General features: G+C 57.5%; 1 protein-coding gene across 7 annotated transcripts; it reads left to right on the top strand.

The window, feature by feature from the left end:
* Positions 1-25,611: 25,611 nt before the first annotated feature.
* On the top strand, positions 25,612-60,062 carry LOC137453893 (interleukin-13 receptor subunit alpha-2-like). 7 transcript variants are annotated; one of them, XR_010990478.1, is made up of 11 exons: positions 25,612-25,895; positions 33,592-33,757; positions 45,492-45,643; positions 47,672-47,825; positions 48,740-48,860; positions 51,612-51,796; positions 52,428-52,585; positions 52,978-53,033; positions 54,168-54,312; positions 55,769-55,871; positions 59,744-59,831. XR_010990478.1 is itself a non-coding variant. In XM_068163576.1 (11 exons), the coding sequence occupies exons 2-11, from the start codon at positions 33,679-33,681 to the stop codon at positions 59,787-59,789; spliced, it is 1,269 nt and encodes a 422-aa protein (XP_068019677.1). In that variant the 5' UTR covers positions 25,612-25,895; positions 33,592-33,678; the 3' UTR covers positions 59,790-60,062. The 7 variants fall into 7 exon arrangements, 6 of the variants coding, with proteins under 6 accessions (XP_068019677.1, XP_068019682.1, XP_068019678.1 ...); XM_068163576.1 differs by having other exon boundaries at positions 54,168-54,382; positions 59,744-60,062; XM_068163581.1 differs by lacking the exon at positions 55,769-55,871 and having other exon boundaries at positions 59,744-59,856.
* The last annotated feature ends 886 nt before the right edge of the window (positions 60,063-60,948 follow it).

The following is a 60,948-nucleotide window of genomic DNA, read 5'->3' on the forward strand; positions in this document are numbered from 1 at the left end:
GTGAGCAAAGGTCTGCTGTGCCTCACCTTTCCACAGATGCTTTAACAAGTGATAATCTGAAGTCTTGCTGCAGAGGGACCTCGACCGGCTGGACAGATGGGCAGAGTCCAACAGGATGGCATTTAACAAGTCCAAGGGCCAGGGGCTGCACTTTGGCCACAGCAACCCCAGGCAGAGCTACAGGCTGGGGTCAGAGTGGCTGAGAGCAGCCAGGCAGAGAGGGACCTGGGGGTGCTGACTGAGAGCCACCAGTGTGCCCAGGTGGCCAAGAAGGCCAGTGGCATCCTGGCCTGCATCAGGAACAGTGTGGCCAGCAGGAGCAGGGTTAGGCCTCACCTTGAGTCCTGTGTCCAGTTCTGGGCCCCTCAGTTTAAGAAGGACATTGAGAGACTTGAAGGTGTCCAGAGAAGGGCAACAAGGCTGGGGAGAGGCCTTGAGCACAGCCCTGTGAGGAGAGGCTGAGGGAGCTGGGGTTGCTTAGCCTGGAGAAGAGGAGGCTCAGGGGAGACCTCATTGTTATCTCCAACTCCCTCAAGGGAGGTTGTAGCCAGGTGGGAGTTGGTCTCTTCTCCCAGGCAAGCAGCACCAGAACAAGAGGACACAGTCTCAAGCTGTGCCAGGGGAGGTTTGGGCTGGAGGTGAGGAGAAATTTCTTCACAGAGAGAGTCATTGGTCATTGGGATGTGCTGCCCAGGGAGGTGGTGGAGTCCCCATCCCTGGAGGTGTTCAAGAAGGGATTGGATGTGGCACTTGGTGCCATGGTCTAGTCATGAGGTCTGTGGTGACAGGTTGGACTTGATGATCTTTGAGGTCACTTCCAACTTTGGTGATTCTGTGACACTGTGATACTGTGAAAGCTTCACAGATGCATAGAATGGGTTGGAAGAGACCTCAGAGCTCATCCAGTTCCAACTCCCTGCTCCCACCAGCACAGGCTGCTCAAGGCCTCATCCAGCCTGGCCTTCAACACCTCCAGGCAGGAGGCAGCCACAGCCTCCCTGGGCAGCCTGTGCCAGAGTCTCCCCAGCCTCACTCTCAACAATTTCTTCCTCCTCTCCACTCTCAATCTCTCCTCTCCCAGCTCAAAGCCATTGTTCCTCATCCTGGCACTCCCAGCCCTTGTCACAAGTCCCTCCGCAGCTCTCCTGGAGCCCTTCAGGTCCTGGCAGGCTGCTCTGAGGTCTCCAGACTGAACAGCCCCAACTCCTTCAGTCTGTCCTCACAGGAGAGCAGCTCCAGCCCTCTGATCATCCTCCTGGCCCTGCTCTGGACACCTTCCAGCACCTCCACATCCCTCTTGCAATAGGGGCTCCAGAACTGGACACAGTACTCCAGGTGGGGTCTCCCCAGAGCTGAGCAGAGGGGGAGAATCACCTCCCTTGCCCTGCTGGCCACACTTCTCCTGATGCAGCCCAGGATCTGATTGGCTTTGCGGGCTGCAAGTGCACACTGAGAGCTCCTGGTGAGCTTCTCCTCCACTTTGGCCACAACAACCCCATGCAGAGCTACAGGCTGGAGTCAGAGTGGCTGAGAGCTGCCAAACAGAGAGGGGCCTTGGGGTGCTGATTGACAGCCACCTGAACAGGAGCCAGCAGTGTGCCCAGGTGGCCAAGAAGGCCAAGGGCATCCTGGCCTGCATCAGGAAGAGTGTGGCCAGCAGGAGCAGGGAAGTCATTGTGCCCTGTGCTCAGCACTGGTTAGGCCACACCTTGAGTCCTGTGTCCAGCTCTGGGCCCCTCAGTTCGAGAAGGACATTGAGAGACTTGAAGGTGTCCAGAGAAGGGCAACAAGGCTGGGGAGAGGCCTTGAGCACAGCCCTGTGAGGAGAGGCTGAGGGAGCTGGGGTTGCTTAGCCTGGAGAAGAGGAGGCTCAGGGGAGACCTCATTGCCCTCTACACCTCCCTGAAGGGAGGTTGTAGCCAGGTGGATGTTGGTCTCTTCTCCCAGACAACCAGCACCAGAACAAGAGGACACAGTCTCAAGCTGTGCCAGGGGAGGTTTAGACTCGAGGTGAGGAGAAAGTTCTTCACTGAGAGAGTCGTTCATCATTGGAATGGGCTGCCTGGGGAGGTGGTGGAGTCCCCATCCCTGGAGGTGTTCAAGAGGGGATTGGATGTGGCACTTGGTGCCATGGTCTAGTCATGAGGTCTGTGGTGACAGGTTGGACTTGAGGATCCTCAAGGTGTCTTCCAACCTTAGTGACACTGTGATACTGTGATACTGGAATTGCTCCCATTGTATTTTGCTGTTATTAGGAGCCATAGCAGCCTATGGAAACTGTTGCTGTCTTCTCTAGAAAAGGATTTGCCCACTCTTCCCTTTCTCTCTGTCCACTGGATTCCCAATATCCTGCTTAGTTTCATTTGGTAACAGATTTAATGGCTCCATAGATTCATGGAACAGGTTGGGTTGAAAAGGACCTTAAAGAGTTCCAAGCTCCCTGCCATGGGCAGGGACACCTCTCAACTAGCCCAGGTTGCTCAAGGCCTCATCCAGCCTGGCCTTCAGCACCCTCAGGCAGGAGGCAGCTGCAGCCTCCCTGGGCAGCCTGTGCCAGAGTCTCCCCAGCCTCACTGAAGAACTTCTTCCTCAGCTCCACTCTAACCCTGCTCTGCCTCAGCTTCAAACCATTCCCCCTTGGCCTGGCTCCAGTCCCCCTCAGCAAAAGTCTCTCTGCAGCCTTCCTGCAGGATCCCTTCAGCTCCTGGCAGGCAGCTCTGAGGTCCCCCTGGAGCCTTCTCTTCTCCATGCTGCACAGCCCCAGCTCCCTCAGCCTGTGCTCAGAGCAGAGCTGCTGCAGCCCTTGGAGCATCTTTGTGGCCTCCTCTGGCTTCACTCCAGCAGCTCTGTGTCCTCCTTCTGCTGGGGACAGAGAATCAGAATCTTAAAATATGAGAAGAGAAAAGAAAAGAAAGGAAACAACAACTCCCCCAAACAAACAACCCCCCCACAACCAACCCCCAAACTATAAACCACAAACAAACTAAAAGAACCAGCCAACCACCCCCAGAACCCCAGGAGCCAAACCAACCACCCAAAAACAGAACCAAAAAACATCCAACCAAGCAACTGAAAAATCTTTCCAAGGAAATTGTCTTCAGTGTCTCAGCAAATACTGAAGAAGAACAGCTCACACTGGCAGGAAATAAATCAGAGGGAATTAGGGGTTGGAAGGGCCCCCTGGAGACCTTGGAGTGCATGTAACTGGTTTAGGAAACTTGGTAGTGTTGGGCTCATGCTTGAACAGGATGATCTCAAAGGTCTTTCCCAACCTGACTGTTTCTCTGATTCTCTGATTTCATTGAGACCAGAATCACCCTCAGCTCACAGCATGATGTGAGTCACTGGAAATGAGCCCTTGGCACGGCTGAGGATTTCCTCACTTCCCTCTCAGTCCTGGGGAGTAAAGCACAGAGCTATTTTTGATGACAGCAGTTTGATGCAGGCAGATTGTGAAACAGAGTTGATTTGGAAAGAATTAGAAGGATGGTTTTGGTTTGGAAACCTGAGTCATCGGTGAAACCTTCCAGAAGAGCTGTGTTGGGTTAGGATTTGGTTGTGCCACTCCTGGAATGGGAACTCTTGCTGTTAAATAGGAGTTCTCTTGATGGAGCATCTGCAGGGCCGTGGTCTCCACATGCAGATGTTGCTGCAGTTGTGTTTGCATCGGGCTTTGCTGCAGCTGGGGGAATTCCTTGGCTGTTGCACCAGCAGGTGTCTCACCACCCTCATCTAAAGAATTTCTTTCTCATCTCCAGTCTAAACCTCCCCTCCTCAAGCTTCAATCCATTCCCTTTCATCCTAGCACTACAAGGCCTTGTCAAAAATCCCTCCCCAGCTCTCCAGTAGCTCCTCTGCTTCCCTTCCCCTGATCTGCTTCTTCCCTTCCCATCATCTGCTTCTTCCCTTCCCATCATCTGCTTCTTCCCTTCCCCTGATCTGCTTCTTCCCTTCCCATCATCTGCTTCTTCCCTTCCCCTGATCTGCTTCTTCCCTTCCCATCATCTGCTTCCCTTCCCATCATCTGCTTCTTCCCTTCCCCTGATCTGCTTCTTCCCTTCCCATCATCTGCTTCCCTTCCCATCATCTGCTTCTCTTCCCATCATCTGCTTCTTCCCTTCCCCAATCTGCTTCCTTTCCCCTGATCTGCTTCCCTTCCCCTGATCTGCTTCTTCCCTTCCCCTGATCTGCTTCCCTTCCCATCATCTGCTTCCCTTCCCCAATCTGCTTCCTTTCCCCTGATCTGCTTCCCTTCCCCTGATCTGCTTCCCTTCCCCTGATCTGCTTCCCTTCCCCTGATCTGCTTCTTCCCTTCCCATCATCTGCTTCCCTTCCCATCATCTGCTTCCCTTCCCATCATCTGCTTCTTCCCTTCCCCGATCTGCTTCCCTTCCCCTGATCTGCTTCCCTTCCCCTGATCTGCTTCTTCCCTTCCCCTGATCTGCTTCTCCCCTTCCCCTGATCTGCTTCCCTTCCCATGATCTGCTTCCCTTCCCTGGGCTGGTTCTGGCAGTAGCAGAGGTCACCTTTGCAGCCATTGCTAGTTGCAGCATGCCTGGGTCTGGAGCTGCAGTTATTCCAATGGGGCTCTGAATGGCGTTCTGGCCAAGTGAACTGATTTGATCTTAATTTCTGTGTGAAGGTCTGGACAGTTTTATTATTAGACAGGAATATTAAAAGTAAATACTCAGTTCCGAGAGATGTTTTCCCCTGAGGGACCTTCCACTCTGCAGCTGCACTCACCCAGCTGTCTGTTCTTTGCTCACACAGCAGTTTGGGATTCTGAAGCAGAAGCTGAGGAGCAACATGGCAGAGAAACCAGGCACCAGCCCTTGCCAAAGGCAGCTCAGCCACTGGGACCTGCAATGTTCTGTGAGTCCTTTGTTCAGTTTCCAGCTACAAAGAAAACTCTCCTCCTAAAAAACAATAACATTACAAATGGCCTTCTAGGTCTGCACCTTGTGCAGAAACCTGTGCTCCAGGCTGGACCCCACCAGCCTCCTGTCTGCCCTTGCCCATCTGCATGGGGAAAGAGACTGCTGGACAAAGGAAGGGAAGCAGCAAGAGGATTTCTGATTTGTCCTGAAAAAAATGTAAGCTCCCTGCAGCTGGGCAGGGCAACTTCTTTCACTCCAGCTTGCACGTGGGTCACAGCAACCCCAGGAAGGCTGCAGGCTTGGGGCAGAGTGGCTGGAAACTGCCCAGCAGAGAAAGCCCTGGGGGTGCTGGATCACAGCAGCTGAACATCAGCCAGGGGCTGCCCAGGTGGGCAAGAAGGCCACCAGCAGCCTGGCCTGGATCAGCAGTGGTGTGGGCACCAGGAGCAGGGCAGGGATTGTCCTCATGAACTCAGCAATGGTGAGGCCACAGCATGAGCACTGAATTCAGATTGGGCTCCTCACTCCAAGAAGGACATTGAGGGCTGGAGCAGGTCCAGGGAAGGCCAACAGAGCTGGGGAAGGGTCTGGAGAACAGGGCTGGGGAGGAGCAGCTGAGGGAGCTGGAGGTGTTCAGCCTGGAGCAGAGGAGGCTGAGAGAGACCTCATTCTCTCCAGAGCTCCCTGAGAGGAGACTGCAGTGAGCTGGAGGTTGGGCTCTGCTCCCTTGTATCAAATTATAGGAGGAGAGGAACTGGCCTGAAATTGTGCCAGGGGAGGCTTAGGTTGGAGAGGAGGAAAAATGTCTTTGGTGCCAGAGTGGTCAGGGACTGGCAGAGGCTGCCCAGGGAGGTGGTGGAGTCCTCATGCCTGAAGGTGTTCCAGAACCCTGTGGCTCTTGGGGCCATGGTTTGGTGGCCATGGTGGGGCTGGGCTGATGTTGGTCTGGGTGATCTTAGAGGCCTTTTCCAACCCATTCTATGATTGGTATGTTAGATCAGGATGCTCTGAACGAGAGGAACTGGCCTGAAATTGTGCCAGGGGAGGCTTAGGTTGGAGAGGAGGAAAAATGTCTTTGGTGCCAGAGTGGTCAGGGACTGGCAGAGGCTGCCCAGGGAGGTGGTGGAGTCCTCATGCCTGAAGGTGTTCCAGAACCCTGTGGCTCTTGGGGCCATGGTTTGGTGGCCATGGTGGGGCTGGGCTGATGTTGGTCTGGGTGATCTTAGAGGCCTTTTCCAACCCATTCTATGATTGGTATGTTAGATCAGGATGCTCTGAACAATTCTGTTGCTCTAGATTTGGATCATCAACCACAGATCAGATGTCTCAGACATGGACTTGCTGAGTGCCTCAGGAGGTGCCGAACTTGTGTCCATGGCAGGCTCTGGCTATAAGCAGGAGCAGGGCTGGTGTGCAGCCCTTGCCTGCTGCTTTCAGACTGCACTGCCTGCAGCAGGATTGGAGAACCAGTGGCCCTGAATATATCTTCTAGATCTTTATAGCAGTGCTTCCTCCACCCACTCATTCTTCAAGAGTGGTTCCTAGGTCTGTGCAGGTCTGGGATTGCAGCAACCCTTTCCCATGTCACACTGAGCTTATTCAACTTCTTTTTGCCAAGTCAAAGATGGTGAACCACTGCTGAATACAACTTCTTTAGTTTGTGTGTTTGGAAGTCCCCTCCAACCCAAACCATTCTATGGTTCCATGCTTCTAGGGTTCTATGATTCTGGGGTTCTATGCTTCTATGGTTCCATAGTTCTGTGGTTCTATGGTTCTAGGGTTCCATGGTTCTAGGGTTCTGTGATTCTAGGGTTCTATGGTTCTATGGTTCCATGGTTCCATAGTTCTGTGGTTCTATGCTTCTATGGTTCCACAGTTCTCTGGTTCCATGGTTCTATGTTTGTTCTCCTGCTGCTTTTACAGTCTCTGGTCAGTGTCCTCCAAGCAAACCAATCTTACATCTTGGCTGTCCTCAGCTGCTGCTTTGCAGTGGTTAAGATTCATTATTCCAACTGCAGCCTCTCTGATTAAGAGAGATCTGCACCAGGGATGGATTTGACTGCAGTGCCCCAGGCTGGCATCGCTGTCCTGAGACTCTGACTTTGTATGAGCTGAAAAAAACCCCTCACATAATTAAGAAATACTCAGCTCCCCAGCCCTGGTCTCACAGATTTCTCCTGTTTCTGGCTCTGTGTTCAAAGAAGTTACTCTGAGAGGCTACAAATCCCACGCCAGTGCCTGTCAGAAACCCTCCCAGCAGTATCTGCTTTAAAGAGCTGGAATTGAGTGCTGCAATGACTTCAGCAGATTCAATCGGTGTGCAAACGTGTGTGTGGAATTATTTGAGGCCTTAATTAGTCAGGCCTCATTAATGATGAAATCCTCATGCTAATGATACCCTGATTATGTAGCCAAAGAGGAGATTTGAATACCTACCAAAGAAATGCTTCTCACAGCTGGAACACATTACCTGCAGCACAACAGCTACCAGGAAGGGCAACAGGAGAACAATCATAGCATCATAGAATTGATAAGGTTGGAAAAGACCTCAAAGATCATCAAGTCCAACCTGCCACCCAACACCTCCTGACTACTAGCCCGTGTGTCCCTGTGTGACCTGCCCCGGGTGCTCCTGCTCTGGCAGGGGAGTTGGACTGGATGATCTCTGGAGGTCCCTTCCAACCACCTAACATTCTGTGAGTCTGTGGTTCTGTGATCCTGGGATTCTCCCTTTCCATGGTCGTGACTCAGTGATTCTGGGACTGTGATTTGCTGATTCTCTGATTCCCTCATTCTGTGGCTCAGTGATTCTCTCATTCTGTGGTTCTGTGGTTCCCTGGCTGCTGGCTCAGTCCCTACCATTCTATGATCCTATGGGAAAGTCCAGGTGAGGAAAACAAAAGCAGCTGAAGGAGAGGTTTCTCTCTCCACCTGTACCTGTGTGAAGAGAAGTTAGCAGCTCTGCTGTGTCTTACAGATGTCTTCCAAGCACTTTATGGCAACTCTGAGACTGCTTTTAGTGCAAACCTCTCTCACTGGGCTATTGTAATTGTGGCTCCCTGGTAACTGGTTGTTAGCAGAGTCCATGCAGCCTTCCACTGGGGTGCAGAGTGGGAGCTCACAGCTTCACAGACTCACAGGCTGCGTTGGGTTGGAAGGGAGCTCAAAGGGGAGCAGCAAGTTCTCTCTCCAGTCCCTCTCAGTTCAGCTGCCCTTGGCCGTCTCGCAGGGGTACAGCTGAGAGCTGGGTTTCTTTTGCTGCGTGGAAAAGCTTTGGGCTCCTTGGAGGTACAAAGCACACCGGCTGTGTGCTGCCAGGCTGCTGCTCTCTCATCAAGCTCAGCAAGGCCTGAGCAGCCTCCCCGTAACTGGAAAGGCAAACAGCCCCAAGGGAGCAATCAGCTGCGCGGTAAGGCAATGCGGGGGCTGTTGTGGGCTCTGGAAAGAGAAAAGAAAGCAGTAAAAGCCCTGGCTTGTGCTCAGAGGAGAGGCTGGCGGCTGCTGACACAAGAGCCCCGAGCTGGCTCTGTCTGCTCCCTCCGCGGGCAGGCACCCAGCACAGCCCCAGCCCCAGCACAGCCCCAGCCCCAACACAGCTCCAGCCCCAGCACAGCCCCAGCCCCAGCACAGCCCCAGCCCCAGGACAGCCCCAGCACAGCCCCAGCCCCAACACAGCTCCAGCCCCAGCACAGCCCCAGCCCCAGCACAGCCCCAGCCCCAGGACAGCCCCAGCACAGCCCCAGCCCCCAACACAGCCCCAGCCCCAACACAGCCCCAGCCCCCTACCCACCCCCAGCCCCAGCACAGCCCCAGCCCCAACACAGCCCCAGCCCCCAGCACAGCCCCAGCCCCAGCACAGCCCCAGCCCCAACACAGCTCCAGCCCCAACACAGCTCCAGCCCCAGCACAGCCCCAGCCCCAGCACAGCCCCAGCCCCAGCACAGCCCCAGCACAGCCCCAGCCCCAGCACAGCCCCAACACAGCTCCAGCCCCAGCACAGCCCCAGCCCCAGCACAGCCCCAGCACAGCCCCAGCACAGCCCCAGCCCCAGCACAGCCCCAGCCCCCAGCACAGCCCCAGCCCCAACACAGTTCCAGCCCCAGCACAGCCCCAACACAGTTCAAGCCCCAACACAGCCCCAGCCCCAACACAGCCCCAGCCCCAGCACAGCCCCAGCACAGCCCCAGCACAGCCCCAGCCCCAGCACAGCCCCAGCCCCAACACAGCCCCAGCCCCAACACAGCCCCAGCCCCAACACAGCCCCAGCACAGCCCCAGCACAGCTCCAGCCCCAGCACAGCTCCAGCCCCAACACAGCCCCAGCCCCAGCACAGCCCCAGCACAGCCCCAGCCCCAGCACAGCTCCAGCCCCAGCACAGCTCCAGCCCCAACACAGCCCCAGCCCCAACACAGTTCGAGCCCCAACACAGCCCCAGCCCCAACACAGCCCCAACACAGCCCCAGCACAGCCCCAGCCCCAACACAGCCCCAGCACAGCCCCAGCCCCAGCCCCAGCACAGCCCCAGCCCCAGCACAGCCCCAGCACAGCCCCAGCCCCAGCACAGCCCCAGCACAGCTCCAGCCCCAGCACAGCCCCAGCCCCAGCCCCAGCCCCAGCACAGCCCCAGCCCCAGCACAGCCCCAGCACAGCTCCAGCCCCAGCACAGCCCCAGCCCCAACACAGCTCCAGCCCCCAACACAGCCCCAGCCCCAGCACAGCCCCAGCCCCCAACACAGTTCCAGCCCCAGCACAGCCCCAGCCCCAGCACAGCTCCAGCCCCAGCACAGCCCCAGCCCCAGCACAGCCCCAGCACAGCTCCAGCCCCAGCACAGCCCCAGCCCCAACACAGCCCCAGCCCCAGCACAGCTCCAGCCCCAGCACAGCCCCAGCCCCAACACAGCCCCAGCACAGCCCCAGCCCCAGCACAGCCCCAGCACAGCCCCAGCCCCAACACAGCTCCAGCCCCCAACACAGCCCCAGCCCCAGCACAGCCCCAGCCCCAACACAGCCCCAGCACAGCCCCAGCCCCAGCACAGCCCCAGCCCCAACACAGCCCCAGCACAGCTCCAGCCCCAGCACAGCCCCAGCCCCCAACACAGCCCCAGCCCCAGCACAGCCCCAGCCCCCAACACAGTTCCAGCCCCAGCACAGCCCCAGCACAGCCCCAGCCCCCAACCACCCCCAGCCCCAGCACAGCCCCAGCACAGCCCCAGCCCCAGCACAGCCCCAGCACAGCCCCAGCCCCAACACAGCCCCAGCACAGGTCCCAGCCCCAGCACAGCTCCAGCCCCAACACAGCCCAGCCCCCAACACTGCCCCAGCCCCAGCCCCCCCCCCCCCCCCCCCCCCCCCCCCCCCCCCCCCCCCCCCCCCAAAAAAAAGACAGCCCCAGCACAGCCCAGCACAGCCCAGCCCAGCACAGCCCCAGCCCCAACACAGCCCCAGCACAGCCCCAGCCCCCAGCACAGCCCCAGCCCCAGCACAGCTCCAGCCCCCAGCACAGCCCCAGCCCCGCACAGCCCAGCCCCCAAACACAGCCCCAGCCCCAACACAGCTCCAGCCCCCAGCACAGCCCCAGCCCCAGCACTGCCCCAGGCCCCAACACAGCCCCAGCCCCAGCACAGCCCCAACACAGCCCAGCCCCAGCACAGACCCCAGCCCCAGCACAGCCCCAGCCCCAACACAGCTCCAGCCCCAGCACAGCCCCAGCCCCTGCACAGCCCCAGCCCCATACACAGCCCCAGCCCCCAACACCCCCCCCCAGCCCCCACTACACCCCCCAGCCTCCTACCCCCTTGAATCTTTCCAGCCAATCATTTGGTGGTGGAGTCAGCATCACTGGAGGTATTTTAAGAGGAGCCTGGATGAGGCCCTGGTGCCATGGTTTGGTTGATCTGATGGTGCTGGCTGAGAGGTTGGGACTTGATGATCTCAAAGGTCTTTTCCACCTGGTTAATCGATCGTCGATTCTTCTCTTCTCTTCTCTTCTCTCTCTTCTCGTCACTCGCTTCTCTTCATCCAGAGAGAGATAGAGAGATACGACTCTCTACAGCGCTGACCGACCAGAGGCAGGCTTCTCTTCTTCTTCTCTTCTGCTGTAGCTCGAGCTCGTATCTCTTCTCTTCTCTTCTCGTTCTCTTCTCTTCTCTTCTCTTCTCGATCTCTTCTCTTCTCTTCTCTTCTTCTCTTCTCTTCTCTTCTCTCTCTCTCTTCTCTTCTCTTCTCTTCTCAAGTGATCTTCCAAGGGCGTCTTGTCCAAGCCCTGCAGGCAGCAGGGACAGCTCCAGCCAGAGCAGGCTGCACAGGGACACAGCCAGGCTGAGCTTGGATGGCTCCAGGCATGGAGCCTCAAGCACCTCCCTGGGCAGCCTGTGCCAGTGTCTCACCACCCTCCCTGTGCAGAGCTTCCTCCTGATGGCCAACCTACCTCTGCCCTGCTCCACTTCCAAACCTTGTCCTATTGTGAGAGACTAAACTCCTTGTGTGACTCAACAAAGATAAAATGACTTGCTGCTTGCCCAGACAATAGCTGATGTGTGTTGGGCAGAGTGACTGGAAGGAAGGTGCAAAGATAACATCGATCACTGGACCGAAGCTGGCCCGACAACAATGGCCCAAGGACCCAGCCACCAGGCCTTCAGGACATGATAATCTCCACCCATCAAGTACCCTGGAAAGGGTGAGACAATGGAGTCACCACCTGTTTTCCTGATGTGTAATGAGTATGGGGGCATGTAGGTGGAGAAGGAGGAGGCAGAGGCCCCCCCTCCATCCAGACCCCTGCCCAAACACACAGGGATGCACAGAAACATTTCCGGGGGAACGATACCTGGATACTTACCTGAGGAGAATTTCCTGGCCCCTGAATCCCTGAGGGACAACACTTGGACACATGCCTAAGGACTAAAAACTGTATAAAAGACTTGAGCCACTACTGGCTTGGCAGAAGAAATACGGAGAACCAAAAAGAGAGATGCAGGAAAACACAGGAGAAGGACAATGCCTCTGAGAAGGAAAGCAGGAGAGAAGGAGAAGCCTGGGACAATGCTGCTCCGGAGAAAAGAGGCCATGGAGCCTGGAAGAAGCAGACCCAACCCTCCCTCTGTGTCCTAAGTTCCGCCTGCTGCAACTCATGGAGCTGAAGAGGCTGCCCAGAGGACCACAGCTCTTCTCCAGGCAGAGCCTCAGCACCCTTCCTGTACCAACCCAACATCTCCCCAGAGGACCACAGCTCTTCTCCAGGCAGAGCCTCAGCACCCTTCCTGTACCAACCCAACATCTCCCCAGAGGACCACAGCTCTTCTCCAGCCAGAGTCTCAGCACTGTTCCTGTACCAACCCAACATCTCCTGCAGCACCTTTCCTCCACAGACTCAAACTGTCTTGGGGGAGTGAGGGGTGTGGTAATATAATTCCTTTCCTCTTCTCTCTCTCTTCTCTCTCTCCCTCTCTATTTTCTCCCTCTCCCCTGCTTATGCCCACTTTATTTATGTAATCAGTAGTCTAGCTGTTGATATTTTGGCCTCGTTTGCGCCTCTCATTTAGGCTGGAGGTTAGGAGGAAGTTCTACACAGAGAGAGTGATTGCCCATTGGAATGGGCTGCCCGGGGAGGTGGTGGAGTCACCATCATTGGAGGTGTTCAGGAGGAGACTTGGTGGGGTGCTTGGTGCCATGGGTTAGTTGTTTAGGTGGTGTTGGATTGGTTGATGGCTGGACACAATGATCTTGAAGGTCTCTTCCAACCTGGCTTATTCTATGTATCTTCTCTTCTGGGTATATTCATCACAGGAACATTCAAAAGCACTGAGGCTCTTTCCCTCTCTGGACTGAGACACCTATCCCCACAGCCCCTTCTGAACAGTCCCTCCCCAGCTGCCTGCAGCTCCTCTGCAGATACTGAAATGCTGCTCTGAGGTCGCCCTGGAGCCTTCTCTTCTCCAGGCTGCACAGCCACAACCCTCCCAGCCTGGCCCACAGCAGAGGTTCTGCAGCCCTCTGAGTATCTTCATGGCCTCCTCTGGACCCTGTCATCAGCTCCATGTCTCTCTTGTGCTGGGTCTCCCCAGAGCAGAGCAGAGGGGCAGGATCCTCTCTCCAGCTCTGGCCACACTGCTTTGGATGCAGCCCAGGCTGCCCTTGGCCTTCTGTGCTGCCAGTGCCTAGTGCTGGCTCCTGCCCAGCTTCTCTAAAGCAATAATCATAAACTGCAGAAATGACAAACTCTGCTCCTTTAAAGCTGCTCCTGCAGGGGCCCAGCTTGCACCCCTGGTGCTGTTGCAGTGTCCATGATAAAGAGTCACCTCTATTACCATATCCACAGGAGGAAGTCAAGCTAAAGTCCTACCTCAGAACACTTCTGTGGGACCACACGTTGTTGCCACCACCCTAGCACAGCCCCCATGCTCATACCAGTCTGGGGAGCACAGGAGGCCACCATCTCTTCCCTTTTCATCTTGATCTTTTCCCATCCCACTTGGTCATGGTATTATCTTCCTCTATGTGGGAGACAGTCTGTTGAAGGTGCCTGTTGGAAGCCCTGGGGCTCCCTGCTCTGCTGAGGTTAAGGCAGAAGCCTTCCAGAGGCTTTTCCAGGAGATGGGCCTGGTGCCAGTGGTGTCTCATTAGGTGACATACTACAGTTGTCTTCCTCAAGTTTTCAACCTGTTAGAGCCACACTACATTTCCTGCTCCTCAGCATTTCAGAGAGGCTGCTTGTGGTCTCCCTAAGGTGTTTACAGGTGGGGTTCTGCTCCAGGCTCAGGGGCTTCTTGAAACCCTTTAGCAGCCCGAGTGAGAAACACTGATACCTCGATGTAAATGCATGTTATTTGGAGTGTGACATTGCCAGGCAGCAGTCCCTGAGCTGCTCTTCCATCTTGCTCTTCATCTGCAGACTCTCCAATAATGAGGTTAGAGGCTGTCCTGCAGGAAAGCAGCTCCATGGAGAAAGACCTTGGAGTGCTGGTGGGCAGCAAGTTCTGCATGGGACAGCAGTGTGCCCTGGGGGCCAAGAGAGCCAATGGGGTCCTGGGGGGCAGGAAGAGAAGTGTGGAGCAGGGCTGGGGAGGTTCTGCTGCCCCTCTGCTCTGCCCTGCTGAGACCACAGCTGCAATCCTGTGTCCAGTGCTGGGCTCCCCAGTTCCAGAGAGACAGAGACCTGCTGCAGAGAGTCCAAGGGAGAGCCAGGAGGATGCAGAGGGGACTTGAACATCTGCCCTGTGAAGAGAGACTGAGAGCCCTGGGGCTGTTTAGTCTGGAGAGGAGAAGGCTGAGAGGGATCTGATCAATGCCTATCAATAGCTGAGGGCTGGGGGTCAAGTGGAGGGGGCCAAGCTCTCTTGGGTGGTGTACAGGAATAAGACAAGGAACAACAGGCTCAAGCTTGAACATGGAAGGTTTCAGCTCAACACGAGGAGAAACTTCTTTGATGTGAGGGCTCTGGAACCCTGGAGCAGGCTGCCCAGAGAGGTTGTGGAGTCTCTTTCTCTGGAGACTTTCCAAACCCCCCTAGATGCATTCCTGTGCAGACTGCCCTGGGTGATGCTGCTGTGGCAGGGGGTTGGACTGGATGGTCTCTGGAGGTCCCTTCCAACCTCTAATGTCTGTCATGCTGTGAAGAAAAGAAAAAAGGAGGAAAGCAGCAGCAAGCTCAGTGCTTCCCAGAGCATGAACTCTGGGGAAGACTTGCTGAGACAAGCCATCCTGCACTCTGTGTGCTCTGCAGCCCCTCAGAAACTCCAGCAGGAGAAAGGAGGCAGAGAGCTTTCAGCTCTGGGATGTGGGAGTGGGTAAGCAGCTCTGCATTTGGCCACGAATGCTGTTGATGCCCAAGCAGTTCCCCACTGCTCAGTGGGTGCTGTGCCTAGCTTGGATATGCTGCTGTGTGCTGAGCTGGGTGAGTTCACTCTGTTCTTTCTCCAGGAAGTCACTTCAGTGATGAAACTGAGCTGCTTCTGCCAGCAGTGATAATTCTGTGATTTTTGGCTCCAGCAAGATAAACTTCTGTTTCCCAGGAAGAGCAGGGAAAGACTGAGTGGATTGTTTGTGCTGAAGTGGTGGGGAAATCTCTGCCCCTCTTTGCAAACCAGGATTGCAAAAGAGCAGAGGTAGGAGACAGAAATACAGCTCCTGGACCACCCCAAGCACTTGATACTTGACCTCCTGTGAGCAGTCCCATGCTTGCTTGTGCATGATATCACTGCTCCTTCCTCGAGTCTTTGGAAACTCCCTCTGCCAGCTTTTGACTTCTGCTGGTGGCTTAGGAGCAGCCTTATCTCACAGGAGCCTTCCCACAGGTGCCCTCTGAGAGCTTGCAGCTGTATCTTGCTCACAGAATCACAGAATCACAGAACAGGAGGGGTTGGAAGGGATCTCTGAAAGTCACCCAGACCAAGGCCCTGCCAGAGCAGGGTCAGCCAGGGCAGGGCACACAGAACACATCCAGACAGGGCTGGAAAGGCTCCAGAGCAGGAGACTCCACAACCTCTCTGGGCAGCCTGCTCCAGGGCTCAGCAGCCTCACACTCAAGAAGTTGCTCCTCATGGTCAGAGCTTCCTCTGTTCGACTTTGTGCCCACTGCCTCCTGTCCTGTGCCAGGGCACCACTGAGCAGAGCCTGGCCCCAGCTCCCTGACCCCCAGCCCTCAGCTATCTGTAAGCATTGATCAGATCCCCCTCAGCCTCCTCTTGCCCAGGCTAAGCAGCCCCAGCTCTCTCAGCCTCTCCTCAGCTGAGAGCTGTTGCAGTGCCCTCAGCAGCTCCCTGGCCCTGTGCTGGACTCTCTCCTGGAGCTCTTTGTCCTTCTGCAGCTGGGGAGCCCAGAACTGAAACGATTCAGTGGGATGCATAAATCAAGATGACAAACCTTGTATTTAGGGAACAGCCCTGGATTCCTCCAGTACTTCCCAGTACCTTTAATTTCATTTGTTGGCATTATTTGGCCTCTCAGCTATCATTAACCAACAGGAAGTTCTCTTTTCACTAAAAGCAATCTCAAAGTTGCCATAATGTGCTTAGAAGGCATCTGTAGAACACAGCAGAGTTGGTAACTTCTGTTCCCACAGGTACAGATGAAGAAAGAAACCTCTCCCTTTGCTGTTTTTCTGTCATTTGGACTTTCCCATAGGATCACAGAATGTCAGGGGTTGAGCCAGCACTGGTCCCTGGCAGCCCAGAGCCAGCTGAGTGCTGAGCTGCAGCCAGAGCAGGGAGAGCAGCAGCACAGGGAGGGGATTCTGCCCCTCTGCTCTGCTCTGCTCAGAGCCCACCTGCAGCACTGCCTCCAGCTCTGGCCCCCCAGCACAAGAAGGACCTGGAGCTGCTGGAGAGGCTCCAGAGGAGGCCACCAAGATGAGCAGAGGCTGCAGAACCTCCCCTGTGGGGCCAGGCTGGGAGAGTTGGGGCTGTGCAGCCTGGAGAAGAGAAGGCTCCAGGGAGACCTCAGAGGAAGAAGATGAGGAAGAAATTGTTGAGAGTGAGGCTGGGGAGACTCTGGCACAGGCTGCCCAGGGAGGCTGTGGCTGCCTCCTGCCTGGAGGTGTTGAAGGCCAGGCTGGATGAGGCCTTGAGCAGCCTGTGCTGGTGGGAGGGGTCCCTGCCCATGGCTGGGGGCTGGAGCTGGATGATCTCTGAGTTCCCTTCCAACCCAACCCATTGTGTGGCTCTGTTGCTTCACAAGCAGGTTTGCTCTGACACAGCTCCCCAGGGAGCAGCTGGCTGGCAGGGAGAGGTCTCTCTGCTGGGGGTCAAGCTGCCAGGTGCATTGTGATTTGGATGGACTGAGGGCATCCAAAGGCATTTCTGCCCTGCCCCACACCACCCTGGGAAGTGAAGCTCCCAGGTTCATGTGTTGTGATGCCATGAACAGCACCCACAGAAAGTGCTGCTGTGAGCCAGAGAGTTTCCTGAAATGGATGCAAGAGACACATTTCAGACCAAAAGCAGGCACTGGGCTGCCAGGGTGGGTAGGGGTGGGAGCATGTTTGCTGGTTGTGTTGTTCCACAGCAGGAGGAAGACAGTGTCTGGCTGGTGCTCTGCTGGGGAGGCTGTCTGACCTCTCCTGACTGTTTGCTGTGCTCAACAGCCACAGGCAGGAAACCTGGACATAGGGGAAGATTTGGTCTATGTTTGACATTCTCAGACTGAAAACAGAGATGGTGATGACCTCTGCCTGCTGCTACCTGCAGTCCCAGCAGGGGAGACCTCATTGCCCTCTACAAGTACCTGAAGGGAGGTGGTAGCCAGGAGGGGGTTGGTCACTTCTCCCAGTCACCCAGCACCAGAACAAGAGGACACAGTCTCAAGCTGTGCCAGGGGGAAGTTTAAGCTTAGTCTTAGAAAGAAATTCTTCCCAGCAAGAGAGATTGGCCTTTGGGATGTGCTGCCCAGGGAGGTGGTGGAGTCCCCATCCCTGGAGGTGTTTAAGCAAAGCCTGGATGAAGCACTTGGTGCCATGGTCTGGTTGATTAGACAGGGCTGGTGATTGGCTGGACTTGGTGATCTTGGGGATCTCTTCCAGCCTGGTTGATTCTGTGCCTCTGTGACATGGCCATTTGACACAGTGCTGTGGTACTGAGGGCCATGGGTCAGCCCCAGACTCGACAGAGTTAGAGAAGGGTTGGACTGGGTGAGCTGAAAGGGCCTTTCTGACCAGACAGTTCTGTGATGCTGTGATGTCAGTGGCTGAATGGCTGTGAAGACCTTTTCTGCTCATCCTGACCATACCTGGCTTTTCTTCAAAGCCTGTTTATTCCGAGGGCAATTGGCTTACAATGGTCCTCTGCTGTGAGGCCAGGCTGAGGGAGCTGGGCGTGTGCAGCCTGGAGAGGAGAAGGCTCCAGGGGGACCTCAGAGCTGCCTGCCAGCACCTGAAGGGATCCTGCAGGAAGCTGCAGAGAGACTTTTGCTGAGGGGGTCTGGAGCCAGGCCAAGGGGGAATGGTTTGGAGCTGAGGCAGAGCAGGGTCAGAGTGGAGCTGAGGAAGAAGTTCTTCAGTGTGAGGCTGGGGAGACTCTGGCACAGGCTGCCCAGGGAGGCTGTGGCTGCCTCCTGCCTGGAGGTGTTGAAGGCCAGACTGGATGAGGCCTTGGGCAACCAAGTGTAGTTGAGAGGCTTCCCTGCCCATGGCAGGGGCTTGGGGTAGATGATCTCTGAGGTCCCTTCCAGCCTGAGCCATTCTGTGATCCTCTGGTCCACAGCATGTGATGGTTTGGGCCAAGCTAATGCAGGGACCAAGGGGCTTCATGCCTCAGGTGACCCAGGGGGAAGTGTGGTTTCACTAAGGAAGCCTCAGAGCCTGACTGCTGCCCCAGCATCTCCCCAGAGGCTTTCTGAAGATACAGCTGGAGGCAGAATGGCAGATTCTCAGAAGAAGGCAACTGTTCAAGCTCCAGGGTTATAGCTGGATCAGAAGTGTGTTGTAAAGCCCCTTCCCAGTCAGCTGGGAGGAACTGAGGAGCATGGAGCTGATGTCTTGTGACATCAGTCACAAGAGTGCAGATTGCTGCACCAACGAGTTTGAGGAATGTCTTCTATGAAAGCTGGCAACCTGCTGAGATCCTTTCAGTCAAATAAATATTTATCTTTCCACACTTCATAGAACTTTTGTTCAGCCTGGAGAAGAGAAGACTCCAGGCAGACCTCAGAGCAGCCCGCCAGTACCTGCAGGGTCTCCAAGCAGGCTGCAGAGGGACTGTTCCCAAAGGCCTGCAGGGACAGCCCCAGGGGCAGTGGTTGGAGATGAGAGCAGAGCAGATTGAGATTGGATGTGAGGAACAAGTTCTGCCCCAGGAGGCTGCTGGAACACTGCAGCAGGCTGCCCAGGGAGGTGGTTGAGGCTCCATGCCTGGAGATATTCAGGGTGAGGCTGGACAGGGCTCTGGGCAGCCTGCTCCAGTGGAGGATGTCCCTGCTGAGTGCAGGAGGTTGGGCTGGGTGAGCTCTGGAGCTCCCTTCCAAGCCAAACCATTCTTTGATTCTTCCTCCTCCATCTGGAATCCCTCTTGTAAGTGCCAGTTGATTGGTGTTGATGAAGGATGCTTTAGGATCCTTCTTGTCTTTTTCCAAGGCTGTTGAAACATTATTTCCCCTGCTCTAATTCTTTCCACTGTTACTCAGATGTACCAAGTCAGCTCTTAGCAGTGCAGGGCAAGCCCCAGCTGTGGAGCACAGCAGCAGTGAAAGTTGGAGAAGGGAGCAGGTAGGAAATAGCCTGATGGGGTTTGGGGCTGAATCCTCCACACCCAGCAGTGCTGCACCCTCAGGAGGTTGGCATGTCTCAAGCATGGCACTTCAGTTGGCAGGTGTTAGCCCACAGCCAGTGTGCAACATGCCCAAGCAGTCTCTGAACAGGTTGAGAGCTGCCTGCAAGGTGACTCTGGGGCATTCCTAGTTCCTTCCTACCAGTAACTGAGCTGCTCCTGTGTGGCCTGGGCTTATTCTGGGAGCTGACAGTCCCCCATGAGTGGGAAATGCAGCAGGAGAAAGGGCTTGGGGTGGTGAAGAACCAAGATTTCTCCCCACTTTGCATGTGGGCATAACCTTTATCACAGCAATGTGACCACCTGCCTCACTGAGGGCAAGCTGCTGCACAGCCTGGCAGGGCTGTGCTGGCCAGCTGTCGTCTTGTGCTCTCCTCCCAAGAGCTAGAAGGGGCTGGTGGAGCTTTCCAAAGCTCTGGTTTGCAGCGTCCTTGTGGCCTGAAAGGGAGTTGAGGAACTGTCACCAGACAAGGGTGTGCCTGAGGACACAAACTGCATCCATCTAAGCAAACCATGGGTGCTGCACACTCGTAACTGCCAGCTGCAGGACTCCTTGGCAGAGGAGGCTTGTGGGATGCTATGAGCTCTGCACACTCAGCAGCTGCTGAGGGGGATCTCAGGCAGTTGTTTGCTCACAGGGCTTTGCAGCAGTGTCTCTGCAAGGACAGGCTCAAGGGGCAATGGATGGAAACCGCAGCACAGGAGGTTCCACCTGAACAGGAGGAGGAACTTCTGCAGTGTGAGGGTCCCAGAGCCCTGGAGCAGGCTGCCCAGAGAGGTTGTGGAGTCTCCTGCTCTGCAGCCTTCCCAGCCCTGTCTGGATGTCTTCCTGTGTGACCTGTGCTGGGTTCTCTGCTCCTGCTGTGGCAGAGGGGGCTGGAAGCTCTCCAGAGGTCCCTTCCAACCCCTGACATCCTGTGAGCTGTGATGCTGTGACTCAACACAACATTGCTTTGCAGCTCATCAGTAGTGCCTCAGGTCCTCTGTTCCCTGGGCTGCTAACTGCACATTGTCCATATCATCAGGGTTTTGGCTCTGGCAATGTGGCCAGCTGTACCCAGGGGAAACCCAGCTCTGTTGACCCTTGCCATGGCTGTATTTCCTGCAGATTACTGTGCCCTGAGGCAAAAGGCCTTGGCTGCTGCAAATGCTGCTCTCTGAGCTTCTCCCAAAGGGCAAACCCAACACAGCTCCTATTGCAAAGTATTATGAAGAAACTTGCATGGGAATGGCCCACCCAGGGCTGTGGCTCTGCAGATTTACTGTAGATGTTTGAGCAATGTTACACTCAGGTCTGGTTACAGGAATCAGAGTCATAGAATGCTTTGGGTTGGAAGGGACCTTCAGAGTCATCCAGCTCCAGCCCCCTGCCATGGGCAGGGACCCCTCCCACCAGCACAGGCTGCTCAAGGCCTCATCCAGCCTGGCCTTCAACACCTCCAGGCAGGAGGCAGCCACAGCCTCCCTGGGCAGCCTGTGCCAGAGTCTCCCCAGCCTCACTCTCAACAATTTCTTCCTCATCTCCACTCAGTCTCCCCTCTCCCAGCTCAAAGCCATTGTTCCTCATCCTGGCACTCCCAGCCCTTGTCACAAGTCCCTCCCCAGCTCTCCTGGAGCCCTTCAGGTCCTGGCAGGCTGCTCTGAGGTCTCCCTGGAGCCTTCTCTTCTCCAGGCTGCACAGCCCCAGCTCTCCCAGCCTGGCCCCACAGGGGAGGTTCTGCAGCCTCTGCTCATCTTGGTGGCCTCCTCTGGAGCCTCTCCAGCAGCTCCAGGTCCTTCTTGTGCTGGGGCCCAGAGCTGGAGGCAGTGCTGCAGGTGAACTTCTTTGTGAATTGTTGATACACTATCTTGCAAACCCTTTTGTCCCCAACATCCCAGGGCCACCTCTGGCCAGACTCACTCTGTTCCCCTACTAGAGTGGCAGAGGACACTTGCAAAGCAGGGCTCTGCCTTTCCAGGCACTGCTGAGCTGCATTATCCTGTGTGAGCTGTGCTGGATTCTATGCTCCTGCTGTGGCAGGGGGTTGGACTGGAAGATCTCCAGAGGTCATTTCCAACCCCTAACATCCTCTGATCCTGTGAGGCTGTGTGTGTTGTGTCCTGGGTCTCCTCAGCAGCCCACAGCCCTGCAGCAGCTGGAGGAAGGTGTCTTCTATGGCAGTGCTCCATGGGGAGCAGCTCCTGGGTCTGCTCTGGATTAACTGTTCCTCTGCTTTGCTTTTCACTGTTACCTAACCCACCATGTGCCTGCTGCTGGGGATGTGCAGGGATTTCATCACTGCCCTTGTTTTCCCTCACCAGCTTGCCAGTTGCAGAACCAGCCTGTGTAAGAGCATCCACCACCCAAATCACACTGCTGAGACCTAGCTTCCTCCTGGTTGCACCAATCCTGACTGGTGCTGGGGAAGACCAACTTACCTGGTGAGCACCCTGCCAGCAGTTCCTCCTTCAGCACTGGAGTTTGTAGCTGAGGTCCTGCAGCGTCATCCCTGGGATCTGCTCCCTCAGTGAATCAGCCCCAGCCCACCAGCGTGGCTTCTGCCTGCACGTGCTTGGGCAGGACGTTCCCAGCTGCTTTGTGCCTGTGTGACAGCAGCACTCAGCTGATCAGCAGCCTTAGTCAAAACACATTTCATGGCAAATAACACTGGAGTGCAGCTATTCCTTGAGGCCTGAGGAGCTTTGAAGACCAAACCCGGTTGTTTGTTTCCTTTTTTATCCCTCACAAGTGAAGTGGTGCAGCTGTCTCCTGCCTGCAGGCACTTGCAGCCCCATAGCTGGGGTGCTGCTGAGTGCTAGCTCAGGAGGCTCAGAGCTGCAGCAGGCACCACAGTGCAGATGATAGGAACTGGGAGACCTCTGAGACCAACCAGGATTGTGGTGGGCTGCACAGATTGCCAGAGTGGCTCAGCTGGAAGCAAGTCAGGCTGCATTGACAAGCAAAACTACAACCTGCAATGCCATGCAATGAACGTGTGCAAGATACCTGCCAGAGGAGAGAGAAGAGCAGGGGGTTGCTTGTTAGGGCCTGGCCACAACAAAGCAATGCAGCCAAGGGCAGGAAAGCCAGGAGAAGCCCAGCCAGAGCAGAGGAAGAAGAGAGAAAGTTAGTTTGCCCCTCTAAGTTTTCTGGCAGTTGTCTGCCAATGGATTGTTTAGCCCTCATCGTTGTTTTCCTTTTTCCACCCAACAGTGATTTATTTACATTCTATTACTTCCTGATCAGGTTCTGTGGGAAACTTTCCAGGCACATCCTGAAGCTACCACACAGGACCTGCAAGCTTTTCCCCTCTGCTCCCCCTCTGGCCCAGCCCTTAGAGCCAATAGCCCGGTGGCTGAGGGGTTGCTGTCACCCTGTCCCTGGTCTGCAGCGATGAACCCCACAACTCCAGAGGGTTCTGAAGCAGGCATCTTTCTGACAGCGCTGGGGACAGGGGGGACAGATGGGCAGAGGCCAACGGGATGGCATTCAACAAGTCCAAGTGCCAGGGGCTGCACTTTGGCTACGGCAATCCCATGCAGGGCTATAGGCTGGGGTCAGAGTGGCTGAGAGCTGCCAAACAGAGAGGGACCTGGGTGTGCTGATCGACAGCCACCTGAATGTGAGCCTGCAGTGTGCCCAGGTGGCCAGGAGGGCCAATGGCATCCTGGCCTGCATCAGGAACAGTGTGGCCAGCAGGAGCAGGGAGGTCATTGTGCCCCTGTACTCTGCTTTGGTTAGGCCACACCTTGAGTCCTGTGTCCAGTTCTGGGCCCCTCAGTTTAAGAAGGACATTGAAACACTTGAAGGTGTCCAGAGAAGGGCAACAAGGCTGGGGAGAGGCCTTGAGCACAGCCCTGTGAGGAGAGGCTGAGGGAGCTGGGGTTGTTTAGCCTGGAGAAGAGGAGGCTCAGGGGTGACCTCATTGCCTTCTACAACTACCTGAAGGGTGATTGTAGCCAGGAAGGGGTTGGCCTCTTCTCCCAGGCAACCAGCACCAGAACAAGAGGACACAGTCTCAAGCTGTGCCAGGGGAGGTTCAGACTCGAGGTGAGGAGGAAGTTCTTCACCGAGCGAGTCATTCGTCATTGGAACAGGTTGCCCAGGGAGGTGGTTGAGTCATCGACCCTGGAGGCGTTCAAGGGGAGATTGGACGTGGCACTTGGTGCCATGGTCTAGTCATGGGGTCTGTGTTGATAGGTTGGACTCGATGATCCTCGAGGTCCTTTCCAACCTAAGTGATACTGTGAGACTGTGATACTGTGATCTTTCCTCCAAACCCCTGCCCCCTATGGCAGCTCACGCAGGTGCTTATGTGATAAAGACCTACACAGCCTTTAGTGTTCCGAGACCAGGCACAGACAGGGGGAATTCCAGTCAGGGACTCACTAACATTGGCATCCTCCCCCTCTCCGCCCCCGTTCCGCCCTCCAGTAAAGGCTTCCTCACGGTGTGTGTTTCACCTCTGCCCCATGGACTAGTTTTCAGCCTGTCCCACTTCCTCTGATCACAGTTGTCTGCCTTTTATTTTTTTGGAGGTTGCTGTCAATAGGATGCAAACCTTGACCCTTATGGATAAACGTTTCACTGTTCCCCAGGGGGACCCCTTTGATGGAGCAGCTGTGTCTGGTACTGTGCAGTGCAAGGCAGCCTGATTGCCCCTCTGATCAAGGATGGGTCTCTGGTATAGGGTTAGAGAATGAGAGGTCCCTTCCCCAATATAGGATTTGATGTTTCCCCTTCATCATCCCCATGCTGGGATCCCCGTGCCCCAGCAGCCTCGTCTCGCTGCAACCTGCCAGCGGCTGGCTGGAAGCGGTGCACTTCCACAGGGTCCTTGCAGTTCACACTGATCGGGCCGGGGGTGCGGATCAGATTGCATCGTGTGGCAGGCTGCCCCCGAACCCGCCCCTGGCCCCCGCTGCCAGGGCTGGTGCAGAGCCAGCTGCTGCTCACCCTGAGATGTGCTCCCCCTGCGATGTGCTCCCCCTGAGATGTGCTCCCCCTGCGGTGTGCTCCCCCTGAGATGTGCTCCCCCTGCGGTGTGCTCCCCCTGCGGTGTGCTCCCCCTGCGATGTGCTCCCTCTGAGATGTGTTCCCCCTGAGATGTGCTCCCCCTGCGATGTGCTCCCCCTGCGGTGTGCTCCCTCTGAGATGTGCTCCCCCTGCGATGTGCTCCCCCTGCGGTGTGCTCCCTCTGAGATGTGCTCCCCCTGCGATGTGCTCCCCCTGCGATGTGCTCCCCCTGCGATGTGCTCCCCCTGCGGTGTGCTCCCCCTTGCGATGTGCTCCCCCTGCGATGTGCTCCCCCTGCGATGTGCTCCCTCTGAGATGTGCTCCCCCTGCGATGTGCTCCCCCTGAGATGTGCTCCCCCTGCGATGTGCTCCCCCTGCGATGTGCTCCCCCTGAGATGTGCTCCCCCTGCGGTGTGCTCCCTCTGAGATGTGCCCTCCCTGAGATGTGCTCACCCTGCGATGTGCTCCCCCTTGCGATGTGCTCCCCCTGAGATGTGCTCCCCCTGCGGTGTGCTCCCCCTGCGGTGTGCTCCCCCTGCGATGTGCTCCCCCTGCGATGTGCTCACCCTGCGGTGTGCTCCCCCTGAGATGTGCTCCCCCTGCGGTGTGCTCCCCCTGCGGTGTGCTCCCCCTGCGATGTGCTCACCCTGCGGTGTGCTCCCCCTGAGATGTGCTCCCTCTGAGATGTGCTCCCCCTGCGGTGTGCTCCCCCTGCGATGTGCTCCCCCTGAGATGTGCTCCCCCTGCGATGTGCTCCCCCTGAGATGTGCTCCCCCTGCGGTGTGCTCCCCCTGCGATGTGCTCCCCCTGAGATGTGCTCCCCCTGCGGTGTGCTCACCCTGAGATGTGCTCCCCCTGCGGTGTGCTCCCCCTGCGATGTGCTCCCCCTGAGATGTGCTCCCCCTGCGGTGTGCTCCCCCTGCGGTGTGCTCCCCCTGCGATGTGCTCCCCCTGAGATGTGCTCCCCCTGCGATGTGCTCCCCCTGAGATGTGCTCCCCCTGCGGTGTGCTCCCCCTGCGATGTGCTCCCCCTGAGATGTGCTCCCCCTGCGGTGTGCTCACCCTGAGATGTGCTCCCCCTGCGGTGTGCTCCCCCTGCGATGTGCTCCCCCTGAGATGTGCTCCCCCTGCGGTGTGCTCCCCCTGCGATGTGCTCCCCCTGAGATGTGCTCCCCCTGCGGTGTGCTCACCCTGAGATGTGCTCCCCCTGCGGTGTGCTCCCCCTGCGATGTGCTCCCCCTGAGATGTGCTCCCCCTGCGGTGTGCTCCCCCTGCGGTGTGCTCCCCCTGCGATGTGCTCCCCCTGAGATGTGCTCCCCCTGCGGTGTGCTCCCCCTGAGATGTGCTCCCCCTGCAGTGTGCTCCCTCTGAGATGTGCTCCCCCTGCGGTGTGCTCACCCTGCGGTGTGCTCACCCTGAGATGTGCTCCCCCCGCGGTGTGCTCCCCCCGCGGTGTGCTCACCCTGCTGGCCGGGAGAGGATGAGGAGCCCGATGCCTGCGGCGGGCAGTCGGCAGCGCTCCTCCCGTGCATCGCACACACAAACCGCTCTCAGGGCTGGCTCTGCAGGGGCGGCCGCTCGAAGCTTGCTCTCCATCGGCAGGGCGATCCCCGGGACGGCTCTCTCGCCATCTGCTGCGTTTCTGCTTTCTTTTTATTTTTGATTTTCCTTTTTCCTTCCCCCCTCCCCGCTCAAGACAGCCGCTGGGGAGCATTTGCGTCTGGCGCAGTTACCTGGCTCCGAGGAGAAGCACAACTCTTTACGGTAAGCCCCCGAGGAAAAGCTCAGCTCCTTGTGGTAAGCCCTGACCGGAGTTCAGTCTCAGCAGCTCTCTCTGCTGTCCTGAGGCTAAAGGGAGGAGGGGGCTGGAAGAATTTGCCTGCTCCATGTCATGGTTTATTTTGTTGTGTATGCTGTTGAAAGTCCACCTGGCTCTGGTGTAAAGCAGAGTAAGGATCTCTCCATTCCAGCATTTCCATGGAAACTTGACTTTTCCATCTCTCCCTTTTCTCCCCTCACTGGTAGTGATGTCTGTGATCTCGAAATAACGTGGGGTGCATCTGCTCAGAGCTGGAGCTGGTGGCTGAACTGCAGATTTGCATGTGGATGAGTGTGTGTGTGTGTGTGTGTGTGTTTACACCATTGCTGCTCAAACACATCCCATCTCTTGCCAGCCACTCTCTGGCTGCTCTGGGTAACACTGAGGGATATAAAACAGCCTTTGCCTTGGGGGCAGGTGGCTTTCCTGGAGCTTGAGGCACTCTTGGAGGGGCTGGCAATGCTGGCCTGCTCTCCTGGCCCATCTGCTTCCCACATGGTGGCCAGGGATCACCGATGCAAACAGCAGCCCAAGGCTTTCACAGAACCACAAAATGTTGGCAGGGCTTGGAAGGGGCCTCTGGAGATCATCCAGTTCAAGCCTGCTGCTGGAGCAGGGCCACCTACAGCAGGGTGCTCAGGATCACAATGTCCGGGTGGGGTTGGAGGCTCTCCAGAGAAGGAGACTCCACCACCTCTCTGGGCAGCCTGCTCCAGTTTTTCCCTCACTGGAAGATGTCCCTTGCAGATCAGTATCTGCTTCCTCACTGTGCTCATCCTCATTTCAGAGTCCTCTCACTGTTTTTTCGTTCATGGGCAGATTTAAACAGCTGTTCATAGAATTAGCAGAGTTTGTGCCTGTGCTGAATCAGCATTGGGCTGCTGCCAGCAGGTATCTTGCAGGGGCTCTGGCTGGCCGAGCAGCTCCTCTGGGTTACTGTTTGCTGTCTTGGGAGAGCTCTCAGTGCTTTGCAACTGAACAGAACAAAGGCAGTCAGCAGTCCTTGCGGGGGGGAGGCTTTCCCTTTATCTTTTAGATCAGTAAAGCAAATAAAAAGGGGTTTCTCCTCCTCCCTTCCAGCAGCAGGGCAAACTTCGGTACTTCATCAAAATATTTCATGCAGCCTCTTTCAGTGCCTCTAAGGAGTTTACAGGAGACACTGACTTGTTCAAATCTTCCCATGAAGGAAAACATGATGAGAAGGCTCTGACATGAGGAATGAGCACAGTGAGGAAGGAGGCATTGCCCTGTTTCACTTACAGACAGGGAAGAACTGGAGGCTGTGCAGAGCTTCCAGCCCCCCCTGGCCACTGTGACCCTGGGCAAGCTGCTGTGGGTGCCCTGCTGGAGCAGGGTGGGGCTGGACTAGATGCTCTGATGCTCTCCAGAAGTCCCTTCCAACATTCTGTGGTTCAGCCTTGGGCTGCTGTTTGCATTGGTGATCCCTGGCTGCTGTCTGGGAGGCAGAAGGGCCAGGAGAGCAGCCCAGAATTGCCACCACCACCCCCTCACCACCCCCCCAGCCAGTGCCACAAGCTGGAGGATGACCACCTGCCCCCAAGGCAAAGGCTGTTTGATATCCCCCAGGGTTGCAGCTTAGGGTTCAAGGACCAGCCTGTGATACTGTCCTGGACCTTGCTCTTTCTCCTGTGTCTGCCAGCTGCCCAGCTTATGGCTGACCCTGAGCTCACCCCTCTGGATCTGCCTGCCAGATCCTGCTCATAGCAGCAGAGCCTCTATCAGCAGAGCACCTGCAGGACTCACTGGCTGCATTGTGCTGGGGGAAAGACCACTCCTGCCAGCCAGCCTCCTAGGGCTGCCTGGCTGTCCTGGGATGTGCCTGCCCAGACCCAGCAGGGATGACAGCTGAGCACTGGCAGCTGGCAGGTCCTGCCCTGGCCTGGAGATGAATGCAGGAGGCAAAAAAGAAAGTGAGAGCAGGAAGTGCCAAGTGCCTCAGCATTCCAGGAGAGGGCATTCAGCGGTACAGAAACTCTGCCTTCTACTCTTGGTACTCCCCCTGTGCAGTGATGACAGCAGAAGGACCTCTGCCAACACTTCTGCAGACTCTCCAGTACAAGGCACTGGGTAGAGTTTAAAGGAGAAGGGAAAGGGAAACTCCCCTCTGCTTGTTCTAATGGCTCCAGGCCTGGGGAGGAAAACTGAGTTTGAAGAAATGCTGCAGAGCCATCAGGTTCCTCTTGTTTTGAGTTGGCTGAAAGCTGAGGTGCAGCGCTGGCTGTCTTCTCTGCTGGTGCTGGGCAGCAGCATTGTCTTTGCACATCACACATGCTGCTTTGTCCACCACATTTCCTTCCTGATCCATACATCCAGGGCTGGCCTGCAGTGTGCTGCCCACTGCCAGCCTTGCTTTACCACTCTCTGGGAGGGCACCTGGAAATGTCTCTGCCTTCCTAGAATGGCTCAGGTTGGAAGGGACCTCAGGGATCATCTACCCCAACCCCCTGCCATGGGCAGGGAAGCCTCTTAACTATGCTTGGCTGCCCAAGTCTTCATCCAATCCAACCTTCAACACCCCCAGGCAGGAGGCAGCCACAGCCTCCCTGGGCAGCCTGTGCCAGAGTCTCCCCAGCCTCACACTGAAGAACTTCTTCCTCAGCTCCACTCTAACCCTGCTCTGCCTCAGCTCCAAACCATTCCCCCTTGGCCTGGCTCCAGACCCCCTCAGCAGCAGGAGATGTTCCACCTCCTGTCCTCAGGATTTAGCACCGGGAGCCTGGCTGCCTTCTGTCACATCGCTCTGGTGGCCAAGCTGCTTTCCTGCCTCTCAGCAGGGTGCTCAGGTTTTCAGCAGCACGTTGGCAGCCAGCCTGGCAGCTGGCTCTGCCCACTCCAGGAGCTGCATCCCCAGCTGGGTTCAAAGCTCCACAAAGATTAAGGCCTGGGCCATGTCAGGTGAAGTCCTTGCAGCACCCCAAGGGATGTGGTGGGAAGGGTTCCCTCTTCCCTAAGGCAGCCTCTGGCTGTGGGAGCTGATGGGTTTGGTGGGAAGAAGCAAGCAGAGGTTGTTTTGGTAACTCCTCATGGGCTGATGGTCACAGCCTGGTGCCCAGGAGGCTGTGCTTGGCTCCTGCCTGCCCTGCCGCAGCACCTGCCCAGCTACATAGCAGGGAGGTGTAAGAGCAAGTCAAAGAGCAGATGCAGGTAGGGGGAGAAATGGCTTGAGGAGCAGAAGGTGACTCAGTGCAGTGGGAAGGCAGGAGCCAGCACGTCGTGGATGCTTTGGTTAGGGCATGCTGCCAGGGAGGGAGACATTCCCCACATGGACAGCACGTCATCAACAATGAGGGGAAACCAAGATGAGCAGGAGGAGTGCAGAGTGGTGATCAGATGAGCAAAGGGTGATGAGCAGGATGAGTAAGAGGTGATGAGCTGAAGAACAAAGGGTGATGAGCAGGATGAGCAAAGGGTGATGAGCTGAAGAGCAAAGGGTGATGAGCTGAAGAGCAAAGGGTGGTGAGCAGGATGAGCAAAGGGTGATGAGCTGAAGAGCAAAGGGAGCCTGTGGAGGAGCCAGCTGGAAGGCAGAGTGTGTGACATTTGGCTTTTGGCTGGATGGACCTTTCTGGGAGCAGAATTGGTTACAGCAAGTAAAGATTTCAGTGGTGTTAGCTCCCCAGCAGCCACCTTGGTGCCTTACATGACACAGGCACAGTCAAACAGCTCCTGGCCCTGCTTTGAATCAGAGAATCATGGCATGGAAACCTTGCTGTTGGAAGAGCCCTTCAAGAGCACCCAGCCCAACCCTTCTCTGCAAGGCTGGGGCTAAGCCCTGGCCCTCAGCACCACAGCTCTGCCTCTTGGAAACACCTCCAGGCCTGGGGGGATTCAGCCACCCCCTGGGCAGCCTGGGCCAGGCTTGGAGAACCCTTCCAGTGAAGAAGTTTCTTCTAATGTCCAACCTGAACCTCCCCTGGGACAGCTTGAGGCCATTTCCTCTTGTTCTGAGCCTGGGGAGCAGAGCCCAAGCCCCAGCTCACTGCAGCCTCCTCTCTGGGAGCTGCAGAGAGCAATGAGCTCTCTCTCAGCCTTGTCCACACTCAACACCCCCAGCTCCCTCAGCTGCTCCTCCCCAGCCCTGCTCTCCAGACCCTTCCCCAGCTCTGTTGCCCTTCTCTGAACCTGCTCCAGCTCCTCAATGTCCTTCTTGGAGTGAGGGACCCAAAACTGAACCCAGGACTCAAGGTGTGGCTTGTACACAAGGTGTACTCAAGGTGTGCTGAGCCCAGGGGCAAAATCCCTGCCCTGCTCCTGCTGCCCACACCACTGCTGCTCCAGGCCAGGCTGCTGGTGGCCTTCTTGCCCACCTGGGCAGCCTCTGGCTGATGTTCAGCTGCTGTCACCCAGCACCCCCAGGGCTTTCTCTGCTGGGCAGTTTCCCAGTTGTGACCCAAGAGCAGGACCCAGCACTTGGACTTGCTGAATCTCATCCAACTGGCCACAGCCTGTCCAAGTCTCTGCCAGCCCTCCAGCAGATCACCTCTCCCACCCAGCTTGGTGCCTTCTGCAAACTCCCCGAGGGTGCCTCAATCCCCTCCTCCAGACCACTGCTAAAGTCAGTAAAGAGAAGTGGCCCCGGCACTGAGCCCTGGGAAACACCACTGGTGCCTGGCCACCAGCTGCAGTTATTTCCCTTCCCCACCACCCTTTGGGCCCAGCTGGCAGCCAGTTTGTGACCCGGGGCAGTGTCCACCCCCCCAGGCCACGAGCAGCCAGTTCCTGCAGGAGGATGCTGTGGGGGAGGGCAGCCACAGGCACAGGAGCGAGCCCCTGGGGGCAGGGCTCTCTGGCTGCCCGTGCCCTGGGGCTCTGAGCACAGGGGGGCACAGGGCACAGCAGTGGGTGGCTGAGCCCAGGCACAGCTCTGCTGGCAGCAGGCTTGGGGCTGGGCACGGGGTTGAGAAGGCATCCTGCCAGCTCTGTGTGTGTGTCTCTGTGTCTGTGTGTGTGTCTGTGTGTGTGTCTGTGTGTGAGTCTGTGTGTCTGTGTCTGTCTGTGTGTGTCTGTCTGTGTGTGTGTATGTCTGTGTGTGTGTGAGTGTGTGTCTTGCTGCTGAGCCAGAGTGGATATATTTTTGTCAATGCTTTCCCCAGGAGCTTCTCCTCTCCTCAGGCAGGAGGTTTCTCACAGCTTGAGCCCAGCTAGGTGGTCAGTAAGGGGGAAGTCACCTGCCTGTCCCTGCCCTCAGCTCAAGGCCGTGAGGTTGTGGTCCAGCATGTGCAGAGCTTTGCCCTGTGTCTCTCCCAGCTTGCTAGGACATTGCTGACAGCTGCAGCTGGTAAGAGCCAAGCTCTGAGCCCAGGACCTCTGCAGGACTGTGCGCAGCCACCAGTGGCTCTGCCACCCACAGGCTCTGCCTCCTCTCAACATTGCTCCAACAGGGCACAGGAGTGACAGAGTGCCAGCATGGTGAGGGCTGGAAGGGACCCTGGAGCTCATCCAGTCCAACCCCCCTGCCAGAGCAGGGGCACCCAGAGTGAATCCCACAGGAACACTTCCAGGTTGAGTGCCTCCAGCGGTGCCTCTCTGGGCAGCCCGGTCCGGGGCTCTGCCACCCTCAAAGCGAAGACTTTTCCCCCTTGATCTTTATGTGGAACATTCTGTGTCCCAGTTTGTGTCCACTGCTTATTGTCCTGTCACTGGACACCACTGGGAAGAGCCTGGCCCCATCCTCCTGACACCTCCAGGACCAGCAGGAGGATTGCATTAATGCTGGCAGGGAGAGAGCACGGCATGAGCAGCAGGTATCAGTGCAGTGGTGTAAGGAGAGGGCAAGAAGCCACCTTGCAGCTTGCAGAGGGAGCTGGTGAGGGTGTTGGGGGGGTGGCTGGGTGGGCAGGCACCCACTGCTGCTTCCCAGCTGTCCTGGTGCTGCCAGCTGCCTCATGCAGCCCTGCTGGCCAAAATCCCACCTCTGCTTTTCCCCCAACCCTAATTTTCTCTGAAGTGACCCAGCCTGAGCACTTGGGAGCTGGCACTCACCCTGCTGGCAAACATTCCTCAGCTGCTGTGAGTGCTCTGGGGAGTGTGACCCTTTCTGCTGGAGCAGCTTGCACAAGCAAATGCCACCCCTGTTAGATCTTCATCTTGCATAACTCTGAAGGCAGAGCCATACATTTACCAGCAGCCAGGGACTTTCCCCCCATCCTGTGCAGACAGTCAGAAGGAAGCAGCCAGCACTGTGCATAACCCCCTCAGCCCCAACAGTCACAGGATGCTCAAGGCAGCAAGGTTTGTACTGCCCCTTGCTGTGGCTTTGTGCTTGGAAGAGATGGGAAGCAAGGAGCTGCTCAGTGGTCTCCAACCATGCCCAAAGCCTCCCTGGCCTTCTGGGGTTGTTTTCCAACCCAATGCCCCTGCAGATCAAGCCAGTGGTGTGTCATGGGCCTCCTGCTTCACAGCTCCTCTTGGCACCTGTCAAGACTAAGTGGTCTTCACAGTCTGAGAGCCCTTCCCTGCCCTCCTCTCAAGTATCCAAAGCTCTGGTCACACTCAGCACACAGCACTGCTGGCTGCTTTCCTCCTTAGCACAGTGAAAGGCAAAAAGGGTCTGAAATATGCCTTGCAACTGCCCCAAAGCAGGAAGGGTGGCCATGCTCCTTCCACTGGGACCTCATTGGAGCCAGAACCAAGCCCCCAGGGTGATGGGAATAGCTTCACACCTGACAAGTGACTGTGCTTCCCTCAGCCCTGCATGGAGGCTGCCAGGGCAGCTAAAGAGGAGAACTGGCAGGTGGCAAAGGGCCTGATGCTGCCTCTGCTGCTCCAAAGCATTCCCTTGACCCCATCTGGGAAGCAAAACCACATCCTTCCCAAGAGGGAACAGTCATGGAGGAGCTGGAGCAGGACAGAGGAGGGCAACCAAGCTGGGGAAGGGTCTGGAGAGCAGGGCTGGGCAGGAGCAGCTGAGGGAGCTGGGGGTGTTCAGTGTGGAGGAGGAGAGGCAGAGGGGAGACCTCATTGCTCTCTGCAGCTCCCTGAAAGGAGGTTGGAGCCAGGTTGGCTTGGTCCCGTCTACCCCCAGCTTGGGGCTGACCTCAGGAAGAGCAGCTCTGGGGAAAAGGACCTGGGGGTCCTGGCAGTCAGCAGGATGCCCACAGGGCAGCAAAGGGCCCTGGTGGCCAGGAAAGCCAAAGGTATCCTGGGAGGCATCAAGGAGAGTGCGGCCAGCAGGTTGTGGGAGGATCTCTTGCTCCTCTACTCTGCCCTGGTGAGGCTTCATCTCGAGCACTGTGTCCAGTTCTGGGCTCCCCAGCTGAAGGAGGACAAGGAACTCCAGGAGAGAGTCCAGCACAGGGCCAGGGAGCTGCTGAGGCACTGGACCAGCTCTCAGCTGGGGAGAGGCACAGAGGAAGTGCTGCAGGTGGCTTGGTGAGTCAGGTACAGGCTGCTGTGTCTTCAGAGAGAGGTGAGTTAGGCAGAAACTGTTTCACATGGAGCCAAAGCCATCCATGTGCTGCCATATCCTGAAGTTCCAAGCCCAGGTGCCCTGGGCAATGATTAATCCCAGCTGGCAAACACAGCTCAAGGTCCTTCTCACCAGTGCCCATTCCTGGTGCACAGCAATGCCAGGGCCCTGCCAGTGCACAGAAGCCTTTCAGCTCTGTTTTCTTCCTCCAGCCTCCTTGCAGATGTGCCATGGGAGCACTGCTGTGACGCCAGAAGAGTGCTGCTGTCACCCCACACCTTGTCCATCTGGAACTCCAAATGGCTGTGCAGAGGCTCTCCGTGCTCTGGGTGATGCTGCTGTGGGGCTGTGCGGTGTCCTTCTCTTCCCACACCACAGGTACAGCCCTCCCTGCCCTTCCCTCCCCTTCCTCCCCTTCCCCCTTGCCCTCCTGCCTCCCCACCCCCCACCCCTGCCTCCACATCAGCTTCAAGATCAGAATCAGTCACAGAATGGTCAGGGCTGGAAGGGGCCTCAAGGATCATCCTGTTCAGCCCCCCTGCCATGGGCAGGGACATCTCACACTAGACCAGAACAAGCCCTGAGGAAATTCTTAGCATTCTGGCTTTCATTTCATTCCCTGCACCTATGCCCTGCTTCAATTATTTCCCATTTGCAATCAGAGAAATATACAACTGACCAGAGAGCCAGGAGGATGCTCAGGGGCCTTGAGCATCTCCCCTGAGAGAGACTGAGAGCCCTGGGGCTGTTTAGTCTGGAGAGGAGAAGGCTGAGAGGGATCTGATCAATGTCCATCAATAGCTGAGGGCTGGGGAGCAAGTGGAGGGGGTCAATCTCTTGGGTGGTGCACAGGAATAAGATAAGGAACAGCAGGTTCAAGCTTGAGTATAGAAGGTTCCACCTCAACATGAGGAGAAACGTCCTTGGTGTGAGGGTGCTGAGCCCTGGAGCAGGCTGCCCAGAGAGGTTCTGGAGTCTCCTTCTCTGGAGCCTTTCCTACCCCACCTGGATGAGTTCCTGTGCCAGGCTTCCCTGGGTGATGCTGCCATCTGGCAGGGAGTTGGACTGGATGGTCTCTGGAGATCCCTTCCAACCTCCAATGCTCTGTGGTGCTGTGATTCTATCATACAGACATTTATTACATGCCTAAATTACAGGGGAGATGGGGAAACAAGCTGCCTTTGTGGTATTGATGTCCAGAATTCCTCTGAACTGAGTGAGAAATCCCTGCCATGCTTTGGTACTCTGAGCTTGGCAGACACACACACCGATGCTTGGAGCACCTCCAGGAAGGAGCTGATGCTCTCAAGGCCAAGGTCTCTGAGCAAGGCACTTGAGCAGTGTGAGGTCAGCTGTCACCATGAGCAAAGTCCATTGAGTCCATTGAGGCCTGGCTCCTCTGGTGGAGGCCAGCACTCAGTCCCTTGAGGAAGTTAAACACTCCGAGCTGGGTTAGGAACTGGCTGGAGGCTGAGCCCAGAGAGTGGTGGTGAATGGTGCCACAGCCAGCTGGCAGCCAGGCACCAGTGGTGTGCCCCAGGGATCAGTGCTGGGCCCTGTGCTCTTTAACATCTTCATTGATGATCTGGATGAGGGCATTGAGTCAGTCATCAGCAAGTTTGCAGCTGACACCAAGTTAGGGGCAGATGTTGGTCAGTTAGAGGACAAAAGGGCTCTGCAGAGGGACCTCAACAGGCTGGACAGATGGGCAGAGGCCAACAGGATGGCATTCAACAAGTCCAAGTGCCAGGGGCTGCACTTTGGCCACAACAACCCCAGGCAGAGTTACAGGCTGGGGTCAGAGTGGCTGAGAGCTGCCAAACAGAGAGGGACCTGGGGGTGCTGATTGACAGCTGCCTGAACATGAGCCAGCAGTGTGCCCAGGTGGCCAAGAAGGCCAAGGGCATCCTGGCCTGCATCAGGAATAGTGTGGCCAGCAGGAGCAGGGAAGTCCTTGTGCCCTGTGCTCAGCACTGATTAGGCCACACCTTGAGTCCTGTGTCCAATTCTGGGCTCCTCAGGTTAGGAAGGACATTGAGAGACTTGAAGGTGTCCAGAGAAGGGCAACAAGGCTGGGGAGAGGCCTTGAGCACAGCCCTGTGAGGAGAGGCTGAGGGAGCTGGGGTTGTTTAGCCTGGAGAAGAGGAGGCTCAGGGGAGACCTCATTGCCCTCTACAACTACCTGAAGGGAGGTTGTGGCCGGGAGGGGGTTGGTCTCTTCTCCCAGGCAGCCAGCACCAGAACAAGAGGACACAGTCTCAAGCTGCACCAGGGGAAGTTTAGGCTGGAGGTGAGGAGAAAATTCTTCACTGAGAGAGTCATTGGTCATTGGGATGTGCTGCCCAGGGAGGTGGTGGAGTCCCCATCCCTGGAGGTGTTCAAGAGGGGACTGGATGTGGCACTTGGTGCCATGGTCTAGTCATGAGGTCTGTGGTGACAGGTTGGACTCTTTCAGGTCACTTCCAACTTTGGTGATTCTGTGACACTGTGATACTGTGAAAGCTTCACAGATGCACAGAATGGGTTGGAAGAGACCTCAGAGCTCATCCAGTTCCAACTCCCTGCTCCCACCAGCACAGGCTGCTCAAGGCCTCATCCAGCCTGGCCTTCAACACCTCCAGGCAGGAGGCAGCCACAGCCTCCCTGGGCAGCCTGTGCCAGAGTCTCCCCAGCCTCACTCTCAACAATTTCTTCCTCATCTCCAGGCTCAATCTCTCCTCTCCCAGCTCAAAGCCATTGTTCCTCAGCCTGGCACTCCCAGCCCTTGTCACAAGTCCCTCCCCAGCTCTCCTGGAGCCCTTCAGGTCCTGGCAGGCAGCTCTGAGGTCTCCCTGGAGCCTTCTCTTCTCCAGGCTGCACAGCCCCAACTCTCCCAGCCTGGCCCCACAGGGGAGGTTCTGCAGCCTCTGAGAATCTTCATGATTCCTTTGAGTACCTCTTTGCTGCCCCACCCTCAGCAGCCCTCCCTTACTAGCCACATCCTCCAAAGCAGCTTTGCCATCCTCTCCAGAGCTCAGCCAGTGTTTCCTCACAAGGCTGTTGTTTACAATTGCAATTGTTCTGAAAGAAAGAAAATGAAAAAATCTGAATGTTTAGGTCAAGCTTAAGATGGAAACAAATTTCCAGCCATGATCATTTCCAGTCAGAGACTTGTTCTGACTAACCCTTCCTTGCCAGCTCAGCCCCAGGCTCCTGACAAGGGCTGACAGCTTTCTGCTGCTCTGTTTGCATGGCTGTGAGGCTCAGCAGTTATCACAGGACCACAGCTCACAGGATGTCAGGGGTTGGAAAGGACCTCTGGAGAGCTTGAACTCCAAGTCCTGCCAGAGCAGGAGCATAGAATCCAGCCCATGTCACTCAGAACACATCCAGACAGGGCTGGAAAGGCTCCAGAGGAGACTCCACAACCTCTCTGGGCAGCCTGCTCCAGGGCGCTGTGACCCTCACAGTGCAGAAGTTCCTCCTCCTGTTGAGGTGGAACCTCCTGTGCTGGAGTTTCCATCTACTACCCCTTGGCCTAGCATAGTATCACAGTATCAGTCAGGGTTGGAAGGGACCACAAGGATCATCTAGTTCCAACCCCCCTGCCATGGGCAGGGACACCCCACACTAGATCAGCCTGGCCACAGCCTCAGCCAGCCTGGCCTTAAACACCTCCAGGGACAGGGCCTCGACTACCTCCCTGGACAACCCATTCCAGGGCTTCACCACTCTCATGGGGAAGAACTTCCTCCTCCCCTCCAGCCTGAATCTCCCCACCTCCAGCTTCATTCCATTCCCCCTAGTCCTATCACTACCTGAGATCCTGAGCAGTCCCTCCCCAGCCTTCCTGTAGGCCCCCTGCAGATCCTGGAAGGCCACAATGAGGTCACCTGGGAGCCTTCTCTTCTGCAGACTGAACAGCCCCAACTCCTTCAGTCTGTCCTCATAGGAGAGGTGCTCCAGCCCTCTGCTCATCCTCCTGGCCCTTCTCTGGACACCTTCCAGCACCTCCACATCCCTCTTGTAATAGGGGCTCCAGAACTGGAGGCAGTACTCCAGGTGGGGTCTCACCAGGGCTGAGTAGAGGGGGAGGATCACCTCCCTCGACCTGCTGGCCACACTTCTCCTGATGCAGCCCAGGATCTGATTGGCTTTGCAGGCTGCAAGTACACACTGAGAGCTCCTGGTGAGCTTCTCCTCCCCCAGCACCCCCAAGTCTCTCTCCTCAGGGCTGCTTTCCAGCCACTCACTGCCCAGCCTGGATTTGTGCCTGGGATTGCCTCCACCCAGCTGCAGGACCCTGCCCTTGCTCTTGTTGAACCTCATGAGGTTGGCTTGTGCCCACCTCTCCAGCCTGTCCAGGTCCCTCTGGATGGATCCCTTCCCTCCAGCCTGTCTGCTGCACCACACAGCTTGGTGTCATCAGCCAACCTGCTGAGGGTGCACTCAATGCCACTGTCCATGGCACCCACAGAGATGTTGAACAAGACAGGTCCCAGGACTGATCCCTGAGGGACTCCTCTTGTCCCTGGCCTCCACTGGGACATGGAGCCATGGACAGCCACTCTTTGGGTGCAGCCATCAAGCCAGTTCCTTATCCATCTAGTGGTCACCCATCACACCCATGTGTCACCAGCCTGGAGCCCAGGATGTGGTGCAGGACAGTGTCGAAGGCTGTGCTCAGGCCCAGGCAAACAACAGCAGCTGCTCTCCCCTCAGCTATTGATGTTGTCACCTGTTCAGAGAAGGCCACCAGGTTGGTCAGGCAGGACTTGCCCTTGGCAAAGCCATGCTGACTGTTCCCAATCACCTCTTCACTATTCTTCTGAGCCAGTAGTGCCTCCAGGAGGATCTGCTCCATGGTCTTTCCGGGCACAGAGGTGAGACTGCCTGGCCTGGAGTTCCCTGGTTCCTCCTTCTTTCCCTTTTTGCAGATGGGGGCAATGTTTCCCCTTTTCCAGTCTGTGGGGACTGCCCCAGACTGCCAGGACTTTTGAAATATAATAGAGAGGGGTTTAGCAACCTCCTCTGCCAGTTCTCTCAGCACCCGTGGGTGTATCCCCTCGGGTCCCATGGACTTGAACACTTTCAGGTTCTTCAGGTGATCACCAACCTGACCTGCACTTATCATGGGCAGTTCTTCCTCCCTGTCCCTGGCATTGTCTTCCACAGCATCAGGAGTGTGGCTAGAGGCCCTTGCAGTGAAGCCTGAGCTAAAGAAGTTAAGTACCTCAGCCTTTTCCTCATCACTTGTGACCATGTCACCAGTTTCCTTTCTGAGGGGGCCCACACCTTCCCTAGGCTTCTTCTTCCCATTCATACACCTGTAGAAGTTCTTAGTGTTCCCTTTAACCTCCCTGGCTAGATTCAATTCAAACTCTGCTTTGCCTTTCCTAACCAGGACTCTTGCTGCTGGGGCAGCTTCCTTATCTCCCCCCTGTTCTACCTGTCCTTCTCTCCACTGCCTGTAGAGTTTCTTTTGAAGTGCTAGTGTGTCCAGTAGCTCCTTGCCCATCCAGGCAGGCCTCCTAGCATTCTTTCCTGCTTGTCTCTTTGTTGGTACACAGAGCTCCTGGACACAGAGGAGGTGGTCCTTGAATACTGACCAGCTGTCCCGGGTCCCTCTTCCCTCCAGGGCTTTGTCCCATGACACTTTGGCTAGCAGATCCCTGAAGCCATCCAAGTCTGCACACCTAAAGCCTAGGGCTGTGAGCTTGGAATACTTCCTCCTGATTGCCCTGAGGAGATTCAATTCAACTGCTTCATGGTCACTGCAGCCAAGGCAGTCTATGAGCCTCACATTGCTTACCAGCCCTTCCCTGTTGGTGAGAACAAGGTCCAGCATAGCACCATTTCTTGTTGGTTCCTCTACCATTTGGAGGAGGAAGTTGTCTTCTCTGCAGTCCAGGAACATCCTGGATTGCTGGTGCCTTGCTGTGTTGTCCCTCCAGCAGATGTCAGGGTGGTTGAAATCACCCATGAGGACCAGGGCTTGTGACCTGGAAGCTGCTTCTCTTTGCCTGTGGAGGGCCTCATCTGCTTGGACCTGCTGGTCAGGTGGCCTGTAGGAGACCCCCACAGTAATATCTCCTTCCCCTGTCCTGCCTTTAATTTTAACCCATACACTCTCAACCAGCTCATCATCCCTCCCCAGTTGGAGCTCCACTGATTCCAACTGGCTATTGACATAGAGGGCAGCACCTCCTCCTCTCCTTCCCTGCCTGTCCTTCCTAAAGAGTTTATACCCATCTATCCCTACATTCCAGTCATGGGAATAATCCCACCAAGTGTCAGTGACAGCCACTATGTCGTGGCATCCCAGCAGCACAGTGCCCTTAACTCATCCTGTTTGTTGCCCAAGTTGTGCACATTCACACTTCAGCTGGGCTGGCCAGCATTTCCCTCCAGTCCTGGCTCACTGGAGAGGTCCCAGGTGACTGAAACTGGCCAAGGTGGTCCCCATCCACAAGAAAGGTCAGATGGAGGAACCTGGAAACTCCAGGCCTGGCAGCCTGACCTCAGTGCCAGGGAAAGTGATGGAGCAGATTATCCTGGCAGCAATAACTGCACACCTGAAGGATGGCCAAGGGCTCAGGTCCAGCCAACATGGATTTAGGAAGGGCAGGTCCTGCCTCTCCAACCTGATCTCCTTCCATGCCCAGGTGACTGCCTGGTAGATGTGGGGCAGGCTGTGGATGTGGTCTGCCTGGACTTCAGCAAGGCCTTTGACACTGTCCCCCACAGCAAACTGCTGCCTAAACTGTCAGCCCCTGGCTTGGACAGCAGCACTCTGTGCTGGGTTAGGAACTGGCTGGAGGCTGAGCCCAGAGAGTGGTGGTGAATGGTGCCACAGCCAGCTGGCAGCCAGGCACCAGTGGTGTGCCCCAGGGATCAGTGCTGGGCTCTGTGCTCTTTAACATCTTCAGTGATGATCTGGATGAGGGCATCAGCACATTTGCAGATGACACCAAGCTGGGAGCAGATGTTGGTCAGTTAGAGGACAGAAGGGCTCTGCAGAGGGACCTCGACCGACTGGACAGATGGGCAGAGGCCAACAGGATGGCATTCAACAAGTCCAAGTGCCAGGGGCTGCACTTTGGCCACAGCAACCCCAGGCAGAGCTACAGGCTGGGGTCAGAGTGGCTGAGAGCTGCCAAACAGAGGGGGACCTGGGGGTGCTGATTGACAGCTGCCTGAATATGAGCCAGCAGTGTGCCCAGGTGGCCAAGAAGGCCAATGGCATCCTGGCCTGCATTAGGAATAGTGTGGCCAGCAGGAGCAGGGAAGTCATTGTGCCCCTGGACTCGGCATTGGTTAGGCCACACCTTGAGTCCTGTGTCCAGTTCTGGGCTCCTCAGGTTAGGAAGGACATTGAGAGACTTGAAGGTGTCCAGAGAAGGGCAACAAGGCTGGGGAGAGGCCTTGAGCACAGCCCTGTGAGGAGAGGCTGAGGGAGCTGGGGTTGCTTAGCCTGGAGAAGAGGAGGCTCAGGGGTGACCTCATTGCCCTCTACAACTACCTGAAAGGTGGTTGTAGCCGGGAGGGGGTTGGTCTCTTCTCCCAGGCAAGCAGCACCAGAACAAGAGGACACAGTCTCAAGCTGTGCCAGGGGAGGTTTAGGCTGGAGGTGAAGAGAAAGTTCTTCACCGAGCGAGTCGTTCGTCATTGGAATGTGCTGCCCAGGGAGGTGGTGGAGTCCCCATCCCTGGAGGTGTTCAAGAGGGGATTGGATGTGGCACTTGGTGCCATGGTCTAGTCATGGGGTCTGTGTTGATAGGTTGGACTCGATGATCCTCGAGGTCCTTTCCAACCTAAGTTATACTGTGAGACTGTGGCCCTGTCCTCCTCTTGTGCCAATTCCCCTCGGTTTCCACAGAATGTCCTGGTGGATCATTGGTGGCTTGCCTCAGGGCAGCAAGTTGAGAGCCCTTACCAGCTCTCCTTCTCTCTGCTGCTGGTGAGCTGCCCCTCTGTTTGTCACCGGCCAGCAGGAGACTATTAACCCCTTCCCCCTTCAAATCTAGTTTAAAGCCCTATCAATGAGCCCTGCCAATTCCTGCCCCAGGATCCTTTTCCCCCTCTGGGACAAGTGTGTCCCATAAGTTGTTTTCAGCTCTGGTGCCTTGAAAACCAATCCATGGTTGTGGAACCCAAAGCCCTGTCGATGGCTCCAGCCCCTGAGTCATGAATTGACCTGTTGGCCCTTCCTCAGTGTTTCCTCATCCATTGCTGACAGAACACTGAGGAAGGGCCAACTGAGCAGAGCCTGCCCCTGTCCCTGTCCCTTCCTTCCTGACCCCCAGCCCTCAGCTATTGATAGACATTGATCAGATCCCTCTCAGCCTTCTCCTCTCCAGACTAAACAGCCCCAGGGCTCTCAGTCTCTCTTCATCAGGCAGTCTCCAGTCCCTCCAGCATCCTGATAGCCACCTGGCAAGCACAGGGGAGCCCATCCCATCCCCCAGCCACCCCACCAGATCTCCTCAGCTGGCCTGGGATGGGAATTGCACACATGGCAGCTACCACCCCAGGGCTTGCCTTTGGGGCACGGGGCATGGTGATATGGAGCTTGTCCTTGCCCTGGCCCTGGTGGGCTCTCAGCCTGAGCTGTCTGGAGGTAGGATCACCTGTTCTGCTTCACCCCACTCCCTCCTGCCCCTTCTGGAGGAGCCATGTATTCATTTTTTAGTAGCTGCAGCCCTTCAAACACCGTTCCTGCAGCCTTGCTCTCCCCTGCACTGCTTCTCCCTTTCCTGGAGCCTTTGCATGCTCATGAAGAGCAGGAGGTGAGGGCATCGCCCCTGCTCCCACCTCTGATGCTCACCACAGCCCAGCTGGAGCACTCTTTGTACAGGCAGAACTGCTCCCCCTCCTCCAGCCAAGCTGGGAAGCACATGCCTGACCTAGCAGAGCACAGATGCTCATCCTCTGTGGGAACATGGGGCTGCTGAATGCCCCTTTGCCCCTGGAGCAAGCCCACCACCCCACTGGGAGCCCAGGCTGCATTCCTGGCACTCAGAGGTGGTGGGAGGGAGAGTGTTTGATCTGTTGCACAGCAAAGCCACTCCACAGCTACTGTTTCTCCAAATTATTACAGTCTGTAGCTCCTCACCCCAGCACCTCCCCAAGCCCATTGCCATGGCATTCTCCTTTGCCATCTAATGTAGCAATGAATCCCGCCTGCAGCTTCACAGGCTGGGAAGAAGTGGCATCTGCAGACTGCTGCCTGTGGTGTGCTTTTTTTGGGAGAGTGTCCTTAGAAACAAATCCTCCTCCCAATGTTCCCTGCAGCCTTCCCAAGGAGCATGGCACAGCTGGGTTTGCATCCCTGTCTTGCACTGAAAGATACTCCCAGGCTCTGCTCTCCTCATGGATGTATTACCAAAATATAGCAAAAGGGGAGAATGAGGCAAATCCTCATGAAGGCATGAAGAAGGTGGCAGAGAAGGCAGTGACCCAGGGACCAGACCTCCCCTGCAGTGCTGTGCACAGCTCTGGAGCCCTCGGCACAGAAGGACATGGACCTGGGCGAGCAGGCCCAGAGGAGACAACAAAGATGCTCAGGGTACTGCAGCAGCTCTGCTATGGGGACAGACTGAGAGAGTTGGGACTGAGAGAGTTCAGCCTGGAGAAAAGAAGACTCTGGGGAGACCTCAGAGCAGCCTGCCAGGACCTGCAGGGGCTCCATGCAGGCTGCAGAGGGACTGTTCCCAAAGGCCTGCAGGGACAGCCCCAGGGGCAGTGGTTTGAGATGAGCAGAGGGGAATGCAAATCTTGCCTTGCACACTGATCCCTGATACCTGCAGGGCTCCCAGGGTGAATCAAAGCAATCACTGCTGGTTAACCTGGCTGCTTCCACAGTTCATTAGTACCTGCACTGCATTCAGCTCTGAGCCCTCAGCACAGGAAGGACCTGGAGCTGATGGAGAGGGTCCAGAGGAGAGCCAGAAAATGATCAGGGGGCTGGAGAGCCTCTGCTCTGGGGACAGGCTGAGGGAGCTGGGGGTGCTCGGCCAGGAGAAGGGAAGGCTCCAGGCAGACCTCAGAGCTGCCTGCCAGCACCTGCAGGGGCTCCATGCAGGCTGCAGAGGGACTGTTCCCAAAGGCCTGCAGGGACAGCCCCAGGGGCAATGGTTTGAAATGAGAGCAGAGCAGATTGAGATTGGATGTGAGGAACAAGTTCTGCCCAGGAGGCTGCTGGAACACTGCAGCAGGCTGCCCAGGGAGGTGGTTGAGGCTCCATCCCTGGAGCTATTGCAGGTGAGGTTGGAGAGGGCTCTGGGAAACCTGCTCCAGTGGAGGATGTCCCTGCTGGGTGCAGGGGGTTGGACTGGGTGAGCTCTGGATCTCCCTTCCAGCCCAGCCCAGGCTGTGATTGTAGGATTCTGTGACAAACAGAGAAATGGTGCAGTGGCAGGGCCAGGAGACAGGCTCCTGACCAGCATGGCAAAAACCTGTCTGAATGTGCAGCAAGGCCAATGGAGAGCCTCACCTCTGCAGAGGGCAATCCCTCAGGTGTGACCACCATTGGCTTCATGGAGTTAATAAAACTGAGTGGACAAACAGCTTTCCTCAGGCAGAGCTGGGCTTGGAGGAAGGATGTCTAAGGACAGAGTACATCCATAGGATGTTTATTAGAGCCTGGCAGCATCTAATATTAGCTTGGTAACAGGCAGCCTGCCTGGGAAAGCACTCTGGGGGAGAGCTGACGGACCTTCAAAGTCAGAGTGGTTTCAGCTTTCTGCTTTGCAGGGGTTTTGGTCTTTGTTTTTCATTAATCTTCAGTCTCCTTGGAAGGAAAGATTTGAGGCAATCTGGGTGATTGCTGCCTCTTATTCTTAACATCAATTTCCCTGGCAGCCTCCTGTGAGCTGTTGTCCTCTGGTGCTGAACAAAAATGTTTGCAAGGATGCTTGCCCTGACAGTTGGCAAATGCCATCAACTAGAAGCAAGCACACAAAGAACTTGAGAAGGACTCCCAGGTCCACCCCAGGACTCTGCTTTTGCTTAAAACACCTTGGAAAAGAGTGTCCAAGGTGTGGCATTCACAGACTGCATCAGGCTGGGAGAAACCCTCCAAGGGCATCCTGTCCAAGCCCTGCAGGCAGCAGGGACAGCTCCAGCCAGAGCAGGCTGCACAGGGACACAGCCAGGCTGAGCTTGGATGGCTCCAGGCATGGAGCCTCAAGCACCTCCCTGGGCAGCCTGTGCCAGTGTCTCACCACCCTCCCTGTGCAGAGCTTCCTCCTGATGGCCAACCTACCTCTGCCCTGCTCCACTTCCAAACCCTTGTCCCTTGTCCTATCCCCACAGCCCCTTCTGAACAGTCCCTCCCCAGCTGCCTGCAGCTCCCCTGCAGATAGTGAACTGCAGCTCTGAGGTCTGCCTGGAGCCTTCTCTTCTCCAGGCTGAACAGCCCCAACTCTCCCAGCCTGTCCCCATAGCAGAGGTTCTGCAGCCCTCTGAGCATCTTCATTGCCTCCTCTGGATCCTCTCCATCAGCTCCAAGCCCTTCTTGTGTTTGGGCTCCACAGCTGGCCCCAGCCCTGCATGTGAGGTCTCTCCAGAGCAGAGCAGAGGGGCAGGATCCTCCCTCTCCACCTCTGCTTTGGATGCAGCCCAGGCTGCCCTTGGCCTTCTGTGCTGCCAGTGCCCAGTCCTGGCTCCTGCCCAGCTTCTCCCCCCCAGCACCCCCAAGGCCTTCTCTGCAGGGCTGCTCTCAATCTCTCCACCCCCAGCCTGGGTTGGGACCGAGGGTTGCCCTGAGCCAGGGGCAGGACCTTGCATTTTGCCTTGTTGAACCTCCTGAAGTTCTCCTCAGCCTCCTCTGCAGCCTGCCCAGGTGCCTCTGGATGCTCTCCTGCCCTTCAGTCCTACCAAGCACACCACTCAGCATCGTCTCTTTGTACCATTGTTTGTGCTTTTTCAATGGTCCTTGAGAGTCTTCTCTAAGCATCATCCACAGCTGTTTGTTGGGGGTGGGCAGGAGCAGAGCTGGTGCAGGTTTGCTGAGCATAGGCAGGGCTGGGGCCAGCCAAGGGCTGCCTTTAGCAGCTCACCAAGGGCAGGAATTGGTTTGTTCATTTCTTTCCCACACTCTGCCTAACCCTCTGCTGCCTTTCCAACGCAGTTGCCCCACCACGAGACCTTCAGATCACTGACCCTGGGCTCTTAGGTTGTCTGGATATTGAATGGAAACCTCCTGCCAGTCTGCAAAGCTTCAATGACTGCACAGTGACCTACAAGTTTGAGCACCACAACGCTGGGGACAGGGACTGGAAGGTAAGGGAAAGCACATCCTTGTAACTCATGGAGTGGGTTGGATTGGGAGGGGCCTCAAAGCTCATCCAGCTCCAGCCCCCTGCCATGGGCAGGGATCCCTCCCACCAGCACAGGCTGCTCAGGGCCTCATCCAGCCTGGCCTTCAACACCTCCAGGCAGGAGGCAGCCACAGCCTCCCTGGGCAGCCTGTGCCAGAGTCTCCCCAGCCTCACTCTCAACAATTTCTTCCTCATCTCCAGGCTCAATCTCTCCTCTCCCAGCTCAAAGCCATTGTTGCTCAGCCTGGCACTCCCAGCCCTTGTCACAAGTCCCTCCCCAGCTCTCCTGGAGCCCTTCAGGTCCTGGCAGGCTGCTCTGAGGTCTCCCTGGAGCCTTCTCTTCTCCAGGCTGCACAGCCCCAACTCTCCCAGCCTGGCCCCACAGGGGAGGTTCTGCAGCCTCTGCTCATCTTGGTGGCCTCCTCTGGAGCCTCTCCAGCAGCTCCAGGTGCTGCCCAGGGGCTGCTCCACGCTTGCAGGTTGGGGTTGTGCCTCTCATCAGTTACAGGACTCATTGTCCCTTCTCTCTTTGATCATCTCATGTCACTATCATCTCATGTCTCCTTCTCTGGAGACTTTCAAGACCCATCTGGATGTGTTCCTGTGTGACCTGTGCTGGATGTTGTGGTCCTGATCTGGCAGGGGGTAGGACTGGGAGATCTCCAGAGGTCCCTTCCAGCCCCTGACATCCTGTGGTGTGTGATACTCACAAGTGCCTTTCATCTGCATCTGTGCTGGTGTCCTGCTCAGCCCTCCCTGCAGGGGATGCCTCCAACCACAGTCTGCTCTATCTTGTTGCTGACATCCTGTGGGGTGGAGGGACTCGAAGCAGGGCTGGGCAGTGCAGGTGGTACAAGAGTGCTGGAGAAACACTGGGCAGGAGAAGCAGGGCAGAAGTGTGAGGAAGCATTAAAGCACACAGATGAGCCTGCAGACACTTGGGAGGGGCAGGGACCTGCTTGAGAGGGTGCAGCAAAAGACTAGGGAGGTGGTTAGGGGTCTGGAGCATCTCTCTTATGAAGGAAGGCTGAGGGGCCTGGGGCTTTTCAGCCTGGAGAAGAGCAGCCTGAGAGGGGATCTATCAATGCTTATCAGTGCTTCCAGGGTAGGTGTCAGGAGGAGGGGACCAGGCTCTTTTTAGTGGTGCCCAGTGACAGGGCAAGAGGCAATGAGCACAAAAACTGAACATAGAATCACAGAGCTGTCAGGGCTGGAAGGGACCTCAAGGCTCAGCCAGTCCCAAGCCCCTGCCATGGCCAGGGACACCTCACACCACAGCAGGTTGCTCACAGCCACCTCCAGCCTGGCTGCAAACACCTCCAGGCAGGAGGCTTCCACCACCTCCCTGGGCAGCCTGTGCCAGGCTCTCACCACCCTCATGGGCAACAACTTCTTCCTCACAGCCAAGCTCAATCTCCCCACTTCTAGCTTTGCTCCATCCCCCCCAGTCCTATCCCTCCCTGACACCCTCACAAGTCCCTCCCCAGCTTTCTTGGAGCCCCCTGCAGATCCTGGAAGGCCACCAGAAGGTCTCCTGGGAGCCTTCTCCTCTCCAGCCTGCACAACCCCAACTCTCTCAGGCTGTCTCCAGAGCAGAGCAGCTCCAGCCCTCTGCTCCTCCTCGTGGCCCTGCTCTGGACACCTTCCAGCCCCTCCAGAGCCTTCCTGGCACAGAGGCTCCAGAACTGGACCCAGAGCTCCAGGTCCATAAGAAGTTCCATCTAAACATGAGCACGCACTTCCCTGAGGGTGCTGAGCCCTGGAGCTGGCTGCCCAGAGAGGTTGTGGAGTCTCTGGACACATTCAGAACCCCCCTGGATGCATTCCTGTGCAGACTGCCCTGGGTGATGCTGCTCTGGCAGGGGGGTTGGGCCGGATGATCTGCAGTGGCACTGTGAGCCTCTACCAGCCTGTGACCCTCTGGAATGGTAGCAAACTGTGCAGCCCCCCAGGACACAAGGGATGCTCATCAAGTCTGTCTTCCAACCAGGTTATTTTCACTAGGAAGCTAAAACTGAGAGTTGGGTTTGACCTCAGCAGGACTGTTGAAGTGAGGGTGCAGACCCTGGTGAGAGGACGCTGCACCGCTGACGTGGAGGTGCACAGTGGCTGGGCTCATGCCACCTTCCAGCTCCCACTGCAAGGTGAGCAGCAGCCTCCAGCCCCTGGGGCATTCTGCACTTTGCATCAGCCTGCTGCATGACTCACTGCTGGCCTGGGGCTTGCTGCCTGCTGCAGGGCTTGAGCAGACACCGGAGCACCTCTGCCTCCCTGGCTGTGCTTGATGGGTACTTGGAGCTTATTTCCCTCTGCTTGTAGCCAGCTCTGCTGGGCTGCCCTGCAGGAGCTATTGCAGGGCTTGGTGAGGTATCAGACAGACCCCAGAGCACCTCTGCCTCCCTGGCTGTGCTTGATGGATACTTGGAGCTTATTTCCCTCTGCTTGTAGCCAGCTCTGCTGGGCTGCCCTGCAGGAGCTATTGCAGGGCTTGGTGAGGTATCAGACAGACACCAGAGCACCTCTGCCTCCCTGGCTGTGCTTGATGGATACTTGGAGCTTGTAGCCAGCTCTGCTGGGCTGCCCTGCAGGAGCTATTGCAGGGCTTGGTGAGGTATCAGACAGACCCCAGAGCACCTCTACTTCCCTGGCTGTGCTTGATGGATACTTGGAGCTTATTTCCCAATGCTTGCAGCCAGCTCTGCTGGGCTGCCCTGCAGGAGCTATTGCAGGGCTTGGTGAGGTATCAGACAGACCCCAGAGCACCTCTGCTTCCCTGGCTGTGCTTGATGGATCCTTGGAGCTTGTAGCCAGCTCTGCTGGGCTGCCCTGCAGGAGCTCTACTTCTGGCTGGCAAGGTCAGTTCTGCATCCTCCTGCTCTAAATCTCGTGAGCTGGCTGTTGTGGGAAGCAGAGCACTCGGCAGCCAAGCCCTCTAAGACTGGTGGCTGTCCCTCTTGTCCTTTGTTGCCTTTCAAGTGCAGCACACAATCACTGTGATGGTCCTGCTGGGCCTGGCTGGGGGCTTGCTCAGTGATTCAGTTCCCTTCTCATTTGACAGGAAAGCAGGAATCAGAGGTTCAGAATTTCCACTGCATCTACCATAACTGGGAATACCTGAAGTGCACTTGGCAACCAGGGCTGCTTGCTCCCCGAGGTGCCCATTATGGGCTGTACTATTGGTATGTATTGGGAATGTAGGGAGGCATCCAGGCAGCAGTCAAGGGACCTCTCAGGGCGCTGATGCTGTGGCAAAAATGCTTCGATGGCTGGCAGTGCTATTGCACAGCCCACCCAGAGGGGGCAGAAATGATGTGCCTCCTGGCAAGGAAATGCCCAGTCCCTGCTTGCTGCCATAAAGCCAGGCTCTGCTGATCTTCTAGGACAACAAAGCTGTGATGGTCTAGAGAACAGGGCTGGGGAGGAGCAGCTGAGGGACCCGGGGGTGTTCAGTGTGGAGGAGGCTGAGGGAGAACTCATTGCTCTCTACAGCTCCCTGAAAGGAGCTTGGAGTCAGGTGGGGTTGCTCTCACCTTGAGTCCTGTGTCCAGTTCTGGGCTCCTCAGTTTTAAGAAAGATGTTTTGATGCTGGAAGGTGTCCAGAGGAGGGCAACAAAGCTGGGGAGGGGTCTGGAGCACAGCCCTGGGAGGAGAGGCTGAGGGAGCTGGGGTTGCTTAGCCTCTCTACCTGAAGGGAGGTTGTAGCCAGGTGGGGGTAGGTCTCTTCTCCCAGGCAGCCAGCACCAGAACAAGAGGACACAGTCTCAAGCTGTGCCAGGGGAGGTTTAGGATTCCCTCTCTCCAGCTCTGGCCATGCTGCTTTGGATGCAGCCCAGGCTGCCCTTGGCCTTCTGTGCTGCCAGTGCCCAGTGCTGGCTCCTGCCCAGCTTCTCTCTCAATCTCTCCACCCCCAGCCTGGGTTGGGACCGAGGGTTGCTCTGTTTGCCTTTTGCTGCAGACAGCTGGATCATTCTGCCTGCACATTCCCCTGGGTGCCAGTGCAGGTGTCTTCAAGAGGAGCCCATCAGCAGGAGGTTCCCAAGCTCGGTGAGGCCTGTATAAAGGGCAGGGCTTCCTGGCAGCTTAGCAGTTTCAGCCTTTAAACATATTTTCATCCTTGGCAACTTAATAGTTTTAGCCTTTAAGTGTATTTTGATAGCCTTAGCTCACCTCACACAGGCTGCCAAGGGCACCACACTTCCCCTTTCTGCTGCCTAATGGCCTGCAAGAAAAACAAAGCCAGGCTTAGTGGGCTTGGACAAAGTCAGTCCTGTTCTGTCTCTCAGTTCCTCTGATGTTTTGCTCTGAAATCATTTGGTTCTATGCTTTCTGCGGAAAACCAGAGCTGCTTTTAATAGTTTCCATGTAGCTCTTGGAAAGGGCCTTCAAAGCAGAAATGCTGACTTGAGGCCATGCTGCTAACTGCAAAAAGTTTCTTGAAGGAAATCATGGAAAAAACCCTAAGCCAGAAAGCCTCCAGCAACCCAACCCTTGCTTCACTGCCTGTAACGAGCCCAGGCTCTGAGAGGGAGTGGGGCCCCTGCCGTGGCATCCTCTGATCTCTGGCTGTTAGGGGTTGCAGCACTGCCACCTGAAGTCTTTCCCCCAAAGAGGATGTGCTGGGCAGGAGACCTTCATTAGGTGCAGACTGCCAGGGGTGGCTCCAGCCTTGCCTCAAGGCCACTGACCCCTCAGAGCCTCCAGAGGCAACAAGGAACCACTGCATCCTAGAACACAGCACTGCTGAGCTTGGAAGAGACCTTTCAGATCATCAAGCAAGCTCACTCAGAGCTCACAATCCCACCAGGTAGCTCAAGGCCTCATCCAGCCTGGTCCTGAGCACCTGAACAGGAGGCAGCCACAGCCTCCCTGGGCAGCCTGTGCCAGAGTCTCCCCAGCTTCTCAACAATTTTTTCCTCATCTCCACTCTCAATCTCTCCTCTCCCAGCTCAAAGCCATTGTTCCTCAGCCTGGCACTCCCAGCCCTTGTCACAAGTCCCTCCCCAGCTCTCCTGGAGCCCTTCAGGTCCTGCAAGGCTGCTCTGAGGTCTCCCTGGAGCCTTCTCTTCTCCAGGCTGCACAGCCCCAACTCTCCCAGCCTGGCCCCACAGGGGAGGTTCTGCAGCCTCTGCTCATCTTGGTGGCCTCCTCTGGAGCCTCTCCAGCAGCTCCAGGTCCTTCTTGTGCTGGGGGCCCAGAGCTGGAGGCAGTGCTGCAGGTGGGCTCTGAGCAGAGCAGAGCAGAGGGGCAGAATCCCCTCCCTGTGCTGCTGCTCTCCCTGCTCTGGCTGCAGCTCAGCACTCAGCTGGCTCTGGGCTGCCAGGGACCAGTGCTGGCTCCTGGGCACTCTGTCACCACCTGACACCCCCAAGGCCTTCTTCTCAAGGCTGCTCTTGAGCCACTCCTCACCCAGCCTGGATTTGTGCCTGGGATTGCCCTTCCCCAGGTGCAGGACCTTGCCCTTGGCCTTGTTGAACTTCATGAGGTTGGCTTGGCACCACCTCTGTAGCCTATCCCAGTCCCTCTGGATGGATCCTTCCCTCCTGCTTCAACCACACCACACAGCTTGGTGTCTCCTGCAAGCTTGCTGAGGCTGCCTCAGTCCCAGTGCCTGTGTCTCTGACCGAGATGCTGGTGCCAGTGCCGACCCCTCAGGGACTCTGCTTGTCACTGCTCTGCATTTGGACATGGAGCCACTGACTGCAGCTCTCTGAGAGCAGCCCTCCAGCCAGTTCCTTACCCGGCCAGTGGCCACCCCTCAAGCCCAGGCGCTTCCCACCCCAGTGTCCGATGTCTCCCACCCTGCTTTGTGTGGCAAGCCAAGGGGGTGACCCTGCAGGCTGAGGCTCAGCCTCACAAGAGAGGCCTTCCCCAGGCAGTACCTGCCACAGCCATGCTCTTTTCCCTCTCCCTGCTCTCCTGACACTGCTCAGGTACGAGGGGCTGGACCAGGCAGCGCAGTGTGAGGACTACATCCAGGAGCATGGCATCAACACAGGCTGCAGGCTGCAGAACCTGAGCCAGGCGGAGTACAAGGACCTGAGCATCTGTGTCAACGGCTCGGGGGCAGCCGCCCTGCTGCGCCCTCTCTACGTCACCCTCCGGCTCCAGGACCTGGGTGAGGCTGGCAGCAGAGCAGCAGGGCTCCAGGGGCCCGCCTGGCCACCCCCCAAGGCTCAGGTCTTGCAGGAGGGGGCTCCAAGAAAGGCTCTGGCAGCTGGGATGTGGCCTGGGTGGGTTTCCCCCTGGAGAAGAGGAGGCGTGGGCTGTGCCATGCGGTTTCCAGCGGTGCTTGTGGGTGGGCAACACCACTTGGCACCCGCCCTGGGGGCTCAGTGGGTGCCTCCAGGCGTGCACTTGGCAGCTGAGCAGCTTGGGACACAGATGGCCTGCGGGGCAGGTGGCAGAGCAGCCGCAGGGGGGTTGGCCCGGGCAGCACTGCCCCGGCGCTGGGGGTGGCTTCCATCCGCCCCTGAGCCGCAGCTCTGCTCCTGCAAGCGCGGGAGAGACCCTTGAGCTTTGCTCTTCAAACCAAGCTGGGGGCTGAGGAGAGCTGAGTGCCAGGTGTGCTGGGGTCTGCTGTGGCTTGCAAAGCCAGCAGGGGCAGGGAGGGGAAGCACAGCCCAGCACGATACGACTGCTCTTTACTGTGGGCCCGAAGGAGCCTTCCCTGGCGTGGGCACTGCCTTTCCCAATCAAACTCAGCTCTTTGCACCTCTCGACCTGCTCTCTCCTTGTTGCCCTCCCAGCCAAGCCCTCGCCCCCCACGCAGCTGGTGGTTTTCATGTCTGCAGCTGAGGAGCTGCAGGTGGCCTGGAGCCCCCCGGGCGGCGAGACACCTCCCCAGTGCCTGGAGTACGAAGTGCAGCTGGCAAGAGATCCCAGGGAGGCCAAGGCTGCCTGGATGGTAGGGACCCCACTGAACGTGGCACGGGGAGGGGCAGCAGTGTGGGAGCCCTGGCTGGTGGGCAGCACTGGGCGCAAGGCACACTGCAGGGGGGGAGCTTGCCCAGCATCCTGGGCACTGTTGGCTGCCCTGTGTGTGGGCTGGGCAGGGATGCTGGGTGGTGCTGCTGCTGCCATCACCAACTGGCTGCATCCCACGGGTCCTGGGGTGCATTAGAAGGGCTGTGGTTGAGAGAGGTTCTCCTCCCCCTCTGCTCTGCCCTGCTGAGGCCACAGCTGAAATCTTGTGTCCAGCTCTGGGCCCCTCAGGTCAGGAAGGAGCTCAGGGAACTGCTGGAGAGAGTCCAGCACAGAGCCACAAAGATGCTGAAGGCAGTGCAACATCTTCCTCAGGAGGAGAGCCTGAGGGAGCTGAGGGCTCTGGAGCTTGGAGAGGAGGAGCCTGAGAGGTGAGCTCCTTGCTGTTGCTAAAGCTGTGCAGGGGGAGTGCCCAGAGGCTGGAGCCAGGCTCTGCTGGGTGCTGCCCAATGCCAGCACAAGGGGCAGTGGTGGAAGCTGAGGCAGAGGAAGTGCCATGGACACAGGAGGAAACATTTTGTCCCTGTGAGGGTGCCAGAGCCCTGGAGCAGGCTGCCCAGGGGGGCTGTGGAGTCTCCTTCTGTGGAGATCTTCCAAGCCCACCTGGCTGTGTTCTGTGTGAGCTGCCCTGGGTGACCCTGCCCTGGCAGGGGCTTGGACTGGGTGATCTCTGGAGGTCCCTCCCAGCCCCTGGCATGCTGTGACTCTGTGACTCTTGCTGGCACCCTGAGCTCCAGCTTTAGCCTTTGCTTGGGCAGAACAGATGCCAGCCCAAGGCTCTGAGCAGTGGCAGCCTCAAGCCTGCTGCCTGTTCTCTCAGGAAGCTGCCACTGCAGAAATGCAGAGGCTGTTGTGCTGTGCTTACCTGAGCTGTGCTGGCCCAGCCTGGCCCAATGAAGCCATGCTCCTAAATCCCTCCAGAGAGGTGGCCTGGGACACATCTTTTGTGCTTGGTCCTTTTCCCTTCTGCATTCTCTAGGTGCAGCTTTGACAGCACAAATGGCAAAGCCTCATGAATTGTAGGAGCACCTGGAGGGAAGCTTCTTCTCTAATTGCTGTGTTCTACACAAGAGTCTTCTTAGCTGCTTTAATGGAAGATTCCCTCATTAACAAATGGCAAACAGCCATGATGGCAACCCCCAGAATGGAGATTCATCTCTATCATCATCTTATTGGCTTTAGCTGCTCCAAAATGAGGATGAAATTCTTCAGAACTGCCAAATCACAGAATCCCAGAAGAGATCTGGTTGGAAGAGACACCTCCAAGATCATCCCACCTTCAACCCAGCCCTGACAGCCAACACTAAACCACGTCCCCCCTGAACACCCCCAGGGAGGGTGGCTCCCCCCCAGCCCTGGGCAGCCCATCCCAAGGTTTGAGAAGGCTTCCAGTGAAGGGTTTGCAGAGCCTGGGGATGGTGTCCAGGAGCATCAGGCCGTGGCAGAGAGCTGCTGGTGGGGGCATGTAACTCCTTAACCCTGTGCTCTCTCTCTTCATTCCTCAGTCTGTGTCAACCCAGATGGAGACAGCTCTGTCAATTCCCAGAGCAAACCAGAGCCTCACTTCTTGTGTTCGTGTCAGGGGGAGGACAAACATCTTGTGTGCTGACCAGGGCTTCTGGAGTGACTGGACAGAGGAGTGCTTCTCTGGTAGGGAGCCCAGAGCAACCAGCATCTCTAGAGAGCCTGCTTGGGACCAAGTGCTGGTCCAGCCCTGCAGGTGGGATCCTGGTTTAGCTACACCTTCCAGCTGCTCCAGCACAGCCATTCAAACAGCTTTGCAGCCCTCCAGCACTGAGGGCAAGCCTTGGGAACAGAATGTTTCTGCAGCACTGCCTGGGCACAGCTGTGCTGGAGGTGTGCCAGAGAGGGCACACAGTCCTCATCCTGCTGGCTGCCCTGCACCATGGATCAGCTGCTTTCCTCCCCATGGTCTCTGCAGGGCTGTCCCCACGTGCAGGATGCAGAGGGCAGGGAAAAGACACCCAGTGGTGGCTACACAGATAGCTGCAGGGGGCTACAGGAAAGCTGGGGAGGGACTTTTGAGGGTGTCAGGGAGGGATAGGACTGGGGGGGATGGAGCAGAACTAGAAGTGGGGAGATTGAGATTGGCTGTGAGGAAGAAGTTGTTGCCCATGAGGGTGGTGAGAGCCTGGCAGAGGTTGCCCAGGGAGGTGGTGGAAGCCTCCTGCCTGGAGGTGTTTGCAGCCAGGCTGGAGGTGGCTGTGAGCAACCTGCTGTGGTGAGAGGTGGCCCTGGCCATGGCAGGGGGCTGGGGCTGGATGGTCCTTGAGGTCCCTTCCAGCCCTGGCAGTTCTGTGATTCTCTCTGTGGGATGGATGGGACCCTGGGGGAGCAGCTTGCCCTGCACAGTAACATGTACCTGGCATGGATCATAGAATCAGGGAATGCATCAGCAGGGACAGGCTGCCCAGGGAGGTGGTTGAGGCTCCATCCCTGGAGGTGAGGCTGGACAGGGCTCTGGGCAACCCGATCCGGTGGAGGATGTCCCTGCTGCCTGCAGGGGGTTGGGCTGGGTGAGCTCTGGAGCTCCCTTCCAACCCAACCCATTCTATGATTCATGATTCTGTGATCTCCAACTAGATCAGGCTGCTCAGGGCCCCCTCAAGTCTGACCTTGAATATCTCCAGGGATGGGGAGATCTGTAGTAAATATAAAGCTGTGCAGGGGGAGTGCCCAGAGGCTGGAGCCAGGCTCTGCTGGGTGCTGCCCAATGCCAGCACAAGGGGCAGTGGGGGAAGCTGAGGCAGAGGAAGTGCCATGGACACAGGAGGAAACATTTTGTCCCTGTGAGGGTGCCAGAGCCCTGGAGCAGGCTGCCCAGGGGGGCTGTGGAGTCTCCTTCTGTGGAGATCTTCCAAGCCCACCTGGCTGTGTTCTGTGTGAGCTGCCCTGGGTGACCCTGCCCTGGCAGGGGCTTGGGCTGGGTGATCTCTGGAGGTCCCTGCCAGCCCCTGGCATGCTGTGATACATATCTGTAAGGTAGCAAACCTGGGCACAGGGAGTTTGCACTGCAGCCCAGGGCTTGTAAGAGCTACCAGAGCCTCTTCTGGCCTTTCCTCACCTGCTGGGTTTGTTTTTGCAGAGTACAGGAAAGGGGACAAGCAGCTGCTTATCCTCATCCCAGTCATCCTGAGTCTGTCCAGCAGCCTCATCATATTTATGTTGCTTGGCCAGTGCAGGAAAAGGTAGGTGCCAGGGCAGCCTCTTGTGTTAGCTGCCTGGCTCAGAGCCCAGGGCTCTTGCTGGATCTCTGTGGGGAAAGGAACTTTTGCCTCCACTTCCCAGTGCCCCAACGAGGCCTGGCAGTGGCACAGCTCAGAAAGGCAAATGGTTGAACTGTTCACAGCCACCACAGTGACAAAGGCACTGCCTGCAAGGTGCCCTCAGGGCAGGAGCCCCTGGGTCAGCCCTGGCACACAGACCCCGACCTTTGCTGCAGCTCTGAGAGAGCAGAAATGCAGCACAAGTTCAGCCCCGGGCTGCAGGCACAGAGCTCACCCAGAGAGGTGTCCCTGGGCTGGAGGAGCAGCAGCACAGCCTGGGACCAGCCCTGGCTCTGCTTCTCCTCTGCTCTCAGCTGCTGCTGCCCCATGCTGCACCTCTGCTGCTGCCCCATGCTGCACCCCTGCTGCTGCCCTATGCTGCACCTTGCTGCTGCCCCATGCTGCACCTCTGCTGCTGCCCCATGCTGCTCCCCTGCTGCTGCCCCATGCTGCACCTCTGCTGCTGCCCCATGCTGCACCTCTGCTGCTGCCCCATGCTGCACCCCTGCTGCTGCCCCATGCTGCACCCCTGCTGCTGCCCCATGCTGCACCCCTGCTGCTGCCCCATGCTGCACCTCTGCAGCTGGCCCATGCTGCACCCCTGCTGCTGCCCCATGCTGCACCCCTGCTGCTGCCCCATGCTGCACTCCTGCTGCTGCCCCATGCTGCACCTCTGCTGCTGCCCTATGCTGCACCTTGCTGCTGCCCCATGCTGCACCCCTGCTGCTGGCCCATGCTGCACCCCTGCTGCTGCCCCATGCTGCACCCCTGCTGCTGCCCCATGCTGCACCCCTGCTGCTGGCCCATGCTGCACCTCTGCAGCTGGCCCATGCTGCACCCCTGCTGCTGCCCCATGCTGTACCTCTGCTGCTGGCCCATGCTGCCCCATGCTGCTGCCCCATGCTGCACCTCTGCTGCTGCCCCATGCTGCACCTCTGCTGCTGCCCCATGCTGCACCCCTGCTGCTGCCCCATGCTGCCCCATGCTGCATCCCTGCTGCTGCCCCATGCTGCACCCCTGCTGCTGCCCCATGCTGCACCCCTGCTGCTGGCCCATGCTGCACCTTGCTGCTGCCCCATGCTGCACCTCTGCTGCTGCCCCATGCTGCACCCCTGCTGCTGGCCCATGCTGCACCCCTGCTGCTGCCCCATGCTGCACCCCTGCTGCTGCCCCATGCTGCACCTCTGCTGCTGCCCTATGCTGCACCCCTGCTGCTGGCCCATGCTGCACCCCTGCTGCTGGCCCATGCTGCACCTTGCTGCTGCCCCATGCTGCACCTCTGCTGCTGCCCCATGCTGCACCCCTGCTGCTGCCCCATGCTGCCCCATGCTGCATCCCTGCTGCTGCCCCATGCTGCACCCCTGCTGCTGCCCCATGCTGCACCCCTGCTGCTGCCCCATGCTGCACCTTGCTGCTGCCCCATGCTGCACCTCTGCTGCTGCCCCATGCTGCACCCCTGCTGCTGGCCCATGCTGCACCCCTGCTGCTGCCCCATGCTGCACCCCTGCTGCTGCCCCATGCTGCACCCCTGCTGCTGGCCCATGCTGCACCTCTGCTGCTGCCCCATGCTGCACCTCTGCTGCTGCCCCATGCTGCACCTCTGCTGCTGCCCCATGCTGCACCCCTGCTGCTGCCCCATGCTGCACCCCTGCTGCTGCCCTATGCTGCACCCCTGCTGCTGCCCCATGCTGCACCTCTGCTGCTGCCCCATGCTGCACCCCTGCTGCTGCCCCATGCTGCACCCCTGCTGCTGGCCCATGCTGCACCTCTGCTGCTGCCCCATGCTGCACCCCTGCTGCTGCCCCATGCTGCACCTCTGCTGCTGGCCCATGCTGCACCTCTGCTGCTGCCCCATGCTGCACTCCTGCTGCTGCCCCATGCTGCACCCCTGCTGCTGCCCCATGCTGCACCTCTGCTGCTGCCCCATGCTGCACCCCTGCTGCTGCCCCATGCTGCACCTCTGCTGCTGCCCTATGCTGCACCCCTGCTGCTGCCCCATGCTGCACCTCTGCTGCTGCCCCATGCTGCACCCCTGCTGCTGCCCCATGCTGCACTCCTCCTGCTGCCCCATGCTGCACCCCTGCTGCTGCCCTATGCTGCACCCCTGCTGCTGGCCCATGCTGCACTTCTGCTGCTGCTCCATGCTGCACCTCTGCTGCTGCCCCATGCTGCACTCCTCCTGCTGCCCCATGCTGCACCCCTGCTGCTGCCCTATGCTGCACCCCTGCTGCTGCCCCATGCTGCACCTCTGCTGCTGCCCCATGCTGCACCTCTGCTGCTGCCCCATGCTGCACCCCTGCTGCTGCCCCATGCTGCACCTCTGCTGCTGGCCCATGCTGCACCTCTGCTGCTGCCCCATGCTGCACCTCTGCTGCTTCCCCATGCTGCACCTCTGCTGCTGCCCCATGCTGCACCTCTGCTGCTTCCCCATGCTGCACCTCTGCTGCTGCCCCATGCTGCACCTCTGCTGCTGCCCTATGCTGCACCTCTGCTGCTGGCCCATGCTGCACCTCTGCTGCTGCCCCATGCTGCACCTCTGCTGCTGCCCCATGCTGCACCCCTGCTGCTGCCCCATGCTGCACTTCTGCTGCTGCCCCATGCTGCACCTCTGCTGCTGCCCCATGCTGCACCCCTGCTGCTGCCCCATGCTGCACCTCTGCTGCTGCCCCATGCTGCACCTTGCTGCTGCCCCATGCTGCACCTCTGCTGCTGCCCCATGCTGCACTCCTGCTGCTGCCCCATGCTGCACCCCTGCTGCTGCCCCATGCTGCACCTCTGCTGCTGCCCCATGCTGCACTCCTCCTGCTGCCCCATGCTGCACCCCTGCTGCTGCCCTATGCTGCACCCCTGCTGCTGCCCCATGCTGCACCCCTGCTGCTGCCCCATGCTGCACCCCTGCTGCTGCCCCATGCTGCACCCCTGCTGCTGCCCCATGCTGCACCTCTGCTGCTGCCCCATGCTGCACCTTGCTGCTGCCCCATGCTGCACCCCTGCTGCTGCCCCATGCTGCACCCCTGCTGCTGCCCCATGCTGCACCCCTGCTGCTGCCCCATGCTGCACCCCTGCTGCTGGCCCATGCTGCACCTCTGCTGCTGCCCCATGCTGCACCTTGCTGCTGCCCCATGCTGCACCCCTGCTGCTGCCCTATGCTGCACCCCTGCTGCTGCCCCATGCTGCACCTCTGCTGCTGCCCCATGCTGCACCCCTGCTGCTGCCCTATGCTGCACCCCTGCTGCTGCCCCATGCTGCACCTCTGCTGCTGCCCCATGCTGCACCTCTGCTGCTGCCCCATGCTGCACCTCTGCTGCTGCCCTATGCTGTACCTCTGCTGCTGCCCCATGCTGCACCCCTGCTGCTGCCCCATGCTGCACCTCTGCTGCTGCCCCATGCTGCACCCCTGCTGCTGCCCTATGCTGCACCTTGCTGCTGCCCCATGCTGCACCTCTGCTGCTGCCCTATGCTGCACCTCTGCTGCTGCCCCATGCCATGAACTGGCTGTGGAAATCCCTTTTTGCTGTCATCAGGGATGCACTTATCCCCCCTTGGTAGCTGGAAGCATGGAGGCTGAGAACCAGCCTCCTCCACCTTTGCTTGTAAAATGCTTTGGCTCCTGAAGTCCAAACCAGGGGCAGCTGCTGTCTGGGAGACTGTGGAACGTTTCTTGCATCCCATTGGTGAGGGTGGGTGAGGATGCTGTAGAGGGGTGCTGGGGGTGCTGTAGAGGGGTGCTGGGGGTGCTGCAGCACCTGCAGCTGTCTCTCAGTGCAGGGACAAACAGTCTGTGCCCATTTCAGGTCCCCTGCAGGGAAGCTACCCTTTGATGCCTCCATGGGAAGCTAACTCTCTTGTGGCTGCTGTGTCTCTCGTGCTGGATGGATTGCTCTCAGAACATCACCCAAGAAGAGCTGAGAAGCCCTAAGCTTTCCACAGCCCACAAGGATTGTGCCTGTCTGCTGCCATCTGAGAGCCTGGGTGCTGCAATTCAAGTCCAAGGAGAACACTGGGGAGTTTCAAACTGAGTCTGGAGCAAGCCCCTGGCCGCAGGAGAAGGGAGCAAAAGGAGGCAGCAGAAAGTGCCCTGAATAAAGCCAGCAGGTTGCTCTGTTGGGGGTAGAGGTTTTCTTAAGGACTCCAGAAATCTGTCAGCAGGACATCCACTGAAGGGTGGCACCTCACAGCCATGAGCTCCTGGACTCATGGAATGGGTTGGCTTGGAAGGGACCTTAAGGTCCAACCAGCTCCAGCCCCCTGCCATGAGCAGGGACCCCTCCTACCAGCACAGGCTGCTCAGGGCCTCATCCAGCCTGGCCTTCAACACAGTATCACAGTATCACAGTGTAACTAAGGTTGGAAGAGAGCTCAAAGATCATCGAGTCCAACCTATCAACACAGACCTCATGGCTAGACCATGGCACCAAGTGCCACATCCAATCCCCTCTTGAACACCTCCAGGGGTGGGGACTCCACCACCTCCCTGGGCAGCACATCCCAATGACCAATGACTCTCTCTGTGAAGAACTTTCTCCTCACCTCCAGCCTAAACTCCCCTGGCACAGCTTGAGACTGTGTCCTCTTGTTCTGGTGCTGCTTGCCTGGGAGAAGAGGCCAACCCCCACCTGGCTACAACCTCCTTTCAGGTAGTTGTAGAGGGCAATGAGGTCTCCCCTGAGCCTCCTCTTCTGCAGGCTAAGCAACCCCAGCTCCCTCAGCCTCTCCTCACAGGGCTGTGCTCAAGGCCTCTCCCCAGCCTCATTGCCCTTCTCTGGACACCTTCAAGTCTCTCAATGTCCTTCCTAAACTGAGGAGCCCAGAACTGGACACAGGACTCAAGGTGTGGCCTAACCAGTGCTGAGCACAGGGCACAATGACCTCCCTGCTCCTGCTGGCCACACTCTTCCTGATGCAGGCCAGGATGCCCTTGGCCTTCTTGGCCTCCTGGGCACACTGCTGGCTCATGTTCAGGCAGCTGTCAATCAGCACCCCCAGGTCCCTCTCTGTT

The sequence above is a fragment of the Melanerpes formicivorus genome, unplaced genomic scaffold (genome assembly GCF_026170545.1).
Source record: "Melanerpes formicivorus ecotype bairdi unplaced genomic scaffold, bMelFor1.0.p_v2 SCAF_73, whole genome shotgun sequence".
NCBI classification, from domain to species: Eukaryota; Metazoa; Chordata; class Aves; order Piciformes; family Picidae; genus Melanerpes; species Melanerpes formicivorus.

Coding starts and splice junctions, on each gene's coding strand:
- LOC137453893 (XM_068163576.1), top strand. CDS start 33,679: ATGGCTGTGCAGAGGCTCTCCGTGCTCTGGGTGATGCTGCTGTGGGGC. Junction 53,034..54,167: donor GGAGAGGAGGAGCCTGAGAG/GTGAGCTCCTTG, acceptor TTCATTCCTCAG/TCTGTGTCAACCCAGATGGA. Junction 55,872..59,743: donor CTTGGCCAGTGCAGGAAAAG/GTAGGTGCCAGG, acceptor TGCCCATTTCAG/GTCCCCTGCAGGGAAGCTAC.